The 70,371-nt window shown below is 35.7% G+C and overlaps 8 protein-coding genes and 1 long non-coding RNA gene across 28 annotated transcripts in view; 6 read left to right on the top strand and 3 right to left on the bottom strand.

The window, feature by feature from the left end:
* LOC117242142 (hydroxyacylglutathione hydrolase, mitochondrial-like) overlaps positions 1-14,350 on the bottom strand; it is a 15,740-nt gene extending 1,390 nt beyond the window's left edge. The window contains exons 1-7 of one of the 10 annotated variants that reach the window (XM_033508574.1): positions 14,022-14,350; positions 13,715-13,874; positions 13,437-13,558; positions 13,226-13,355; positions 12,692-13,066; positions 12,435-12,612; positions 9,506-11,289 (exon numbers count right to left, since the gene is read on the bottom strand). In XM_033508574.1, coding sequence (XP_033364465.1) covers positions 10,580-11,289; positions 12,435-12,612; positions 12,692-13,066; positions 13,226-13,355; positions 13,437-13,558; positions 13,715-13,753 — 1,554 coding nt within the window. In that variant the 5' untranslated portion in view covers positions 13,754-13,874; positions 14,022-14,350 and the 3' untranslated portion in view covers positions 9,506-10,579. Of the gene's footprint in view, positions 1-584; positions 885-4,580; positions 4,618-4,729; positions 4,872-9,505; positions 11,290-12,434; positions 12,613-12,691; positions 13,067-13,225; positions 13,356-13,436; positions 13,559-13,714; positions 13,875-14,021 lie in introns of those variants that run through there. The other 9 variants (XM_033508575.1, XM_033508573.1, XM_033508571.1 and 6 more) reach the window with 9 other exon arrangements.
* LOC117242141 (ATP-dependent DNA helicase Q1-like) lies at positions 945-3,143 on the top strand. The gene is made up of 2 exons (XM_033508569.1): positions 945-1,079; positions 1,257-3,143. Exons 1-2 carry the CDS (start codon positions 992-994, stop codon positions 2,996-2,998), a joined length of 1,830 nt encoding a protein of 609 aa, XP_033364460.1. The 5' UTR covers positions 945-991; the 3' UTR covers positions 2,999-3,143.
* Positions 3,544-9,231, top strand: LOC117242140 (TBC1 domain family member 16). Of its 2 annotated transcripts, XM_033508568.1 has the most exons (6): positions 3,544-4,051; positions 4,234-5,467; positions 5,543-5,882; positions 5,950-6,375; positions 6,500-6,793; positions 6,883-9,231. In XM_033508568.1, the coding sequence occupies exons 2-6, from the start codon at positions 4,600-4,602 to the stop codon at positions 7,265-7,267; spliced, it is 2,313 nt and encodes a 770-aa protein (XP_033364459.1). In that variant the 5' UTR covers positions 3,544-4,051; positions 4,234-4,599; the 3' UTR covers positions 7,268-9,231. The 2 variants fall into 2 exon arrangements, with proteins under 2 accessions (XP_033364459.1, XP_033364458.1); XM_033508567.1 differs by having other exon boundaries at positions 3,544-5,467.
* A 523-nt stretch (positions 14,351-14,873) lies between the features above and the next one.
* Positions 14,874-19,680, bottom strand: LOC117242144 (actin-5C). Of its 2 annotated transcripts, none has more exons than XM_033508581.1 (2): positions 19,546-19,680; positions 14,874-17,011 (listed from the first exon to the last, which is right to left on the bottom strand). In XM_033508581.1, exon 2 carries the CDS (start codon positions 16,990-16,992, stop codon positions 15,862-15,864), a length of 1,131 nt encoding a protein of 376 aa, XP_033364472.1. In that variant the 5' UTR covers positions 16,993-17,011; positions 19,546-19,680; the 3' UTR covers positions 14,874-15,861. The 2 variants fall into 2 exon arrangements, with proteins under 2 accessions (XP_033364472.1, XP_033364473.1); XM_033508582.1 differs by lacking the exon at positions 19,546-19,680 and adding an exon at positions 18,254-18,475.
* On the top strand, positions 18,631-22,335 carry LOC117242146. 2 transcript variants are annotated; one of them, XR_004495183.1, is made up of 4 exons: positions 18,631-18,645; positions 19,145-19,711; positions 19,911-20,210; positions 22,112-22,335. It is a non-coding gene; the product is annotated as an uncharacterized LOC117242146 (long non-coding RNA). The 2 variants fall into 2 exon arrangements; XR_004495182.1 differs by lacking the exon at positions 22,112-22,335 and having other exon boundaries at positions 19,911-20,239.
* Positions 22,336-44,481: 22,146 nt separating this feature from the next.
* On the top strand, positions 44,482-45,263 carry LOC117242056. Its single transcript, XM_033508404.1, has 2 exons — positions 44,482-44,706; positions 44,809-45,263. Exons 1-2 carry the CDS (start codon positions 44,690-44,692, stop codon positions 45,146-45,148), a joined length of 357 nt encoding a protein of 118 aa, XP_033364295.1. The 5' UTR covers positions 44,482-44,689; the 3' UTR covers positions 45,149-45,263.
* A 660-nt stretch (positions 45,264-45,923) lies between these two features.
* Positions 45,924-52,479, top strand: LOC117242054 (zinc finger protein 384-like). Of its 4 annotated transcripts, none has more exons than XM_033508402.1 (4): positions 45,924-46,929; positions 49,530-49,707; positions 50,106-50,593; positions 50,743-52,479. In XM_033508402.1, exons 3-4 carry the CDS (start codon positions 50,124-50,126, stop codon positions 52,067-52,069), a joined length of 1,797 nt encoding a protein of 598 aa, XP_033364293.1. In that variant the 5' UTR covers positions 45,924-46,929; positions 49,530-49,707; positions 50,106-50,123; the 3' UTR covers positions 52,070-52,479. The 4 variants fall into 4 exon arrangements, with proteins under 4 accessions (XP_033364293.1, XP_033364291.1, XP_033364292.1 ...); XM_033508401.1 differs by lacking the exon at positions 45,924-46,929 and adding an exon at positions 48,134-48,325; XM_033508400.1 differs by lacking the exon at positions 49,530-49,707.
* A 1,884-nt stretch (positions 52,480-54,363) lies between these two features.
* On the top strand, positions 54,364-57,632 carry LOC117242072 (zinc finger and BTB domain-containing protein 49-like). 4 transcript variants are annotated; one of them, XM_033508431.1, is made up of 4 exons: positions 54,364-54,516; positions 55,640-55,987; positions 56,070-56,919; positions 57,008-57,632. In XM_033508431.1, the coding sequence occupies exons 2-4, from the start codon at positions 55,661-55,663 to the stop codon at positions 57,112-57,114; spliced, it is 1,284 nt and encodes a 427-aa protein (XP_033364322.1). In that variant the 5' UTR covers positions 54,364-54,516; positions 55,640-55,660; the 3' UTR covers positions 57,115-57,632. The 4 variants fall into 4 exon arrangements, with proteins under 4 accessions (XP_033364322.1, XP_033364324.1, XP_033364321.1 ...); XM_033508433.1 differs by lacking the exon at positions 54,364-54,516 and adding an exon at positions 54,668-55,233 and having other exon boundaries at positions 56,118-56,919; XM_033508430.1 differs by lacking the exon at positions 54,364-54,516 and adding an exon at positions 54,677-55,233.
* Positions 57,633-66,721: 9,089 nt separating this feature from the next.
* On the bottom strand, positions 66,722-68,626 carry LOC117242068 (zinc finger protein 880-like). Of its 2 annotated transcripts, none has more exons than XM_033508426.1 (3): positions 68,301-68,626; positions 67,402-67,861; positions 66,722-67,327 (listed from the first exon to the last, which is right to left on the bottom strand). In XM_033508426.1, the coding sequence occupies exons 2-3, from the start codon at positions 67,802-67,804 to the stop codon at positions 66,861-66,863; spliced, it is 870 nt and encodes a 289-aa protein (XP_033364317.1). In that variant the 5' UTR covers positions 67,805-67,861; positions 68,301-68,626; the 3' UTR covers positions 66,722-66,860. The 2 variants fall into 2 exon arrangements, with proteins under 2 accessions (XP_033364317.1, XP_033364316.1); XM_033508425.1 differs by having other exon boundaries at positions 67,402-67,844.
* Positions 68,627-70,371: the final 1,745 nt, after the last annotated feature.

The raw sequence follows: 70,371 nt of genomic DNA, 5'->3' as shown, positions 1-70,371 counted from the left end.
TATACAATAAAATGTATGTGCACTCTATTAAGACTATATAGTCTGTTATCATATAAAAGTGAAAACATCATTTCCTTTCTTATCTTTTTCACGTGTGCAATATCATTGATATATACCTTGGATCAAACAACAATCTGCAAAATCTATATTTAGACCTCTGAATTAAATTGATATACAATGTAATGTTTAAGATTTAATAGCATATGTAGAATAATATTTATATATATATATTTATAGATATATATATATATATATATATATATATATGTAAAATGATATTTGTAAAACAATTGTATATTAAAGTAAACAATAATCTTAAAATTTGAACATTATATGTATTCAAATACTTACAAATATGGAAAGTTATTTATCTTTAATTACTTTATGATTATATCTTGGATAAAAAATTTTCATATTAAATAAAAACCTAATTTTATATCAAAACACAATATTTATAAAAGTGGAATTTTCCTAAAGTAAAAATATCGATAAAAATCGTAGAAATCCTAAAATCTGAAGTATAAAAATAATAAATTAAAGATATCTACAAGTTCCTTTGAAAATATAATAAGAAAAAGGAATACCCCTAAAATACAAAGATGTTAATGTGTTTTCGAGCCAAGAGGGACAAGCACGATACATTGCATTAAACATGGCTTATTATATTTAATATTGAGACTAAATCACGTTTTTTTGTGCAATAAATTGTCTTAATATCAGACACTAACAATATGTGCAACGTTACTTGCCTGATCCCTACGTAGTACTACTAAAAAAACAACTGGACTCAGCTGATCGGTACGATGTAATTCTGGTAGAAACTGTTATGTTAGGTTACATACAGCGTTGTATGAACCATCGTCGACACATGAATGTGTACATTTTATATTATAGCATAATTTAACTAAACAGCACTTGTTATTTACTAATAGAATACAAAGCAATCTTTTTTGCTATTGTCATATGTAAATATCTTTTTAATTTATTTACAATGTCTGCGAGCAGTTCGAAAAAAATAACTGTAAACAATGAAAATGAAGATCAGAAAGAAATAATAACTATAGATGGTGAAGATCAAGGTCTGTTATTGTTTTATAATATTAAAGATAATATTTTTTCAGAAATAAATAAATTTGGAATGTTACGCTTCATGATTGTTATTATTATTATTCATATCAATGTATTTATATATGGTTCTTTGTTATGTTCACATTTTACGTTTCTAAGATTATTTGTTATAATTATTCTTTTTTTAGACAATGAAGAAGATGAAATTGCAGTTATTGACTTTGAATTGAAACAAATCGAATATGAAATGCAAAAGCTTGAAGATCGTAAACAGATTTTAACTCAACGTAAGGAAAAGCTAAAGGATGACGCACTTTTGAAAAGAAGTCTCTCTGTATCAAAGAAGGATTGGACAAAAGAAGATTTTAGTTGGTCTAAAGATCTGAGAAAAGCTTTAAAGGATGTTTTTAAAATAGATAAATTAAGAGAATTGCAACTACCAACTATGAATGCAATTATGTCGAATGTAGATGTTATTTTAATTATGCCCACAGGTGGTGGTAAAAGTTTGTGTTATCAGTTACCTGCTGTTATTAGTAAAGGTATTACAATAGTAGTATCACCATTAATATCGCTCATGGAAGATCAGTTACATGGATTACAAAAACATAATGTAAAAGCTGGAATGTTAAGTGCCAAAGGTAGTAAAGAAAATGTAAAAGTCATAATGAATGCACTGGTGGATAAGAAATCTGATCTTAAATTAATTTATGTTACACCAGAGTACATGGCAAAATCTAATCGCTTTATGAACAAATTGCAAAAAGCCTTTGAAATGAAACGTTTAGATTGTTTTGCGATAGATGAAGTACATTGTTGCAGTCAGTGGGGTCATGATTTTAGGCCTGATTATAAATTTTTAGGAATCCTAAAGTCTATGTTTCCAGGTGTGCCAGTCTTAGGTTTAACAGCCACTGCACCAGCTAAAATTATTGTGGACATTCAGAAGATGTTAGATATTCAAGGTTGTCTAGTTTTAAGAGCTACTTTTAATAGACCAAATCTATTTTACGAAGTTCGACGAAAACCAACAGATAAAGACACATGCTTAGCTATGATAGAAAATTTATTAAAAAATAGATTTAAGGATAAATCTGGCATAATTTATACAACTACTATCAAAGATGCAGAACAATTGACAACTGATTTAAGAGCATTGGGCTTGAAAGTTGGATGCTATCATGCAATGTTAGAGGCAGACTATAGATCAGAAGTATATTCTAAATGGATATCAGGAAAATATCAAGCTGTAGTTGCCACTATCGCGTTTGGATTAGGTATAGATAAACCAGATGTAAGATTTGTTATTCATCACTGCATTTCAAAATCAATGGAGAACTTTTATCAAGAAAGTGGACGTGCGGGCAGAGATGGAAAAAAGGCTGTGTCCATAGTATTATATAGGTTATTAGATGTATTTAAATTAAGCACAATGGTGTTTCAAGATAAAGTTGGTTTACAAAATTTATACAAAATGCTAGAATATTGTTTAGATCAAACATCATGTAGACGTAGTTTGATCGCAGTACACTTTGAAGAATCTTGGACTAGAAATGATTGTGCGGAAATGTGTGATCATTGTCGGAAACCTAAAGAGAGTAAACAAGTGAATATAGCTCCTTATTGTCGACATTTATATCAATTCATGACCAGAGCAGTACAAAATGAAACCAGATTGACTGCCTTAAAGCTTATAGATGCCTGGTATGGTAAAGGTGCCACAACATTAAGAATATCTTCTATACCAATACCGAAATTCACAAGAGAATCAGGAGAAGCTATAATAGGACATTTACTCGGAAACGGTTATTTACAAGAAGATTTTCATTTCTCTGCATATTCTACAATTTCCTACTTAAAACGTGGACCCAAAGCAGCATTAGCACTGGATGATACTCACGAAATACTTTTTAATTATGAATTGCACTAATCTATATAAATATATTATGATCTGTGATATAGTAATAAGTTTTTTATTATCAAAAAGACACATGCCATTAAGTAAACAGAACACCATTTGTAACTTTTAAATGTTCCTAATCATCAACAATATGTTTTATGTATATCATTGTCAATGATATTTTATATAGCACTTATGATATCTTGAGTTTAAAATAGTTTGTAAAATGATAATCGTACTCTACATGTATGTTATACATTTCATACATTTTTATATTCAATAACAAAAGGTTTTTTTATCAGTATTCATAGAAAAGAAAGTTCTCAGAAAATAATAAAAACGATTTTTGATGTAAATATACTATTTCATTTCTTAATAGTTTTAGGTAATTTAAGACATATTTTTTAACGAAATTATTTGGCTCATATTTTAAATATACTTGAAACAAGCGTTAGTAAGTTGGAAATGAAGGTCGCTCATAAAAATATTTTTTTAATGAAATTACAGAACACGAGTTCTTTTTACGAAATCGAGAACAAATAATTCAAACTTAACACAAGGAGAAAAATCAATAAAAACCATATGTACAACGCTAGACAACGTTATGTCGGTAGCTCGGATAGTAAGCTAACCACCAGGTTCACGATCAGATGGAAATATTGATCCTGGATAAGGGGCATCTGTATTCTGTCTGTTGGCAAACACGTTTTACTAAAATACTAAGCAGCGGTCTGATATTAGATTTGTAATTCATTCATCGTTAGAAATCCAACAATGAAATAAATAAGGAACGCCGCGTAACAGTGATCTATTACGAGTGATCGTAACGGGCGCTCCGCATTTGAGAAAATACTTGGGGTTTTCATTCAAAGTTCGATAATATATGTCTACAACGAATAGTGACGTGCCGATGATACATCTTTCATTCATGAATCCATTCAAGTGAAAGTTAAGTCGACTAACTTTTTTTCAAGAATTTTAAACGAAGGAATGTTAAAAAATGGAATCTTGACGATCTCTGATATTTTGACAAAGAATTTTAACAACGCATTATCTTTGTAGTACGAGGATAATAAAGAACAGGTAAAGACGAGAGACTTAAGTGATTGAGATGCATGCTTCTCCATATGTGTGCACATTTTATCGGTTCTATGTATATATCAAAGCTAATTGGTGTGATAACATGCATGCATGCTTAAATAAGCCTACGACAACAGGAAACATTACAGGAAAAGAAATCAGTTCATTATAGCATTTCGATGCAGGTCTATTCGCGCGCTTCTGCGCGACGAAGTTTCACCACTGCAGTTCTGATGCTCTCTAGAAACACCAAGTATTCCATAGATGTTGTCTAAGAATTGTCAGGAAAAAGAAATAGTGAAACTGAAACTGTTAACTTAATACTGTGTTGTCCAGTGTCAAGAGTCAGATTGTATTCGTACGGATTCGTTATAATTGCACATAATACTTTGTAATCACTTTAACGATCGTCATTCGGGTATCGTTATAACCCCGCGACGATTCAATATTGTCTAAAGGCAAATTTAATCGCACAAACGCAAAAATCCTCGCACCGCGCTCTAATAAAATTTACTAGATGACTTATATGCACCGATCTGCCTTAAAGGAAGATGCCTCTGCCAAATATTCTGAAAAAGGCAAGCAGTTATATTTTAGGCGATTGTAATCAGGACAATCGTCGTACTATGTACCAGGATGGTGAAGCATTATTTTGCAAGAATAACGTATGCGTTCACCCACCAACTTTAATGAGACAGAACTCCGATGTGGTACATCATCCCGGTTATATGGCCATAACCTGTAGGTTTAATAAAAATTCTAATGTACCAACTTTACATCTCAGTTGGATCCCGAATAGCACACTCCGTAAACATCCGACTACGTTAGAGAATTTAAGCGTGAAGAAGCCGGACTGCGCTACTCATCGAGACACTGATATAAGCTCTCACCATTCCCAAATATCAGAGGAAAGTTGTGACTTAAAATGTGAATACGAAAATGCTGAAAAGGTTGACGTCTGTTTAGAAGTAAAGGAACCTATTAATTGCGGAGATTGTGAACGCGTTTGTTCTGGTGGTTTCCCACGAAGTGCACGTCTCGAAGGTGACGATACGAAAAACGATGACGCAGAAAGCATATGTGATCATCAAACTCTACTTACGTCAGAAGTTAAAGAGACTCCAAATGTCAATATCAATCGGGAAACAAACTACCATCGGTCTGACAGTTTATCGTCTACTATACATGAAGAAAGTGATCACAGCATCGGTTTGAATCAATTGCGTTCTCAATCTCTGAATTTGAAACATGACGAGGATCAACATTGCAAAGATAAAAAGGTTTCTGAATCGCATGAAAATGATGGAATAAGTATCGACGAAGAAATGAGATATCCTTATTGTGATGATACTAGCCTGAAAAGCCGTAGCATGTCATTAACCTCTACATGTAGCTTATCGGTCGGTGTATCTTCAGAAGGTACTTGGTTTATTAATTTGATTATTTTTTTTATTAAACTGTAGTTGTTAACGTGTAAACTTTGTTTCTTCGTAGCTGAAGAAATCCCATCATGGATGAGATCACCTGAACTTTTAGCTTTACAGCATAACCTCACATTTCCTGAAAGTGCAACAGCTTCACCAGTGACATTACGTAGAGCACATAGATGTAGAAGGTTTTCAGTGGATCTCAGCGAAATGAGATCCCTAAGATTGTTTTTTGCTGATCCAGCTTGTACTTCTGGTCAATTAGTAGTCGCAAGTAGAGAGAGCCAATATAAGATTCTACATTTCCATCATGGTGGGTTAGACAGACTGGCAGCTACTTTACATCAATGGCACCAATTGCTTTATCCACGCTTAGATACAGACGCTGAGGAGACACTTCCATATAGGTAGAATCTAATTAATGAAAACACAATTAATGTTTTACTAAATAATCACAATTTCTCTATAATTCAGGCATTTCATGGTATGTCGGCCAGAGGTAAGTCGTGATGAACTACATCCAGAAGAGGGACAAGTACCGATGATTACATCGCTAGCTTGGAAGGATTTATTAAACGAGAGAGGTCAGGTAGAGGATGATCTTGCCCTTCGTAAAGGAATATTTTTTGGTGGACTAGAACCTGCATTAAGGAAAATTGTGTGGCCCTTCCTTCTTCATTGTTATTCATATCAAAGTACCTATGAAGATAGAGAACATATTGATGCCATTCGCAGACAGGAATACGAGGAAATACAAAAACGTAGACTGAGTATGGGCCCAGAACAAGCAGACCATTTCTGGAGAAATGTGGTGTGTATTGTAGAAAAAGATGTTGTTCGTACTGACAGAGGAAATCCTTATTATGCTGGAGAGGATAATCCAAACATTGAAATAATGAAGTATGTTTGTATAACAATAATCATTTAATTTTTCAATTTATATTTTATATATATTTTATATTATTATGCTAATTTTCAAATATATATTGTTACTATTAACACTATCGTATTTTACTTTTTACAGAAATATTCTGTTAAATTATGCAGTTTATAATGCCCGATTAGGATATACTCAAGGTATGTCTGATTTATTGGCTCCTTTATTAGCTGAACTTAATTCCGAAATCGAAGCATTTTGGTGCTTTGCTGGCTTAATGCAAAGATCTGTGGCTGTGTGTACGCCTACTGATGTAGATATGGACAGAAATTTGTGTTACTTAAGGGAATTAGTTAGAATAATGGTACCAGACTTTTATGCACATCTACAAAAACATACGGATGCCCTGGAGCTTCTATTTTGTCATAGATGGATACTCTTGTAAATACAAATTTTATAATTATAATTTATAATTATTACAAAATTTATAATCATATGCAGAGTTATTTCTAATAATATATATTTTACAGATGTTTAAAACGTGAATTTCCTACCGAAGTAGCGTTAATAATGTGGGAAGCTTGTTGGGTAAATTATTTAACCGACCATTTTCATCTATTTCTTTGTCTTGCTATAATGTGTGTTTATGCAGATGATGTAATAGCTCAAGACCTGAGAACAGATGAGATGCTTTTGCATTTTAGTTCTTTAGCTATGTATATGGATGGAAATCTCATATTGAGAAAGGCAAGAGGCCTACTTCATCATTTTCGTCAACTTGTACGTTTACCATGCACATTAGCAGGGCTTTGCCGACAATGCGGCCCCGGAATGTGGGATAGCACACATGATCCCGTTATAGAATGTGTAGATCATAATGATGCACCCTGTCCATACTTGAACAATTATGAATAACAACCTAATTTAATGAAAGTGAGAAAAGTATCCTATTGTTAAAGCTTTCAAATTATCCTTACGTTAACTAATCAAATTAAATGCTGCTCCGATATAACATAAATAAGTTATATAAATCGCAGTTGATTAAATGTTGTAAGTAATAACAGATGTTAATGAAAGTATAATATTTGACTCACTGTTTGTACGATTACGTAATATCATGAATGGAAAGGACATACATTTATATTATCACGAATCTTATTTGCATAACTTCATAACTTATAAATGCTAATTCAAAAATACGTGGCAAATTGAGTTTGGTAATCAATAAGAAACGAAAGACATATCTTAAAATTTAACATTCAACTGATTCCAATTTAAAGAAATTACAAAAGGTTTTAATGATGATGTATCTACAACTTCTGTAAAACAAAAAAGTATTCTGTACTAAATAATTAGGTAGGATTTCAACGATTATGACGAGTTTTAACCGAAAACCTGTAGTACAATTAAAGACTGATGACCAAAGAAGAATGGAGTAGTATAAGCATTTTGGCTTTGAAACCTCCAGACAAAAAGAAGCTTTTTCACTGCACAAACATTATGCTATTTATTTAACACGATTGAAAATGTGCCATCGTTCAGCTTTCAAATGCAAATTTCACGAGTTGTAATCTGAAAATAAAAATCGTATCCGATATCAACAAAAAAGAAAATCAAACGTAATTCGATGTAAGTATCGCGTAAAAATTTATTATAAGTCCGTTTAAATTTCTTGTAGTCAATTAATGATACACGTGTTCACTTTGGGGTATTCATTTATGCGATATTTTTAGTATCTTTCTATAAAACAAATTTCGATTTATTGTATATTCATTATAAATAATCTATTATCTTTTAATATATAGTACCTTGAATTCTTTACATTCAACATTTTATAGTAAGCCAGTAACGATGATTTATACATAGATGATATGTGTAAACGTCTTTTACTCACCGATTTTTTTTACCTTATTCTGATAACCCAAAGTGTCTTTGCTAGTCTATTTGCTCACAAAAATATAAAATCGAAGAAATAATTCGTTCTATATTTCAAATTCTTTGATCTTTTTTTTTGTATAAAATAAACATTCTCCATTGAATAAATGTATACGGAGACAGTGATTTGTATGATATCTTACAACTTAAGGAAACAAACTTTAATTATGATAATCGACAGAGTTGTGAAGATTTCATGCAAATAAAATAATGCTTTTACTGTGCCACCTTATGTTGTTAGACTATTACAGAGAAATCTATTCGTGTTAAAATTTCTTCTTCTAAGTATAATATATAAGTAATGTATGAATAAATAGAAATATGTATATACAGAATATATTATGTATGTACAGATTATATATATATATATATATACATATGTAATGAATATATTCACGAATAACATTAATTAGTCTATTTGCTATTCGTGAATATCGAATAAATCGAATTTATTCGTGACATCTTTCTTCGTTAGTCAAAATATACTTTCGCCGAACTGATTGCTGTAACTTTGCTGTTACATTCGCCCGGCACTTCTATAAACATTTTAGCGAAAAACTTTTTCTATAATACATGATTAATGCCGTTTGAATATTAAAATGTTCAAAATCAATTAAAAAACGTGTAAACAAGAAATTCACCTTATGAAAATTAGTATTGCTTCGGCAGAAATAGTAACATTGAGTAACTCAGTGAAATCAATGATATCAAATTTACTTTATTATAAGTTTTAGTAATATTAGCCATTAGTATTAAAGGATGATTTTAAATATGCCCGTTTATTTTCTTTTAAATTAAAAATATATGTAATATAATAGATTAATTATCTATATATCGTATACCTTAATAGTATACAATTTTGTAATGAATCTCTTTAATTGCGATTTAATCTTAGTCAGAAAATGCTTAAAATTTGTTACAAATATAAGTATTGTGTGAAAATTGTAAATACTTCTATTGATATTTTTTCGATGGTAAACATCGCGTCCTTACCTTTGCTGCCAATGAAAATTTGAACGTGAATTTGGAGGCATCCCCAACCCATCCAATGTATAAAAAAACGTAGTTAGCCTTCATGTATGCTCTATGCACCCACTCGCTAATGATATTAAATCATGCCTTCTTTGATTGGCTTCAACCTTTGTTTGAAACATTTTTTGCATGAAGCCATGAAGTAAGGTTTTCACTCTATATATATATAAGTAAATCAATATAAATTTATATAATCAGTTCTTTATTTTTCTGTTTATTTTTAGAAAATATATGTGTACATATTTTATATATTTACATACCATATTTGTATAAGTACACGGTATGAGAGGCATATTGCAAATACTTTGTTGGCAATTATACACCATATACATATAAAAATATGTTCTGTGATATACAAATCAAATTTATACAATCAACAACAGTCATCTAATCTGCCTAATATTTTCTATGCACATAAAAAATAAAGTATGCTAGAAAATTTTTAAAATAAATTCTTTCTTGATGTATCATACAGGCCTTCAATAGTTTTGCACATACATATGTTTATTGTACAAGTCTACAGATTAAAATATACCTTCATACCGTTGAAATAGTGGACAAGATATTATTAGTTGGCCACCAAATATCACTTAGTTGAAAGACATTTATGTACAGTAAAAACTGTATTAAGAGTGGCATATTCTCTATTGAATAAAAATATACAAAAGATATTATATAAAAGTTTACAACATAAATTAAATGTATACATTCGGCTTGTACGAGATTAATCCTGACTTATGCCAGTGTATTGTCAGTTTACTATGACACATTGTGTCATGATGTATTCTTATTATCATAATTAGTATTATTATCACTATTAATACCATATTTTCTCTTATATGATGGAAAAGATAATATTCTAATAATGATGCCAAAGTGTGAACAGTTGAACGAAGGTATCTTATTATCAAGGACAATTGCTCAGTTGTTCTATCTTACAACAATTATTCTATAACACATTTTAAATAATAAATATTTACTAATATTTTAAAGGTACTTTTTCTTCTCATTGGTAACTTATTATTTGAATTGCTGTTAAAAGTTCCATGTATTTTAAGAATGATTTTAATGTAAACATTAAAATCACTAGTATCACAATTTTCCTTTTACATGTAGGAAATGACCAATATCAAATCCAATGATATTACTTTAGATATGCTCTAGATTTCGCAGATCCAAAAGACAAAACAATTCAAGTATGCACCATTATGTAACTCCTCCCTCTTTTTTAAATCCTCGATTTAGTACTTCATAAGATTTCTATCCTAAAGGTATGCTTATAGAATAGAAATGAATTTGTATAAAATTGACGGATACTAAAATCATGCAAGCAACGGCCCAAATTATAACAAAAATTAGCCAACAATTACTAGAAAATGGGCTTGCAAATTTATTGACGACACCAAGACCTATAAGTCTATTTGTCTTTTGTCTGGCATAATATACCAAAAACGTTGGAATCAAATATTGAATTCCTGCTCCAGCATATGATCCCGTAATTCCCACTAATATCGATAAGTCTTTGATACTCATAGCAATCATATACGGAGGCAGTATTGCTAATATTGGGAAGACAATTTTACGAAGACACAAATGAGACGTATCATCGCTGAGGAACAATGATTGTAGATTATTCCTAAGGGTGATGGCTATGATAGGAAAGCTTGTACTTAAAGTAAATACTGGAAAAAGCGACAAAAAATATTCTATAAGAATAATAAAAATATTGTTACTTTTGGAACAATCTCCAGATCCACGGGGGCTAAAATCTAAAGTGTAAAGATCGTCCAAATGTTCGAAAGCGAATGCTCCAGTTAATGCCAGTAGGAGATAAAAAGATGCTATTAATAAATAGTCCAATGCCAAAGATCGGGTCAAAGTAGACTTATTTGCGATTGGAGCGATCAATGCAGGTAAAGAATGGTGACACATAAATGAATAAATGCAAGCACCAAATAAACTAGGTATACCTGAAATACGCATATGCAACAAATTTATTTAGTTAAATGCTAAAAATATATATATATATATATATGTCGGGTTTACATTGGAATTAGGGTTAGGGGCGTGAAACGAATCTCCATTTGGATTACACATTGTCGTTATGCGATAGAGAAGACATTGACTAGTGCAAATACGATTATTACAGAATTTGACAAGTAATCGTGGTAATTAGGTACTCGAGAAGCTAATGACAATGATCCTAAGTTCAATAACGAATCCGCGGTCAACGGGATAACAGGATGCGCTTTCTTCCGAAGCCCAAATCGTACTCGACTTGCTTGGCTACGGTGGAAGTATAACTAAACTAACTCTTTGTTAAAACGTGGAATATCCACCGAACGTAAAGACGCTAAGTGACTCGCTAAAAACGACCTCACGAGAGAATGACCCTCCGTCGCGATGATGCTGCAGAGGAAAACTATGATGGGGTGTGTCTAAGGACACGAATCGTCGGATTCGTCGAGGATAGCCTTCGTTCAGAAAGTGAGGGAAATTGACGTTGCCGTTAATTGGTCAATTTCCATGTTGGTGGCTAGAAAAGGATGCCAGCCGTCCTTGAGGGAAGGTTGCTAGCGGGAAGCGTCGTTCGTTGAAAAATAGATCTCCCCTATCTTCCCGTAGTTGGGACAAAGACTGTTTGTCTGTTTGAAGGACTTTAGGTAACTAGATCTTAATGTTTATAACGGCCCTCAGACTAGCTGAACATGTACAGTGGAGATGCGCCGGCATCTGGTAACCATCATACCCGAAGAATAGGGTCTGCGTATGGCGAGCCACGGGACAGAAACCGTTGGAATATTTACTGTCGTGTGCCGCTACAAATATTTCTTTTAAGGAGAGCTATAGAATTACTCCATACCTTTGTTAGACAAAGCGTTCATCCCGTGACCGCGGCTACGTTCGGCGACTGGTTGTCGCCTCGAGCCCAAGCTCATTATCACAAATCTCGAACAAATACAATTGGATCGAATGACGACAATTGTTTAATTACGCCTATGATAGAATCTAGATTACGATGTTAAGGGATTTTCCCGAAGTTCCAAAGGGAAGGCTCCGATGTCCTTTCATCTCCGACATATATATATTTTTATAGTTATGTGGATAAACTTACCCATGATATTCGCAGCTGGAGGATCTCCTTGCGCACCATGAATGATTAAATTTTTTAAAGCATATACAATCATGATAGTGAATGCAAGCCATCGCATTCCTGAAGTTAAGAGTTGAAGATATTTAGTCTTTTGAATATTAAAGAATACAAAAGGACCCAGCAATAATATAAATATAGTCTGAAAATGATACTTGTTATCACTGTATGAGAAAACAATAATTGTTGAGGTATATACCAGCAACTCTGTTTATACATACAAGGAACGTTCCATATGCATCTGCCCGATCCAGAGCAAACCCTTCCCAACACGGTTCAGTATCTGGTATTGTAGAATTGCATGTAAAATTTGCTGGTTGATAAGTACAAATAACGTCAGCTAAGGTTTTTGCAACAGCTGCTCCATATATACTTAAATCTCCATAAAGATATATAGCAAAACATAAATAGAATAATGTTGTACCAAATTTATTAAAAAAAATTGATGCCATTTGCCCCATTTCTATTTTATCACGTATTACATAATATCGGTACGTCATGTCCGCACAATCAGGACTACTTGAAAATGGTGTAACAAGAGGTGTATCTTCAGAATCTGAATTTGAAGGACCGGATTCACCTAATGTTTGAAGTACCTACAATTAAAACATAACATAAAATAGAACATATTTTAAGTAAAAATGCTCTCAAATGGCTAACCGAGCAGGATATATAGCCCATTTTATATAAAAAATATAATGCTACTGAAAAGAAAAATCATCATAGATAGCACAACATAGGAGAAGTCTAAAAACCTCAGACTCTGACTCGTTGATAGATGAATCTTGAGAAAGACATACACGTTTTCGATGTTGAATGTGTCGCCATGCTACTATAGCATTGGCAGATGCCATTACCTCGATCACAAATGTAACAGTGATAAAACTGTAAAAACAAAAAAATATACACATATATAATTAAGTCTTGAAACTGATTAATTAAAGTATACAGATTTTATAGATATACCTTATAAATGCTAGTATTAAAATAACACTTAATCCAAGAGCCCATCCTGCCTGACTAAAAACAGCGGGTAATGTTAAAGCTCCTGTTCCAACAATTAAGTTAAAAACGTATATAAGACCAACCTGAAATGCACATTAATAACAAAACTTCATATATATAGAAAACGAAGTCTTAAAATAGCAACAAGTCATTCATTCGATAACCGAGAAAGGTTTTGTTTACGGTCAAAGGTTATGTGATATCAGAATATGTCAAAATTATAAAATCTATAAACTTACCCATGTCGAATATTGATCACTTGAATTTTGCTCGGGCATTTTGATTGAAGTTATAGATTAAAATGAAAGAGTTTACTCGAGCTTACAAGTACTACCGCCATGTATCATTGACCTAACTATCGCTTTGTACTTTTCCAGTGATGATTCGAGAGCAACTGTCCTAAGAACGTACAAAACCTCAACACAAAGTCTCTTTATTTTTCTCCTCCTTAATCTACTATATACTCTAGTTATCTTATTGTTTACATATAAACTTATCATAAATTTTACTCATTTGTTATTAAAGATTTTAGAATTAAATATTTACCGTGCAATAGATGCGACAATTAAAATTTAAATTTAAATTCATATCAAATATATGTATCCTTCCTTCCATTTGATAGTATGCACCACAGCTGATTTTATGAGTCGAGTGCATTGTGCTGCCATCTAATTGCAATTTAAATATGGTCACTAACAAAGGCAATGTAAATATTGCAGCTATCACTGTTACACATTAAAATTATATGCGCTTTTATTATCATATATATGTATGTATTATATCTAAATACTTTGCAGTACCTATGTTATGACACTGTTATCTAAGTTAAAATCTTTGTCATTTTGTTCAGTGAATAGAAGACTATCACAATTCGATGATGTAGCGAGTTTATTAAAAATTGATACATAATTATGAGAAGTTACCTAAAAAGAACTTACTTTACAAATAAGATCATTTCTTCATTAGTTGGAAGTTTAGTCGAATATTTCATAAAGCAGTATTATTAAATATATAAATACAATATACTGATAAAATGCCTCTACTATGAAATTTTAAATAAAATTTGATGACTCGAATAATGGCATTTTTACAAAAAGAACAGATACCACTTCATTAAAAATAATTTTTATTCGACCGAAAATATAAACCTAATTCTTAGTGTAATATAAACTTTTTACCACAAATCTTACGTTACAATAATGAATAACGCCAAACGGTACAAAAGCTACGTTATATATAAAACTACATGAATTCATGTTAAATGAAATAAGTGATTAATTTCTTTTTTTTCTTTCTAGCTCAGATTAACTACGATGTACTGGATTGGAGATCAAGGACACAATATCCAGTAAAGGGTATTGGATAACTGTAATCTTAAAAACACAAAAGTCAAAGCAATAATGTTTTTAAGAGTTTTATTTTATAATCCCATAAGTCTAAAGTAGTCTTTAAGATGTGTACGTGAATGGTCTTGCACAATACAATGGGAATAAATTATAATACTTTGGCTACGCTTGCGGGGTCGAAACCGTGTCTTTTTTATTCGTTTGAGCGAGCGTTTGTAGGATATTTTTCTGGGTCAGCGGTCTCCCCCATTATTAAAAAAAAAAAAAAGAAAGGAAAGAGCCATCTTTTCCCTCAACGATCGGTAACATTAAAAAAAGATTATGATTAATAAGTCGAAGGCCTATCTCCGCTAGGAATGATGAATTCTAGAAAGACTGACACAAACCTCGTTAAATATCGCAGAGTAAAGTAACGGAATGCATTTAATTGGAGGACACCAAATTAAAAGATCTTTCGTGCATTAAGGATAATCACAACGGCTCCATACTGCATCGGAACGATATTCCGAAATAATTTATATAATAGTTTACCTTCAGCTCAAACTCGCGAATATTAAAAATTGGCAAATATATAGCATGTTCGAAAAAAGGAAAGAACATATGATTATTTCGATTGTAGAGTGAAATATCGCGATGACAATAAGAAAGATGTTTTTCGTGAGGGTGGTTAGCTAGATGCTACCATAGGGAATATTATTTAAATGTATAATACAAAGGACTCGATAGAATAGTAAAGTACTCAGAACTTCGGAGAGTACACAAAAGACGCAATAGCGTCCAATTAAATGATGAAAAAAATAGAGCAAAGTCTTTTAGAACTGTTCCTGCGCTAATTAGCGATTTACTACTTTCATTCTGCATCATTCAATTAGACATTACTATATCCTAAAACTGATCTTCGAATGCCTAAATATCTCTTTTATACTATTGAATCCTCTGAATTATATATCCATATAACAATACCTATGGTCGAGAAACGAGACAGAGGCCGCTCTCGGGATTTGGGGAATGATAATATGCAAGAGATATCAAAGATGTGCTTAGAAGCACTTCCTGTGGACGATGGATGGTCCAGACTCGTCGTATTCTTGTTTGGAAATCCACATTTGCTGGAAGGTAGACAAGGATGCAAGAATAGATCCACCGATCCATACAGAGTATTTCCTCTCAGGTGGTGCGATAATCTTGATTTTCATAGTGGATGGTGCTAGGGCAGTGATTTCCTTTTGCATTCTGTCAGCGATTCCTGGATACATGGTGGTACCTCCAGAAAGGACAGTGTTGGCATACAGGTCTTTACGGATATCGACATCGCACTTCATGATCGAGTTGTATGTTGTCTCATGAATACCGCATGCTTCCATACCTAGGAAGGACGGCTGGAAGAGAGCTTCGGGACAACGGAATCTTTCGTTACCAATGGTGATTACTTGACCGTCTGGAAGTTCGTAGCTCTTCTCCAAGCTAGAGGATGACGCAGCAGTTGCCATTTCCTGTTCGAAGTCAAGGGCGACGTAACAAAGTTTCTCCTTAATATCACGAACAATTTCACGTTCGGCCGTGGTGGTGAAGGAGTATCCTCTTTCTGTGAGAATCTTCATGAGGTAGTCGGTCAAATCACGGCCAGCCAAGTCCAAACGGAGAATAGCATGAGGCAAAGCGTATCCTTCGTAGATTGGTACAGTGTGGGAAACACCATCACCGGAATCTAATACAATACCGGTAGTACGTCCAGAAGCATATAGCGAAAGTACAGCTTGAATAGCGACATACATAGCGGGGGTATTGAACGTTTCAAACATAATCTGTGTCATCTTTTCACGGTTAGCCTTCGGGTTGAGGGGCGCCTCGGTAAGGAGTACTGGATGTTCTTCGGGAGCCACTCGAAGTTCGTTGTAGAACGTGTGATGCCAGATTTTTTCCATATCATCCCAGTTGGTGACAATACCGTGCTCAATCGGATATTTCAAAGTAAGGATACCTCTTTTTGATTGAGCTTCGTCACCAACATAGGAATCCTTCTGTCCCATGCCAACCATGACACCCTGGTGGCGTGGTCTTCCAACGATAGATGGGAAGACGGCGCGTGGAGCATCGTCTCCAGCGAAACCGGCCTTGCACATACCGGAGCCATTGTCAACTACGAGTGCAGCAACTTCTTCGTCACACATGTTTGGTTTATTGAGTTATCTGCAAAAATAACAAAAAACGATGTTAATTACTTGATTATGATTCCTTTTTTTATTACAGTTTTGCAGTACTTTGTTATAACGTCTGTTAATGTTAATTATTGAATACGAAGTTAAAAGATACTATAAACTTTTAGTTAAGCTATTAAACATATTTTATAATTTCACATCTTATATACATATTCGCTTTTACGATCCATACGAATAAGTACAAATTTTTACGATTCTTAAGAGAATTTTCTATTTTACGCATAAATTATCGTTAAATATAATAAAGGAAATCCAAAGTTCAACTAATTCATTATTCACATGGATAGATATTTCAAAATGTAGTCTCTATAGTATTCAAATAAGTTCTAAAAAAACGAAGCTAAATTATTGCTTAATTTCGTTTTAAATACTTGATAAAAATTAAACTACATATAAAGATGTACTATGAAATCATTCATGACATATTACCCTATAATCAGGATAGCAGATTACAAAATAGCATGTACTGTGAAGCAATATTTTAAATATTTTCAAGATGGCGTTCAGCGACACGTAGCATTACACTATCGCGATAAAAATTAACTATCTCAAATAGGACATTCGATGAGCATAGACACAAATATACTCTATGTATTTTTCCATATCAAGATAAGTATCATTGAAAAAGTGCGTAATCATGACGAACTTTTTACTGTCTTGTAAACCGCCGTTAACTAGAACCGCACCCTGCCCCGCCCTTCCCCGGCATTGAACGGTCAATATCCGACATGATTTTCAAAGAATAAATCCTTACAGTGCTAAGAACATAGAAAATTGACTACAAGCTTTACTCAGTTAACCAACAGACATAGGAAAACTATCCTTACTCCAATAAAATACAGTCTTGAGATACTTCGAGCATATTTTACATTCTAAAGATTGACATCTTCTCGTAAAAAGAATTCGGTTCTTTTTTTCTTTCACATGTAATGCCGTCACCGATACTTATAACTACTTTTACTTGTAACTACACTATCCTATAGTGCAATTGAAAAGATGAAACACAGAACACACAAAATTTGACACAAGCGTATCTTAAGCCTAACACCACCCACTTCTCGATTTGGAAATCCACGCTCGGATGTACGATTTGTCGATCAACTATTCGCCCACGCACTAATTTCTACTTAGTTGCACTGAGGATTCTTAAATTCGTTTGAACTTCGTATCGTAGAATGTTATCTATCACTGGACTTAGGATGTGATGACTTACGTTTTTCGTTTCGTATAAAAAAAGTTATGTACAAGTTAGGGAGCTCGGGATCTTTGGATGTGACACTGCCGCACAACCGACCGATCTAGCACCAAACACAGAGTGTAGCTGACAGCCGGCTTGCAGTGTATTATATGAACAGAGTCGTTGTTCGGGGTCCCCACCACCAAGCAATCGGCCAATAAAGGCAGGACACCCTCAGCCAATCCTGGCTTTCTTTACCATATATGGAAGTGCTCTGCCACGGAGGGGTTTACCCCCTCTACCCCCTATCTGCCCTTCTCCGACCGTTTGAAGTGTGTCTCACCACCCTTCGTGAATGTATCTGCCAAATTGACCGAACCGCACATCTCCGATCTTGCCAATGCTTCCCTTCCTCTCCCCCACGATACGTAAGTTCTGTTTCGACCATATTCAATGTCACTCGATATTTTTATACATCAAAATAATAAATAATTAATTTCGACATTTCTTTTTTTTAATTCAATTTGGGTATTTCTCGCCGACCCTTATTAAATACAAGATCCTCGAGCAAAGAAAACTTTTTAATATTACAATTTACATATCCGAATATTAGTAACTTTATGGTTATTATAAAAAGATACCTTTAAGAATACTTAATATACGCTTAACTCTTTGGCTCAATTTCGACTGCTTTTATTAGTCTTTATAAAGTACAGTTTATGTAAATAGATAATTATCTTCTCTTCGTTAGATAACTACGAGAATGTGTAATATTATACTTAAATACTATTATTTTATACATGCTTTTAGAAACGGTTACAATTAACTTCAAAGAGTGATAACTATAAATATTCGAATTAGGGTATCGTACAGAAAATAGGTACGCTATAACAATTTCTTGCACTTAGCATCCTAATTTCCCAACAGATAAATTTACGTTGGTATTTCATACTACGAGCTAGCATAATCGCAAGTTAGTGCTGTAACATCCTAACTACAGAGTACTGCTATTAATAAACGACCACGTCGCGACCACCTGCCTTACAGTGCGTACACGTCAGGAACCACTTGACAACGACAACCTGTCGGATCGTCCCGGTACGTTCTCCTTTTTCAAGATAATGCTAGTAGAAACAAATTGCCCAAAGAAATAGGCGCTATATCGAGAAAAGTCAGAAACGGAGAGAGCAACGCCCTGCCATCATGGCTGCTTATGAACCGGCGTTTGTCCTCGATCTTTTCGCCGTTAAGATTATGACAGATCGCCGTGAAACGCGCTAAATTAATAACAGTGTTGAACTTAACACTCTGAACGGTACAGTACTTACCTTTTAGAATCGAAGGTAACCAACAAAGTACACGATCGTTGATCGGCAAAGAGACACCGCAAGAATACTATCGGCACGACGAAACGAGACTCGAGAGCCGCGAGTTGCGAACACTGTGAGTGAGCAAGATCGTGGCCGGTACCGTGTCATGTGGACTCGCTCAAAGGTATGGTCGGTATACACGCTGTAAATGTCCCATATTACCTAACATATTTCCTATTTGTTTCCTCTTATTTTTTAAATTTATGCATAATATAAAATTAATTGAGCGATGAAAGTCTGAAAAATAAGAAACTCAACGATCATCTGTTTATTTTAAAGTTATATTTTTCAATATCATCATAGTTAGTACACCCCTGTTTCAGAATGGATTCGTCCGGCTTCCCCACCACTTGGATTCACAGCTCTTGCCATATATGGGCATAAAACGAAAGCGGCTCGCTGATTGGTCGGTTGGCCGGCTGCCGGCTAGATTCTCCAAATGCCGCTTCAAACTGTACGATACGGGGAGCATAATGCCTTCTGGAAGCGTACACTAGCTAAGGGCTTTCCTGACTAACCGTCAGAGCTGTTTGTAGTAGTAAACGTATCAATACGTACGAACGTATATGTGAAGATTATCACGTTCTTTGTGTGCGCGTGCTAGCGACCAGTACCGGCAGTAGGTATGAGTCAGAAAAAGTTTTGTTATATACTTTGGAATGGTCAACATTTTTTTTCACTTGATGCAAGTCGAAACAGTTGTCATTGAGATTTAATGATCCTCTACTCATTCGTAAGCTTTCATGGAAATTCCTATCTGTGAAATAATATTATGAAGATCGTCGAATTTATGTTACGAAATATAATGAAATAGGAATCATGTTACTAATCCCGGGACATTTTTCACCTAATCATCTTTTGCCATTGATTTCTTAAATTTGAGGAAAATGTGAGAGAACTCTTATTCGTAGGCCTGATTTTTTGTTCCAATTTTATGCTAAATTCTTTCCACAAGAAAAACTCGTATTTCTTGATATATATATATAACCTATTTACCGTCTTGTTTACTTAAAAAATTATTAGCAAAAATCATATTTCTTTCGCATTAGTTGTAATTACATAACATATCTTGGCACTAGATTTATTCCTTAACCAGGATATGGTATGATTATATTTGAAGAAAGCGAATCTTCGAACGAGAAAGGGTAACAAATTGTCTTTCCGTAAAATTTGATAAAATAATATTCCTTTACAACAACATAGTCGAACCTCCAAACCAACATAGTCAAGCCTTTACAACATAGTCAAATAGAATAAGCTGGCGTTAGTAGAAGGTCATTGATGATTTATTTCCAAAAAATTCAGTTACTGTGTCACTTTCAATATTAATGAATGTTAGTGACTCATATTATTGTAGTAATAATCTGCATACCATGTTTAGTACTACTTGTCTTCTTTTAAAAAATTGCGCCAGAAGGAAAATAATTCGCAAGAAGGATTTAGAAAGTCAGTAGGTCAGACTTCACTATTTATGCATACTCATTGTCTAGATTTCGTTTTAGAGTAGGACAACTAATGTCTGCCTAAAAGTTAACATGTTTTTGAAGTATTTTAAGGTAGGCTTAGAGTAAGTAATTAAATGATGTTCGTCCACCCACTTATTGCGTGTGGTATATGTCATCTCGGCCGCCTTTTTCATACAACAGAAGCTAAAAATAGACTCAAGGGCGCGGATAAGGGTGCACTGGACTACTACCACGTCACGTAAGCCCTATGCTTCGGCCCTATTTCCTGTATATGTGTCGGTCCGACGGAAGGCGGCATGGTGTGTGTGAGTGCAGTGTCTGCTTCAAAATCGATACGCGTGTTCGTGCAGTCTACAATGGTACATCGTACTTGTGCACGGAAACCACGTGGTGATGGGAACGTCAAAGTACGACTGGTGATACTGCTTGTTATTTTATCGTAAAACATTTTGTAATTAACATGTTTATCAGTCGTAATCATTACTATTAATAAAGCATGTTGTTATCAGTTAAAAAGTAAAATACAAAGAAATTAATTAATAGTGACGTTGATGAAATATCGTTCGTTTAAATATACAATTATACGTTTTTTAAGTCGTAATAGCGTTTGAGTTAACACAATATCGTAAATCTTAAAATCTATTTAAAAATGTGTTTTCAAAGTTGACTCATTCATATTAACAGAACATTCGCATACATACTTTGAACTTAATGCCTTATAAGAAATACATGTGAGATACGTACCATTGATTATTAATATATTGTTTAAGTTTGGACATTGCGAAAGGTATAGTGAAGGAAACAGAACAGTTTTATAAATACACCTGCCACGTTCCTTTGTCGAAATAGTGCTTTGATGACATAATCAGTGAATCATTTGTACCTAATAAGAAATCGTATCGGGTTATGCACTCGTTCCTCTATGAGGACGTGTCAAATTCTGTTCTTGATTTTATTTTTGATTCCGTGTAGAATTTCATGATTATTTTTATTTTTTAAATTTAACCACCATACTTTATATGGACGTCAAATTTAAATGTACGTCATTAATGTGCCAGATAAACGGATGGACTGCTTCACCCAAGTCTAACCTAACCTCGAAACATCGAAGCCGGCACCCAGCTGTCACACGCACACAGCATCTTTATACACGTCGATTTCGTGTAACTCCATTGTCCTTTTAACCGCTCAGGTTTTTATTAGACAATACGTTATTTTACTCAAGTATAATATCAAAAGATAAATACAATACAATGGTATCTACGGAAATTATTTTTATTGATTATACAAAGTTCAAAGAGAGTATATGAGTCATGCAGAAACCGAACCGATGAACTGTATTTCTTGAAAATTTCATAATTTTTGTCATATTAGCGTTTAGTTTTATAGAAACCAAACGATTAACCTCTATCAAAATTTGTTCCCCGCTATTGGCCAGATCGACTTTTACGTGGTTCATATAAAAACACATGCTATACACGTTTCGATGAAAATTACAGCACAGATAGAAATATGCATATTTGCAATTGACAATATGTATGACTATGCCTTATGTATGACTATGTTTCAACAGCACGCGTAAGTATTAACCTTCGCTGCTCCAGCTGCTCCTGCTGTATCACACGACGTGTCTCTATTTACTTTCTCCGTTATCGTGACAGGTCCGCAATAGGAAGAATTAAATCCAAGTAAGGTGGAGGTGCATTGTGGGCGGCCTGAAAACCCAATGGTCCGCAAAGCCTCGACCTTGCTTACCAAATAAGGTCCCGTTCAAGGTCTTCGAGGCCTTGCGTAAGGCTGTGCCATCGGCATAACGATTAACCGATTATGTCCACGCTTTAGTCATCAGTCGTTTTCAGTGAAAGTGTCTGGTGCAGTTTCCATGAGAGGATCGACATATTTTGTACGTTCTTTAATCTCCATGGGATCACCGATTTCGTTCTATGGAAAGTCCGGATTGGGCGTGTCTGCCCTACACGGACACGTGCCGTAGGTAACGTCTGGCTCCAGTCGCGCAGTGCCACCGAAATCAATACGGAATGCGACGGTAAGTTCAACGCACCCACCCAGAAGAGTACTTAAGGTTCTTTCTCATTGGACTAGCCGCGTGCATTCGGTCCAGACAGTGAAACTATCGGGAATCACCGTAACGAGGTCAAAGACCTTACATAACACACCTTTCGCGAATCGAAAATTTACGGAAAGAAATGTCAAACTCGAGGAAACGCTTTGAAAGTCGAAGTTGAAGTGGATTATTCTTGACAAAAAGTGACCGTAGTTAGGAATTTCCTGTAAACAGGAGAATTCTAGTTATTCGTCGCAAATTTTTAATAAAATTTATTATTATAACATATACCGTGATTTTCATACACTAATTTTATTTTCTCATTTACTTAATATCATTTTCATCGTGCAATTGATTTGTAGGTAATAACGACACGTGGAAAGTTAGAAATAGCTGTACAAGTTGATTGGTTTATTGGGTTCGTAAATGACTACTCCGATAGGCAAATTAAGATTCCTAATAAGATAATTTGATATTGTGAAATTAGTACAAATTATTTAAATCTTGATAATTCTCGAGAAACGATGCAAGTGTAAGATTTTTCAAGTAGCAAGTACTTTAATTCCCTTTGAATCGTATGTAATACATACTTCACGGACTCGTCTTCACTTTCCCTTGGCAAGAACAAAAGTGATCCCTCTTATGTACTTCTGTTCTCCTCAAGGTACAACCAAGTGGCTGTTCATACGTAATACTTGAATTGTCCTTAAGTGGGAGGTGAAAGATTCTCGGTGAACAGTTTCATCTCGTATCACGATACTCTAATTCGTTTCGAGGTGTAATATACAACTGTAATCAAATCTTAAATGGAATCGTCTTAATTGGTTGTACAAATTTTCTGATCGATATTCGTTTCATCGATCGGAATGCGATTGTTTAAAAGAGGCAAGTATTTCCATATTTGCACAACTTTATGGTGAAATAAACGAAATGGATGAAACGAGGCGATACGTTGATAATAAATAAATAAATACGTGACCGATTTGTTGGAACAGTATTAGTCGACGATAGTGAAAATATTATGGCGAAGAACAATATTCTCGTCAGAGGATCAAATTTAATTGTTCAATCGTCATTAGAAATTTCCAAATATACGCATTAACTAATTTTCATTCTTCGGATAATACATCTAATATGACGACAGTTGGCAATTATTCTTGAGTAAGAGGTAACTATGCTCGCGATTAATTTCTACATTTAACATGTAACAACAACAGTTAAACATGCAAAGAATCCGGCCAGAAACGCGCGATAATACGCGATCACTATATTTAGTGTTGACTTATGGCTCGTCAGATCGAGGAACAGTGACGTCGCTTCGGTCTTAGCAGCTAACGATAAAGAAAACGATAATAGTTAGTTGGTGTGCAAAGATCGTAGGACTTGTTATTCGCGTATGCGCGACTGAAACTCTGATTAAAAATTCGGCGATGATTCAAGCTACATATCGGCTTTACACTAGAAAACGATTCATTTCTTAGTCAGAGTACGTTGTCATTCATTCATCGTTTGTTCGTATAATACTTTCGTTATTTGCAATAGGCATTTACAATAACGCATCATTTTCTTGTTTACATATGTATACACGAGTATATATGGTTGCTATTGCAATCAGTTTATCTACTTTCGTCATTTATTTTTATCCTTTATTTTTGCAAATTGTAGACTTGGACTTTGCAGTAACAGTCATTTATGATATTATGTTTTAGGCTTCTAGAACAATTTTCTTTCGAATAATTAGAGATATAATCTTTCTGCAATTAGACACAATATACAACGTGATACTGCAAAAGCGAAAAGTAATAAAAGAATAAGAGTTGACAATATCTATAGAAATATAATCTTTTTTGTCTTCGGTGATGCGGATAAGATAATCATTAAGTGTAGTGGAATAAAGTCGCTTAGGTTGATTGTTTTTCGCGATGCTTGTATCTTACGATCTATAATGTTTTGCGGGCAAAAGATGCTTTTGTTGTCACTCAACAATAAAGTTACATACTGAAAGTGTCTTAAAAGTCGCATAAAGTTTGTAAACTTTATAGATTATACTCTAGTGTTTAGGTTAATATTACTATTGTTTAAGTTACAAATGTAAACGTTCCAAAGTGAAATTTTTCAAGAGACAAATTTAGGCGAATTTCAGTTTAGTATAATGTAGAAGATTGAAATGAAAATCGTTGAACGCGATAGCCATGGAATCGAAGAAAAATCGGATTCATCGATGCCGGTAGGAAGTATACGCGTATTTTTCTCGTGGTGAGTCGTCGAATCGAAGGTAAAAATGACGACCATTCTACTGTAGACGGCACGCGAGAACCGCGGTCTTCGGCTTTGACGAGTGACGTTGGAGATTCTTGGGATCTGACCTTGCACACGCGACTGACCCAGAACAGGTAGACAACCGGTAAAACGAATGTGTTCACATACGTCGCTGGCTGCTACTTACGTTCTTGACTCCGTTTTCTTGCACGTATCTGAGTGTGTCCGCGGGAAGTCAAGGATTTGGAACACGGCCGTGGATCGCTAGGATTACCAAAAACGATGATTTCGTCCTTCCGCTTATTCAAATGGTCTCGCGAGGCTGCGATTTACAAGAATTAGAATATAATAATATCACGTTTGAAGATTATAGATAAAGCACACGATAAGCAGATAATTTCAGTAATTTCAACAAGAATTTTTGATAATTCTTTCGTTTTAACGTCGCTTCGATCGAAACGGAATATTTTATTATAATAACAAAACTCGCAGCTAAAAATGGAAAGAATTTATTAGGTTGACAAATATAAGTAACAAAATTTTGTAGAGGCCAAAAACTATATATTTTGTATAACTGTCGACGACAATTAAATATTTTAATACGCTCAATATTGCAAGAAGCACTAATTTTTAAGTTACGAAAAGGGCGGTAAAATACATCTTTAACATTAAAATCAGATAAAAGAACGATTTTAGCAACGTAACATTAATCGTAAGATTAATAGTGACATAAGCGTATACTGCATTTTGAAACTGTTGTACAAGTGTAGAATATCGTCTTCTTCTTCTTTCTAGTCTTCGTTTATCGATGATCGATCATTACGATTATTTCGAAAATCGTTACACATTCGACAACGTACATATTTACGTGTACAACAATTTTGAATTTTTCTTTAATCTTGAGATTAATTTTGAACCAATAAACGAAGGAAATTCAAAGAAGCATAAACGACACGGAATTGACTTGTTTAAATGATTTCAGAAATCGTTCCAGGAACGCTGACGCCGATGTTCACCGGGAAATAATGAGTAAGAAAGACCAATAATCGCGTTATTACGAAATAACGAGCATGAAACACGAAAGCGTAATACATCAATCATTCGCGAAAGTTAATATTTCTTGCACTAGTGATTTTAAACGGACATACGCGTAAGTGAGAAGGAACGCCCATGCTCGATAGTTGTACGAGGATTAAACAAATAAGATTATATCATGCCGTAATGAACGCGCTACAAAGGAAAATTTTCCTCTTGATAATTATCGCTTAGAACGTAATATAATTACGTTATACTTTACTATCATTATGATAATGTACCAATATAATATCCTTAATAACTTTTTGCGAGGATTTTATACTTTATTTCTTCGGAGATAAATTTATCAAGACCAGAGGGAAGGTAATTCATTTTTGTTTCTCACTCGTATTCGTTAAAAATGTATCTGTACAGATTAGACAGTATACGTTTAAAAATATTTGAAATATCCAACATTATGTATCTATATCTTTTGAACTAACAAGAACTAAATAACAGTATTAAATTATATGCGAATGATAACGATAACATCCACATGTTTTTGAAATGTACAAGGCAACTTTAATTTTCCAAACTGTAGCGTTTTACGCGACAACGATAGCAGGAAGGTATTGTATTTGGCCTTAATGTATGTATGTATGTATGTATGTTTGTCTGTCTGTTGTTTGGTTGTTTGTACACTTGTAACCTGAAAACGGCTTGACCGAGTCTAACTCTACGGGTCTCGATGGACTCGTGTCCATTTCGGGAACGTTATAGCATATTAAAAAAACAAACTAACAAGAGAGATGGAAAAAAGGTTCAGGCGCCTAAATCGCTGAATCTAGGAAGGGAATACGTCTATTTTCCTTTTACTGCAGCGCATTTACTTGTTGGTTTTCGACGACGTCAAAAACGATGAAATAAAATAAATATTAAAGGCAAAATGACACCCGAGACGCAATGTGTTTCACTCGGACAAATATGAGGTAAAGAAAAAAAAATTTAGATATTTTTAAGTAACCGATATACGTAGTTACCGAATTTGCAGGTAGGCGACAGTAATCGGCCAGCCACAGTATTTACAAAGTTTAATCACTGTGATAATTTTTAATCGGTGCGGACGCCCAACTGTGTCATTTTCAAACGTTCCTTACCTGTTACCCCGATAACTATATATCGGTTACTTAAAAATATCTGAATACGCAAGTGCCTCGTATTTCTCAGTGAAACGTACATCTTGTTTCTTTAGTTTTGCGCAGACGGGTATCATCTTTCTCTTAACGTTTATTCTTTAGTTTTACGTTTTAATTAGCTTCGAAGCAACACCGAATAGAAGTTGGCGCGTTACTTTTTCTCCAGGAAGTTGGATTACCTTGCGCCAAGTTAAATTCCTCTTTGCCATCGGTATCGGAGTTTTGCGACGAAACGATTGTCGACTATCGCGTTCGATTTGCTGCTTTTCCAGAAACTTACACGCTTCGTCGAAGAGACGTCCAGCTTGAAAACTTGCGATCTTGTCCGTTTACCCGTACAAACGAACCATCGTCGTGCTAATTTCTTCGCGCTTCTTTTTATCACCTGTACTCGTTTCGATTCATTTTCTAGTCTACTTTCTATCGATCTTTCGAAATCCATTGGGTCACGCGACAAAAGGATATTTCCGCATCATTTGATTTTTCGAAACTGCAACGTCTCGATCGTCATTGGCTACTTTCTGATGAAACTCGTTGAAGCAAAAACCGGAACGATCGACGTCCGCTTTCTGTTCTCACAGTCGTATCGTAAGCGGCCCGAGCGATTCGAGGAAAAGTGTAATCTCGCGAAGAAAGCTTCTAATGGAAAGAAACTAGTCGTCGAAGTCCATCGTAGTTTTCGCGTCTTCGTACAGTTCGTGCTTATGCTTATGCTTATGCGCGAGACGCATGCACATACATTACCGCTCAAAAGTATACGAATGCTCGTGTCTTTTAGTACAGTGTCATATAGTTAGAAAAACGCAGACAGGAAGATTTAAGGCGACCCTACGACGAATAAAACTTTATTTTGGGAAGTAAAATGTACGACATATTTGTCGATTCCACGAGGAGATAATAAATATCAGTTTCGATCGTTAGTTTGCCATTAATCGATATATTCTACTGATATTCGCGTATGCTTGATATAAATCGAGCAAAGTGTCCAGCGTTTATGAGCAACGGTGTACGCGCGTTAGACCAAGTGCACCATTCTCGATGCATACGAAAGTGGAACAGCTACATAGCTAGGTATGTTGTCTAGATGGCAAGACGACGACCGGTGTCCTTGTTCAGAGAAGCAAGGTCTTGCCTTATCTGTACAACTTTGGAACTTGCTAGTTGTTAGCAATCTATGCAGCTCGACCGGTCCCCACCGTTCCTTATTTACCATTCACAGAAATATTAAGAACCTCTGTGACCTACAAATATTCCGCTTAATCTTTGACTTTCCTGAAACTGATATGTTTTACATGTATCAAACGTTGCCAAACACGGAACGTTTAATCGACTAATTGAAATACGATCGTGACATTTTTATAACGATGCATAGCTGATACATAGTTTATATAGATTTTTGATAGTTGGCGAGCGAATTTTTTTATTTGATTTTTGGCATTAAATACGTGTTCGTTATCCCTATAAAAAGTTGATTTTGTCGTTAATCTTTTACGAAACTTGGTAAATCTAATTCGAGATACTTGAGAGTTAAGAGAAGACTCGGAAAATTCTCTCTTTTCGTCAATTACGATATGTTGAAATATTCTTTTTTAGATGTTAATGATGCAGCTCGACGCAAGTGCATTTATGTTGTAAATTTTTTCAATGACATTACCATTACGATCCTCGATATCTGTGTCACGCAGGGGAGGTCGAAATTAATCGGAAGAGAGCCTAAACGTCCTGAAGCAATGCTTACGCGCGCTGCAGTTGATTACAATTAGCTCACCCTGTACATGCGAGAGTTCTCTATCAGTGTAGTCATGCGGATGTAGGTCGCCTCTTCCAGTTGAACGCATCTTCTTTGGTAGTGCAAGATACTTTCGAATTTTCAGTCATTTTTTTTTCTTTTTAACACATTTCAGCGATTTAGGAATGCGGATATCCTTTTAACCGAAATTTTACCGGAACGACGTACTCGTACGAAACGATTATTCCAAGTACCGAGTTATCGATATAATTTTATTTTCTGTCTCTTAGAATATTTTTAATGTTTCGAAAGGTATATCGAAGAATATGCGAAGAAGAGGAAACTTGGATCATCGTAAAGCGATTATACTCTTCGCCGGGCCCTTTTCTTATAAACCGTAAATAAGAATTCAAGAAGCATTCGCAGTTATAAATAGCCATTTCCGCTTCGTCAGGTAGGCAGGATCGATCGACTCTCGAGTTTCGACCAAGTTTTTCGACGACTTACTTCGAGGACCTTCTTACTTCCTATGCGTTTCAAGCTGCAAGAACGATCAAATTTAATTCCCTCGTATTTTTCAAAACATTATTTAATATTATAACGTAACATTATATCGTTTCAAAAGTCCAATATGTTCGCGTTTTTCTTTCTTTTTTCTTTTTTTTACAGAATGTAACACGTTGTTCTGTGTAACGTTTATTCGCCGTGGAATACGCAGCTGATAAAGAAACAAGTTTAATCCTTGGTAGGTAAACTGGATCGACATTGCACCCTTGAATTTCCATTCTTTTTGGAATTTTTATTTGCTTGAAAAAGATTCGTCGAACGTTCTACTTGTCAAACGGAAACGTCGTTAAGTATTCCAGAAACGTTTTAGACTTTTTGTAAGCCTAGAATAACGAAAGAATTAATCTTGAACGTAAATAAGCTGGTTCGTTTAGAGAAGGCTAGTACCTTTTTAATTCTACGAAATGAAACTGATACCGGTTGCGAGTTACAGAAAATAAAATAAAAAGGAATTATATCGTTTTCGTTAAGTTACGTTCTAATTTCTCTAAATGAAACAATATCGCTTGAAAAGCGTATAAAATAAGAAAAAGTCGAATTATTTTCATGCAGTGATTTTTGATTTCGTCGCGAGCTCGAATAACTGACGTACACCCCGTTCCCATTCATTCCATTATAGTCTCGTAATCGGCGAACGATTGTCGTCATGGCAAAAAATCGGGTTGAATGAAACTGGAACGGAGTGCATGTTCGTCAAGTCGGCAGGCAAAAACTACCGGATGAATGGCTGGGTACTGTGTGCGCGGTAATGTGCACTAGCACAAGGTATCCTTCTCGAGTGGGACGAGGGACTCTGCAGACGAAGAAGAAAGGGAGTAGGCTCGTATCTGGAAATTTCAAGACCCTCCGCCTATGGAAACTTGAACTTGTACGATTTCCGTTAATAACCCGTATTCTGGTCTTCTACTTACATTTACTTACATACCGTTTATGGTAATTTAGAGGATATAGTGTTTCGTTGTTCCATTTCCATCGACGTTACATCATTTTTATTATGATTTTACATATCATTTTACATTCTATCCGCATCTACGTGTATCGGTATTCTTTCGGATATCTACAAGATTTTTATTTTACACGTAATCGTCTATCTCAGAGCAGAGGAAGACCTATTGTATGTAAGGATTACCTTTTGTATGCTAAAAAGTAATACAATTTCGCAAATATCGCGAACTAAATCATTTCACAGCTTTTACTTAGACGAGTATTTCTGAATTACATATTGTTAAAACACCGTTGCTAAGTGAGTTTTCGTGGAAAAATATGAAAAAACAAAAGTTACGAAAATTTTGATCGGATAATACGAGATCGCAGTGGATGTGATCGCAATAGTCCTTGCTGCTGCACGACCTCCATTTTCGTCCAAATTTGGCGTGTGTCGTCCCGTCTGCGAGAGGAAGGACAAATAAAGAAGAAGGATATGAGAATAGTATATTTATCTACGAACATATGTTTCGACAAAGATGAGAATGGTTTCAGCTTCATTAATCGGTTGTTTCAACGTTTTCGGTTTTAGTGAAAAGTTTTTAAAAGAGAAAAAAGTGGACGTAGATGTGTAAATGTATGTTTATCGTATAATGCAAATATTACAAAGGCGCGTTCGTATTTTACAAACATTTTACAAAAATCGGAAATGTTCAAGCGTGATAATACTTTGAATTTTTATCTAAGATTGTAACCAATTTTTTTTTTTTTTTTGGACACGCTATAGTATCTGATTTAATACCGTTTCAGACCGTTATACTTCGTAACGAATGATACAGCAATATCCAAGACGGCAACTAGATTTAACATGTACGATTAGCATATCATTAGTTACTGGCGAAGTCCGTATTTAAATTATAAAGTCTCTTAGTTTAAACTAATTTTCAACTCTACAGCGATCGTTATAGAGCCGATACGCGCACGATCGAGTACGTAAATTATCTGTCTAACGTACAATCAGATTTGAAGGAGAAAATAAAAGACAGTTTGTTTTACGATAGCTGTAAAGGTTGATTACTCTTTAAGTCAATTAAGTCAATTCGCGTAAAAAATTTCCTGATACGTATTCTCTTAACTCAAGTTAAAAGGATAATAATAATAATATATCAAAGAAACAAATTTGAAAAGTTATCAAAGTTAATATAATCGCGGTTCGCTTTATGTTACTACGAAGCCTTTTCGATTCGTAAAGACATTTCAAGACGTAAATCGTGGTTCCTATTAATATCCTGCGGTTCTTTCTAATCTTACAAATGTATTTAACACGGTCAGACGAATATTCGATCGCGTGAAAGTGGAACGAAAACGTGTGCTTTCTGAGAATCAGCGGTTCTTACAAGCCGGGCCAAACAGGAGTTTCGCGTTAAAGGAGGTGAAATAAAGCGATTACAATTTTGGCGGCGAACCAACGCTTTCCATCGAAGGGTTTTTCTCGGACCGACATGACAGATATATGTAATTACGCGTGTGCGTGCGCGTGCGCGTTTCAAGAGGTCCACTTTTACAAGAATACGAATTAACGCAACGTAATAAAACGCTAAGAACGAGATATTCGTCTTACGTGTTCGTAAATATACCACCGGAAATCTACACGAATATTTTACGTTACTTTAAACGCCTGTTTATTTTCTTACGCGATGTAATTATCCACAGATACGTATAACCCTATAGTTCGACGTAACTAATTCTTTTCGTATCAATTAATCTATCAAAACGACGAACGTGAGAAACAGAAGCGGCAGAAAGTTTGCATCCGCAGCAATGATACGAGTCAAACAAGTACATACTTATTCCAAATATAGAACGCGTTACGAGAATAGAAATTGAGCTCAACACGTGGTCTCTTGTACGATGAGCCGGTGGTTCACCTCTTCCTTGTTACGTTTAAAGAGTCTCAAGCGTACCGTGAAACAGACATTTATGCAAATTCAAATTTTAACGAACACGATTAAAGAAATAGAAACGGATGTTTCTTTTATCCACTAAGTGTTTCAATTATTATATATTATATCCATATATACAGGGTGAGTCGATAAAAAGTATCTACTATCTAAATAACTCGTTAGCTACTAGTTGCATCGTCGAGAAACGGTTTAAACGAATCGCGTTGCGTTTCAAGAGATTTATTTCTCTATATTTTTATATTTTCTCGGATATCGAGGTGACCTTGAGCTTTTTAAACGAGATTTCAGCACAACATAGGCGATTCAGCCGAACGTTTTCTACGTAAAAAATATTAATCCATTTATAGCGAAAAACCGTTGGTTCAGCGGATATTTTAATTTCAATTTGTCAAATTTAACGTACGTTTAAAATTAAAACATCAAAGTATACGGTGGTATTTAAGAAGCTGACGATCACTTCGATACGCCAGAAAATATAAGATACTGGAAAATAAAATTATATTCGTCCGACGAGTCCCTTGAAATGCATCACAATTCGTCTAAGACGTTTTTCGCTTAAAGTTATTTTAGATAGTACTTCTATTTATATATTTATTTAGTTTTCGGCTTCACAGCCAGAAAAAGTTTCCATATTGCCATGCTTCGTTTAGAATATTATAATTATCGTTGCATTTTAAACGTTCCACTGCGTATTTCTGCGTATCGCGTGCACTCTACGTATAAGCTGGATCTGTAAATTTTTGATAAATGCACAAATATCCGCAGTCCACCAATAAGGATAAAAATTCTGTTTTATAATCGAATATCGAATCTTGAAGGATCCGTTTCTATAAGACATTTAAAACTTTCCGATCTTCCATCTTCTCGCGTTTATGATGTCTTTGCGATTAACGATAATCCAAGCGAGATATAAAGAATACAGCGAATATACTTACTCTGTTTGAAAAATATGTCTACATGTTTAAATAGAGGTCAAGAATAGGTACGATACAGAGAGAGATAGATTACTTGCCGTTTTTGAGTTTTAGGCAGCGAAGCACCGAGCCTAACGTTGAAAACGAATATTTAAAAGAAGAGAAACGCAACGTGGTAACAAATAGAAATAAATAACTGAACGACTTTCGAACCTTTTACATCTCAATTTCGTATTTTAATTTTATCGAAATCCACCCTATTAATTGTTTCGTCGATCTTACGTTCACCTGGTGTGAAATCGTTTATAAAACGTGATAATTTATCGTTCTAAGCGATGGATGGCATAGGTGACAATTTGTCAAGTGTATGGTGCGAGAATAGAAACGAAGTTCGATATACGATCCATAATACGGTCTTTGTCGATAGCTCGTCCCACATACCGAGCACAGCAGATGCAGGGGTCGATATACTTGCGGTATATTCCGCGTATACAGTGTACGTACAGTGTACGTACTCTGAATCATTCACCGTGGCGGAGGGTAGAACTGCACAATTATCACGCAGCATCGAATAATTATCAATAACTTGCATGCCTGAATAAATTTGTACGTCGCATTAAGTCGTTGTCCCTAAACAACGTATCTCGAGTGTAATTTTTTCGTTCCTTTGTTTTTCTGTTCCAGTATTCGGTATTTAAATCTATTTTGAGATTTAACGTCTCCGTACTTCCCTGATTAAACAAAAAAAGAAAAAAAAAAATAAAAAACAAAACGCAAAATTTACAATGTAAAAGAAATCGATGGAACAACGAAAGGATTTTTGTCGATCGTTCGAATGGATCGTTAAAATTTCGATCGTTAGAGCACGTTGTGAATATCGAGTAGATTTCACATAGAAGTTATCGCTGCTTGGGATGAAAATTATTTATGTAAAGGAATTATTAATTACGGACAGATATAAATGAATCTGGAAGGATCGATATAAAGGTTGTAGCAGGGTAAAACTTTCAAGGTAAAAGTATCCTCTGCATTATATGTTAAAAAGCATAAAGAACGCGAATATGCAGCAGTGGATTTATACGTATCTAACATGGAAAGTAATGGTTGACGAGATGTATGTAATTGGGTCGTCGTGAGTCCTATCTATCCTACCTATCGTAATTTTCGTTTACATTCACGTTTCGCGGTATATTAATCGAACACGCATATTTAACGTTATCGTGTATTAATTATGATTTGTTATATATAAGAAGTCTGTTCCTCTTTATCTGCCTTTTTATAAATATCACGCTATAATACTTTTTTTGCTTCGCGTATCAATGCGAGAACTATGTTACTAGGCGCTGTGAATAACCGATCTTTCTGATAATTTTGACTAGCGCGTCGATATGGAATCTCGAATAGAACGAAACCTATCGTTGGTACGTGAGTTTCGCGTGTGTAAGTCCGGATGTAGCTGTATACAGTCGTATACGTACCGCTCCACATTTTTTCAAGTTCAAGTTCATTCAGAGGTCATACGAAAGGAGTCCTTGGAGGAGAAGGTAGAAGAAATCGCCTGGGAATTTAGCCTGTTCGGATTCGTGATGTGGGAAGGGCGGATATGCGTATCATAATTAATCGCTGGCAATTTATATAACGACACCGCGTTCAACCAGATTCGTTTCTCACAGTTCTCGAGCTTAAACGGAGTCTCGAGAAAAGTAATAACACATCGAAGAAAAATAATCTTTGCATATGCAAGCCTGAACCTTTCGTTTAACTCGCGTATTTTCTACGTATAGTTTTCAAAATCAATTTTTACGCGTTTAACGCGTTACCTCTGTTTTCCTTTGATATTTTACACGGATACAACGATGTGCAAAAGTTTCCAGTCAAATAAATTTGTTACTTTTTACTTCGAAAGCGATATATCTAATAAAACGTTAACCAACTAACTTTTGTTTGGAAAGGTATGGCAAGTAAAGGAGTAAACGCTATCGCATAGTCGTACCGTTGTTAGTTAAATTTCTTTGAAGTATCGCTTTTGGAATATAAAGTAAAAGATGTATCCGACTGAAAACTTGCGCACATCGCCACGCGTGTGTAGTACAAAATTTCACGCAGCTTTTACGGATTGTAAACGAATGTTCATGCAGCGTGAAGAAAAAAGTATCTATTTTATATTTATAAATACAAGTAACGTACCCGTTGTGCAATCTAGTAGAATCACATGGCAGAATTGACGTATCATTAAAAAATTCATACTCTTTACCGTACCATAGTAACAGCATTATTAGCGACACGAACAAACAGTTCTGCTATAACGATCTTGTAGAACTATTCCTCTACACGATATCTGTTCCTTGTACGCGCGTAATAATATATTCCGATAGCGTACGACTTTCGTAATATTTCAGCGTTCGAATAATATTCGGATAATTAGGATCATCGATATTTATACAACGTGATGTCACAGCGGTCTATCACTTTCGTACTCTTACGATTGTTATCGTTATCCACATTTTTGTCTTCGTATACAATCGCAACGTAGCAACCGATAGTAAAACGTACGATAAATATTACGCTGAAACGTTCGGCTTAATCGTAAATTGTAAAATCGGAATAATTCGTAACTATTCGACGTTTGAAAAATCCCGATATGTTCCGCACAATTCGAGCGTTTAGTAAAATTAAGATTATTAATCTGCTTTCCTTAGTTCGAATCTTCTATCCACATATACTTGGAAACACTTAAAAGAGCTAAAAATTTATTACTTTTCTTCGCTCGGTCCAAGATATTCGATCGTTATTTCGAATATTTCAACGTTCGTATACGTATTCGAAATACGAAAAGGGAAAATGTTACTCGTATAGGATAATTTAATCAAGAACGATACTATAGCAAATATACGATCGCACCATGTAATTTACGTACATCCAATATCCAACTTCTTTAATTATCTTGTCGAATCTTTCGGTTTTACAGCGATCGTTTCCGCCGGATAGTTTTCTGCCGGAAATACTCGAATATTCAGGGGCCACGTTACGTTTCGTCACGTATTACTCGAGCGATTGTAATTCCGGATGTACAGTCGATCAAATAAAAATGCAATTTTGCGCTCTCTGCTCCAACTATCTACCGTTCTCGTGCGCGTTTTCTGCGTTCGTGAAATATGCGTATATCTCCGGTACTCGGATTATCGGGTACATTGCACTTCTGCGCGGAATGGGACCCCGTGTATCGCTGGGGGCTACGTCGAGGGAGCACGGAAACGGGTCTTGAGGGACAGTGTTCAGGAACGTATCCTAGCGCTACGGTTCCCCTAGCCAACATTACAATAGGAACATTGACGATAAACTACGAGAACACCGTTTCACTGTCTAAAGTCTGTCGTCTTTGGACGTTAACGTATCTTTCAAGACGGAATATCTTACGATACTCTCTTTGTACGTTTACGCGTGTCGATGAATCATATTCTCGTATAATACGTGAAATATACGTTAAGGATAAGTCAATTTTTAATAATAAAATAGGCAATTTTTGGTTAAGAACGAACGATATTAAGACATTTTTCATATTCATTTCTAGGACATTCGGATATTACTCTAGGATTTTATTCGTTACAGCTCCTATGCCCAAAGTTATAACATTCGAACATTCGTAATCGACGATAGAAAATCATTTCGATGGTTGGAATCTTTCGAAGATTCGTACAATCTCGATAATCTTAGTTACGTGTTATTTTATCTTCCAATATAAAATAGTTCGTGTTATTTGATCGATATATCTACAGTGGCGTACACGAATTTCTGGTTACGTACATTTCTCATAGAATATTCTTTTCTGTCTTCTCCGTTTCGACTCTGTTTTCAACCGTTTGCTTTTACGCGTAATGCTCTTACGTCGAATATCAAATTATACTTCTTTCTCTGCACATATTTTATTTAAAAAAAAATGTTTCGCCGTTAAACGACGTAGCAGAAAATTTCGTAAAAATACAAATTATATAAAGAAGATTCGCAACTTCTAGGATACAGAGTATCATTTGCAAGAAAATATTGGAATTCGATTCTCAATTTCATTTCACGCTCGTTCGTTGCTCCTACTACGTTTATTTCTTTGCAGAGTTTCATCAATTTCTCTATATATCGGCTTTCCTTTCGAGAATTTGTACAGACCTCGAGATACAAACGCATTTAGCGCTTGAAAGTGACTACGACGGTCAATTTTAAGCAATTAACCAATTAAAATTGGTTTCACGGCAAACGTTTGATCTAGAACTTACAAAGCATCGATGAATCATAAATACGGCACTGATTTGAAGGAGGTCCATGGGGGAATCGGTAGAAGAAAACCTGCTTTCATCGCGACACCTGTCGACCCGTTATATATACCGGCGCTCGAATACCTTGATTCTTTGAAAAGCTTTATATCATTCGCTAGAAATCATCGGTGTACGCAGATAGATATCGAACTTTCTTCTTAACGACAACAAAGCGTTCTTCGTGCTGCCGAGACGTAGAAAAAATTGACCGTTTGTCAGTGGGACGAAAAGAAACCTTTCGATGATTAATTAATTCAGGAAACGAATAGATTCGTACTTTCTCCTTACGACATCGTAGCTTTGAATCAATAATTCTTAAATCTTTCCAAGACGATAGATACGACCTATTGTCTTAAATTAAACGCTACTTTGCTATATATTGATATATATATATAATATCATGCTTTTACCGATTTTAGCACGGCTTTGCAAAATTCGCCAAATTACGATCGTTTCGAGATCTCACGAGTAAACGAAGAATCGCGTACGGAAAATCGAAGAAAGGAATTGAATTTATCGCTGTGCGTAGTAATAAGAAGGAAAGAATGCCAGCAGGATGAAATTGTGGAAGATACAATTTGTCACGAAGCAGCAGAAATTCCATACGAGCTGCAGCATGAATCATCGTCTAGCTTTCAGCTGGAGGGCGTTCGAATTTTAAGCTGTGTATGTCTGTACGTGTTTGGAAGATAGTTGCAGGCGCCTTCCACAGCGATGATCGTTGCAACTTGCGTTTCAACTTCGATGTTTGCGTTTGAATATCGGTTCGTTTACTTTAAGACGCTTGGCTTGCTTGTTCTTGGAGTTGCACCACGCGTGTGGTTGATTCTTCGTAGGAGAGTACAATGCTTTTGGAATTTATTCTTTTCTTTTTAACCATTTCTTGAAAACAGACAAATTCTTTTTAGAAGAAAAACTTATGGCAACCTGCGGTCTGTGAACGGCGAGTTTGCAAGTTTCCGAACGAACGAGTTATTCGGTGGAATTTTTCGCGGTGCACGATCTTACGTAAGAACGTTCGGTAGCTCTATTTCATAGTACGTGTAACTTTATCGTAGCAAGATAATAACGCTACAGCGCGAAAATAATTGTCGAACCGAGATAAGAATGACGAGAGTCGCGAAATCTTTCATACGTCGAATGTTGTATGTTAAGAATTATGTAAAAGTGGTGAAATAGGAAGCGGATAAGAGGAATCAGTCTTAGACATTCCATCGTGATTACAAAAAATTGCCTCCAGTAAGATACGATCGAAACTCAAGCAATTCCATATAAGGAAACGTATGTGCCTTATTCAAGATTACCTCGAACAAACAGATAACAATAACTATACGATATCGCCGCGATTACAGCGCAGTTTTCGCTTCCTTGATATCAAACGGTGTTTCATTTATTTCTGCGTAAAATTCCGTCTCTCGGGCATACGATTAAACGTGCACGTTGCTTCTATAGAAACGTTTTCACAAAAATGCTGTTTGAGACGGTCGTATCAGGCCACGCCAGAAGCGACAAGAATATCTCGAAATTCGATGATGAAAGCGCTGAACTTATCGAAGGAAAAGATCGAGAAATTAGTCGATAAATATGAAAGCATTTGAACGAAGAAGATATACCGATAGTTGTATCGATAATTGTACCTTATCGACGGTATCGACGCGTAAACGTTGCCTAAATACGTTACTGAAAAGTGTAAATAAAGTAGCATAAATCTATAGTTATAGATATAGTTTTGCGAAACTACGAAAAATATATTAGAATAATAGATATCTCACAGAAGGTCGCTACACGGAGAGTATTTTTACGATGCAAAAAAAGATAGGTGCATAAAATTTTGTTCAAACTTAATCAAATTTCTGGAGTTTGTACGAAAGGAGAAGTAACGAGGACAAAGATAAGCGGATGCTCGGAATTCCATTTCACGATCACGATATGAAAAACAAAAAAAACAAAAAAACAGAACCTAATAAGGTAAAATGACTAAAGAAATTGCGAATAAACCGATTAAAATACAAAACTCGGAGGAAAAATTAAAGCGAAAGAAATAAGACGAAGCTCGTGATACGATGAATCATCGTTCGAATCCGGAAAAACGCATCGTTGCAAATTTATAAAATTTCTATGAAAAATGAACTCCGATGGTTGCAATATTAAGCTTGCTCTAAGGGAAAAAACATTTCCAAGAGAATATTTGGGTGTATTTCGTTGCACGAGGCCCTGGTATTAAAAGGACCACCTTGGCGAGCGAGCTCGGCTCTATGGTGTTCCATGGCCGTGGGGAGATCGATGAGGAACGTCTGCAGCGGCCACCACGCCCAAACCGGGAGGGAGTACCATGACTCACCCCATACAGAGAGAACCATGGGACGAGTGGGGACACCCCCGTGGCGCTGCTACGTGGCATTGAAAGTGACGAACGATCGCGCAAATTCACCCTCGCTTCTCGTCATAGTTCGACGAACGTGTGTCACGTGAGTCTTGCTTAGGGACACGCACGAAACAACCGGCGGGGATCACGTGCGTCGACCTAACCCAACAACTTAGTCCAATTTAGGAAAGGGACAGTCTTGATTTTCAACGATCGGAAGAACCTTGGGGAAGGTATTCCGATTACTCATCGACTCCGCCACGTTATATGTTTCGAACGAACGTTGAAATTGTTCCGTGATCAATACGGGTATACCATCTTATATCGCGCTCGCTGCTTAAATTTTGCTTCTTGTCGCCACTCTACTATCGTATAGAACGATTTTACTTCGATAGCGATCGACAGGAAGTTCGCCTTAATATCTTTACATTTGTAATCAGAATATCTAAAGTATTTCTTTATATTTTTAAGTAATACGTATTTGGGATCAAAGTTGGGAGAAAAAATAGGATGGAAATAAAAGTGATACGATATAGCAAGAAATTTCGTTATCGTAGAAATCTTGGCAATTGCATACGAGCCTGGGTGCTCCTCCTTCGTTAAGGGAGTGGCTTCTCGTTTCCTGTTGTATCTCGTTGACGTGTGTAGCTTTGACGAATAAACGTGCCAAATAAACCGAAATCTTACTCACCCGCTGAATAATCGTTTTCTCTCGTACGTGAATGACCATAAATGGAATTAGTGATTTTTCGCTTCGTATCTTCTCAACCTACTATATATCGTAGTAAGCTACTACAACCCTGCCTATGATAAAACGCGATTAGATTACGATCGCGATTTATCGTCGATCATCGTACCAACAAAATAGGCAGTGACAAACATTTCCGATATTTTAATAATTCGATATTTTAATAAAAATTGAAAATGAAATAACTGGAAGACATTAATTAGCATGAAATGGAAAGATTTTTATTCGTTCGCGGTTGTCTTGTTTATTATCCGTTTATTATCTTGTTTATTAATTGAATATAGCATATATTCATGGGAAAATCAATGCGAGCGTTAATTAAATTAACGAAAGCGTTGCATATTATCGACTTATCGTTCGTTCGAGCGTATTGTTCGAACATATAGCTTCATTGGAATAATCGGTATTCGAGAAGATAGCCGAAAATAACCGAGTATATATTCTACGAGCGCAAGGTTGCTCTGGGATTATTCTTGACGCGAAGCTTTTTGGGACGCGCTATATTACGGACTGTCGAAGAGAAATTGGCCGTGCACCCAAAGTCAATGACTTCGTGGCTTGGTTTAATTGACCCGACGACGGGATCTTTTCACGGCTTTAGGAATCAAGGCCACCGCGTATACGTATTTAACGAAGCTCGACGTGTGCGTCTCGTAGGTGTTGGACGTCTTTTTGCAGACGCATCGGATGTACGCGTAAAAGAAACACCAGAATACATTGAACGTGTCTAATTTAGTGCTGCCACAAAATGAACGTTACAATTATGAAAATTAGACTAAAATAACGGTTCGCCTAAAATCGCATACGTTCCAACGATTAATAGCGAATCGCACGATGTATCGACTATGCGTCCTCTTTTTAGAAAGTATTCTGACCCACTATCGATCAAGGAATTTCGTGAATCTTTTAAATGCAAAATTTCACGGTCCAAGCTCTTCCGTAATATCCCGAGAATTGCCACGTTTTCAATTTTTACCATATTAACGTAACTCTGACTCGTTAATCACGATAAAGGACGATCGATTGTCTCGTTAATCACACGAAAGCTGACAAGAATCAAAAACCGAGATGATTCGATCGTCTTCGAGAAAATATATCTACAGCCCGACATTTTTAGAAAATATTACTTAATCGCCAACCGAGGACAAGAAAGATTTTATTAATTTGTTAGTTTATTAATTCACTATATATCCTACACTAACGCTATAATAATAATACGCTACACCGGTACATAATAAATTTAACTTAGGCGAGAAAATTTTCGGAAACGGAAAGCAGATGCGAAGAGAACAGAACGGTAGGCAACGCAAGGAGGCGTTTTCCTTTCCTGTGGTAGAATCCTCGTTATCCTACGGATGCCGGTATCTTACGAGATAAACGTTTCCCAGACGACAAATGTGTTTCCCATTTCCTAATAATAACGGCGAGTATTCCGCGACTCTCTTTCTCGGCAGGTCTTCTGAAATTAATTAAGCTCATCAACATGCGTATCACGGTGTAATTGGAGCGACTCGTTCGGAGTAACAACTAACGAGGGTCCGCGTTCACACCCACGTATCAAGCGGAGCATGTGTAAAAGCGCCAAATATGGATCGTTTATACGGCTCTTTAAATCTTTTACTATAAACAGCCCCGATACGATTACAAGTACACGTACTTCGCTTCTCCTCATCTTTCGCAAATTATTTTCTATGAAAAAAATCTCACACGAGAAACGATATTTTTCTATGCTCTTAATTTGTTCTCGTACTTGTACTTAACCGCGTTAAGTGGTATAAGAACGAAGCGTAGGATAAAAATTATTCGATAATTTTAACTCAAATTGTCTTTATGTCCTTGACACCATGATACATATATGTAGCACGTAATATTAAAATGTACAATTATTTACCTTTTTATTTCATTTCTCGATATTGTTCGTCATTATGTTGCAAAATATAATAATTTCTTATTGTACATATACGATTATGTGTCAGGATTTTGAAATAAGATATCGTTTTAATAACTGTGTTTCATTAATACGTGGATTATCAAGAAAAATATTTGAGAAATTCGATATCAGATAAGAAACATGTCCGAAAATCTTTTGAAATTTCAATGTGAAATCGGTATTGATGAGGAATGCGAAAGTGTTTTTTTAAATATTACATTTCTCGTGTAATTAAGTCGTTTGAATTTTTTTTCTTTGCTTTGCGAGCAAGATTTTATGGTGTCTAAGTAGATATGTGTTAATGAAACTGTCATGAATATTCTCCTAAGTACGTAATTTAAATATTTGAATTACGAATTCAAACTTAAATACAAATTTAAATATCAATGTATCATACTCAGGAGGATTAAACAATTGATTGTAAAAGATTCTATATGATAAATAAAAATTTAGTATCTATTATTAAATGTTACTCGATCATGTTGTCATATCAACAGAAATATTACAAGTTTAAAAGGTTAAAACGTCGGAACAAATAACACGTGCATTACGTACACATGTACCGACCGATCTTGAAATTAGCTCTGCCGCGAAGGAAAATAAGTTTGAAATTCACTGACTATGTTGAAAACTATACCTCTAGGAAGAATATTTAATTCAGTGGAATCTAATGCGCTCTAATTATGGAAATATAATACTCGTTATCAAATAATTTCAGTTGACTAATTTATTGCAAAAAGACGCACCAAGGTAATTGCATTAAATTGGTTAAAATTTAGGTATATAGGCCACAATATCTTACAATGAATGATATGTTAATGTCATATGCATAGTCAGTTTTAACAAGAGTAACTTATATTATTTTCTTATGTGCACTGATATATGTTTCGCTTCCGGTCGGTAACTAAATGATCGATGGTTATATCGTGGGTCGTAAGTCACGAAATTCTGCCAATACCAATTAGAAATTGTAGATAATAGATTCGAGATATCAGGAATCTAATAGACATGCTCTATGGGAAAAACGAATCACAACTATGTGTAATATCTGAATACAAGATATTCTTACTCGTTACAATAAAAAAATTTTCTGCGCATTTTTTATTTTTTATTCTATTTATTCCCTTCCTTATCGCTCGACTTATAGATTCGTGTGACTAATGCATTTTAAATAAAAAGATAGCGATATCGAAGCTTTCAAATTATTTAAACTATAAATTAAGATGGTTCATCTTTTTTTGCTATTAGATAATATATCTAACATTTTTCATACAGATAAATATATCGTATATTATAGTATAAAAAAATGTATAGTTGTCTTAATATAAAATATTCTTTCTCATACCTGTTTTATTTATCTTTCTCGATCGTTTTATTTTTATCTAAAGTTTAGAACATTTTGCTTAAAAACATGTCACTTACGCACTCTACCATCTGGAGGTTGAACTATAGAGCAATAAAAATATCGCAGTGCACTGCTGATTTGTATAATCAAGCTTTGTTTTTTTCACAAACGTATATGACTTACACGTAAGCTCAACAGTATACGACGTTAATTGTTTCGACGAAAAAAAGTTATAAATATCATAATATGCAGTGGTTAAGAATATATTTGTATTAAAATCTTCTGCTAAAAGTTTAGATTAGTTCAAGGATGACTCGGGCTAACAGGTTAGTTTTTGTTGATGTATGTGTGCATTGACACTCTACCATTTAACATGTATAAATGGTTGGATCTCATTCTGCTAATTCATCCTCTCTTCTGATATTTAGAAAAAGGGGTCGTGATGCGGAAGAAGAATTTAGTGAATTTATGCCATTAAGTAAAAGAATAAATAATCTTCATATTAATGGTTTATCGGGCATGCATGAAAATGTTACTGAAAATATGGATACAGACTGCTGCGGCAGAACCTTTATGCCATCGCCAAATTATTCAGAGCTTTCTCAAGAATCGCCGTTATACGACGGATGCAGTTCTAGCCAAAGTAGTTACATAACAGAATATAAACCTGATCTGGATGCAGCTGAAAATCCATTTTATTACGAAAGTAACAAGCTGCTATTTTCCTTGTATATGGAACGTGTTCAGAGAGCATCTGATTCATTTTGATATCGCTATTTTCAAATTATAATTCCTAATCATTAAGCATTTCTTGCATATCATTTTCTTCATTCCTTTTCAATGTATTTCTGCTCGAATTTGAATTTTCTTAAATCGAATCAATGGAAATCTTGAAAAATTTAATGTTCGGAGCATTGTAAACAACAATCTATTATTTATTATCGAGATATTATATCTATATTAATGTAATTGTATATATCAAAAGAGTATTTAAAATTTTTTGTCAAGCGACAGTTTGCTTGGAAAGACAAAATTAAAATTTGCATAATTATGAATAACGAATTTAGAATTTGAATGATCTGTATTTTGTTATTATTATAATATAATATAGCAATAGCAATTGAATTAAATTGATGTTTCTATATTAATGACGTGTCGATCAATTGTATTTTTCTTATAAATATATATTAGATCGTAAAGTATTTTGAGATTGTGAAAGTATGAAATAGCATGTTTGTAATAAAAATATCTATAAAAGAAAAAAGAAAAAGACATTAGGCTTTTAATTTACTTTTATTATGTACCTATATCGTGTTGCCAGTGCATATACATACCAGTATATATATATATATATTTATTTGTTATTTATTTATTTACAATAAAGGATTAGACGATCGAATAGTTGTATCAGAAAAGAATTTCCTCTCTGGCTATATCGAGTGATTCATATAACGCGCGCAATAATATAGAAATATGGCGGCCATCGAAGTATCTTCGTAATATCGATTCTCGACCTAACCTCACTTCAGTCTCCGCTAGGTGCGCACAGAGTTAGTGTCGCTTTGTAGTGGTAGAGGAAACGAAGTAACTGAGAGTAAGACAGAGCGACGGACAGGTGTTTTTTGCGCTGTTAAAAATTTCTTTTTCGAAAGTTCGGGACTCCTGTAAAACTACAAAGATCATCTGTAATATCTGTAAATAGAACGGTTCTATTACGAGTTGACTTGTTTAATCTAGAAGCGCGCACGCGCCGCTTTCCCCTCGCTCTCACAATATACTCCGCGCGTAACCGCCGCCATAGTTGATATTTCTCCGATAGAATATTAATAGCAGCAGTAAGTTTTCGCGGTTAAACGTATTTTTATTTACTTGACTGAGGAAAACAAGAATGCGTTCGACGAGGGCGGTGAGACGAGGTCGTTCAAGATAAAGCCTGGGATCCGTAGGAAGAAGGAGGGTGTCTACTTTCACAGCTCGTGGTTTTTAGGAGAGTGGCCTGGCATCACGGCGCTTCGAGTTAACGTGTGGCCACCGTCGGGTGGCTATGTACCGTTAGCTCGAATTCATTCCCCGTTGGCCGGCCCAAGACCCACGCTTACCTACCGACCGGGGGCCATACTCGATCGAGCTCGACTGTCGTATACCCGGAAATGAGTGCGCGTCGTGGCTTGTGCCGTTAACGCAGGAAGACTGCCAGTAGTGCGCGAATTTATCACGAGTCACGACTCGTCACGATCATCTTGAAAGACCCACGTACAATTTCGACGTACGTCTCTCTTTTTCTCTCTTTCTGTCTCTTTCTCTCTTTCTCTTTCGTATGACGTGTGCACCGTAAGCAAAGTAGCCGTGGCTAGCCAAGAGAGCCGTGGCACAGCGGCGAATGTATACGTAGAAATGAGAAAGTTGCTGCCGCCACGGTGAAGATTGAGAACGACGCAGGCGAGCCAGCCAGGCGGACGGTCTCTGTACTACGCGAAGCTTCCGACGCGGCGACAGTAGTAGCAGTACAACGTTTGGAGTGCACAAGGGAGAGACACAGCTGCTTGTGGGTGAGTAGGACACGCATTTTCCTCGTGGATGATGATCGTCTTGTTCTACCCAGGTAACTCGCGTGCACCTATATACGTGTGTTTCCGTACGGTAAACTAAAGGTACGAGTCGGAGGAATCCGCGGACGGATGCCGCCCCACGAATCTTTACGCGTTTTACTCCTAATGCGAAACGTGCACGAGAAACCGCGAAACGGTGGCCACAGAGCACCCACCCCAAGACACTAAAATCGTCGCGGGGCCCTCGTCGTGGCTCACGGCTTGGCTCGAGCTGGCTTTGGTGGGGTGGTTGGAGGTGCGGACAGTGGTTGAGAGGCTGGTGGGGTTGGAAATTGCGTGGTGGTGGGTGCCCACCGAGGTCTCGGAGGCCCCTCCGTGGCATCTCGCTGCCTCTAACCCGTCGAGGTGGGGGTGTAAACAACAGCCCTGCCTGTGCCTCTGTTGGCTCTACTCTGTCCTCCGTTTCGCCTCTGCCCTGCTCTCGCCTCTGCCAACTCGCCCGATCTTTTTCCTACTTCCTCTCCACGTAACGTCTCCCGATGCGCGATCGAAAGAGCACTGAAGGGAGGGAGAGACGCAGGGCGAAAGGGAGAAGAGAGGGAATAACCATCGAGAGAACAAAGCATCGGGCTTCGCGGACCTGTGCTATTTTCTCGCGTCACCGTGTACTCAATTCCATCATGGCCGATGTATCACCGAATCTGCTGACGTGGTAACCTTGTCCATCAGTTTACCTAACAGCCGCGGCGCCGTCTATATGCGCGCGCGCGCACTTGCCTTCGATGTTTACACAACTGCGATGTTGCCTTAACTACACCCGTTCAACGTTAGATATAGAGTACCCGTTGTAATCTGTATCGTATATAGCGTATCTTTCTCTCTCTCTCTCTCTCTCTATTACAGTTTTACCCTATCTTATTACTTGTGTGCGAAATTTACGTATTTTCCTTAGCCTGGGTGCTAGTAAGAAAGCATATCTGATTGCACAATGCCCGAGAGCCGTTCCATTCAACGTACGCTGCCCCCGATATCATACGAGACACTAGAATTCCTCTAGAAACCGCGAATGCTCAGACATGCTCTCTTCGATACGTGTACGCGAGGGAGACGGTTATGTAGTGTGAGAGAGATATGTTGAACCTTAAGAGAATCGGCGCCATTACGACATGCGCGTCTTGCAAAAGCGTCCAACAACGGTACGTCGGCGAGGCTGACCGGTCAGTCGCACACGCCATTCCGCGAAAGTCGAAAAACGCATCCCGCGGTGCGTCCTGTTTATGCGTGTGTGTTCACGTTTACGGTAGTTTCTTCTTGTTTCTCTAACTAAGCCGTGCAACCACCCGCAACGACTTGCTGGCACGAAATAATCGTCCATTCGACACGGCACCCTCCTCGGGTACGTCGAAAGGAGGAGAGGTGCACGGGTAACCTAACCTCTTCTCTCTCTTTCTCTATCCCTCACCCGTTTTCTACTACTCCTTCCCTACCCACCGGGTGGATCAAGGGCGAGAGTCATCGGTGTGTCCCACTTCGTCTGCCGCGATGTCTGCTTCGTATGTTCTCTCCCGATATTTCGCGTTCCCCTCCCCGGGGAGTTCCCGGTATGTCGAGGATCGTCTCCCTTCTTTCTTGACATGCCCCTACCCTTTCGAGCTTGCGGCACACGCTTACGCACCTACACACCGATCTATCCGTTCCTTCCCGTCCTATTCTCGCGATATTCCGTGTGTTAGTACGAGAAAGAGAGTGAGTCTCGGGCTCTATTTCGCGGTGGGTTCCCGTTTTCCCACCTATGGGTTCCCCCCTACCCTCTGTCGAGTGCTCCTAACCCCTACCCCCGTGGGGGGCACCATCATGGTGGAGTGGGGTGCAATCCTGGGCCACTTCGACGACTATCCTCCCTGCTCCCGGATCCCTTTGAGGTGGGGAAGGGGGTGAAGTGGGGGATCTTTCACCCCACCCCCACATACCAACACATGGTCAAGAGGTTCGAAGTTAAGACTACGACGGTAGGAGGTAGCGCGGGACACTCTCGACGTTTAACTTCTCACCACTTTCGCGGTTAAATGCTTCGGGTGCTGTTACCAAATGCACCGCGTTTCAAACGCAGGAAGAACAAGGGTAGCGGTGGTAACGGTGGTGTGAAAGCCCGATCCAAATTGCTAAACACCGTATCTTTAGAGCAAATAGATTTGCTGTTTACCTTCGTCCGATGCATGCTATTCCACTCAACCTTGATCTTGATTTAATACGATACGAACATTACGAACGAATAGGGTAATGTACACATACATTGCTCGGGGAGGCGGCTTCTTTTTGTGGTAATCGTACTCTACTGTAGGAACACATATAGCGCGGAACTTTTCAACAGCGGGTCGTGTACAAGTTCTCCAACCACCTGTAGCTAGTATCGAGTACGGGACACGAACATAGAAAATGGAATACAATAGAGTTAATAGTATTGACACCGAACGATGGATAAAATTAAACGAGAAATAAAATATCTTTAGATTCGATGTTTGCGATATATGACAAATGATGTTCAGATTAATTGGTTTTTATGCATGTTTATTGACTTGCAATTTGTTTTTCGTATTTAGCAACATGATCGATGTACAGACATGATGTATTCTTGACTTTACTTCGGAATATGTCTGCTGAAGGAACGTTACGGGATTAGAGAATATCTGTGAATTCTATGAAAACACGGAATATGTTTTGAAACAGTTTCAAGTATCGAAGGTCGATGAACTTCGACAGCAATACTCATACGTCAAAGTGAGTGTAGTTGTGTAATACGATATGTAAATACGTATCTGTTATCAAGTGTTTGATACTCTGTTTGTTTCGTAACACGCAAATACGTTTCATTTGAGCAAAGAAACGATAATTTAAAAAAACACGTATATTTTCAACTTTGTAAGACGTTATAGCGATATAATATGATTTTTTATATGTTTATAGAATTTGATAATTAGCAAACAAATAACGCAATATCTTCAGTTTTGACAATTTTCATAGTTTTTAATTATTATTTACATTTTGACTGCTTTATTCAGTGTTAAAATTTGCATAGCTGAAAAAATATTGTATTTCGTTTCGGACGTTCAATAATCGATCAATTTCATGCTCATTATTTATATTCTAATGCTAACAACGTTCTGTTTGGTTTTCAGATTTAATTATCGTGAAAGATGAATTTCACGCCCTTCCCTGGATTCACAACAGGCTCGCTACCGACGGGCACAGTTCATCAGTTCGCAACCGCTAAATTCGCGCAAAACCTACCCACTGGTGGTCAGGTGGTTGGCGTTTTATCCGGTGGCGAAGGTGGAGTTCATTATCTGAGGCCGGTCGATCCGAACGGGTTCGCGGTGGCTCAAGGGGGCAACAATCAGCAGCAGCAAATTATCACGCTGCCAATTACCGTACCTGGAAAAGATGGCACGCAACAGCAGCAAACCGTCCAAATCCAGGTGGTCAATCCCAGCGTTTCGCAAAGTGGAAACAGCGGTGATCAGCCCAAATATCATTTGGCTCCAATATCTTTGGGACAGTTCCCCCAAGGTGCCGCAACAGTTCTTACCGTTGCATATAGTCAACAAGGCGCAGATGGGGTACAAATTCAAGTTCAACCACAAAACACCGTGGCTACGACGCAAACGTAAGAACCATCGTTTTGTCTAAATTACTTTTAGCACATTTTACATAGGATTGTTTATAGTAAATGTATCCTATTTCGTATTTTTTTAAATTGTATGTTTATGTTAGAATATAAACAATTAACACGAATATATATTGCCCTTATTTTAGGTCTGATCAAACAACCCAAAGTACATCCACAGCAGTCACTACTACATCCCAACAAACCATTCAACAGACAGTGCAGCTACCAGGGGCACCTGAAGGATTAACCGTCGTCGCACAGATTCCACAAGATTTAATTTTACGCGAAGGTATGGAAGAGTCGAAGGAAGATGTGAAGGAAGGTACGACACCGGTCGCTCTCATTAAGAGAGGTAACATTAAGAATCAAGGGAATCAGAGCGGAGAGGAATATATTACATCTATGCCTGCGAGTTGGCAAAGTCTGGCAACCCCAGGATCAACTGTGGCTGATTATCTCTCTAGATTGCCTGCTAGTACCTTGCCTCTTAGTTTGCAGCACTTCTTGAAATTTTCGGCAGAAACGATAAAGAGAGAAGCCACTATCGAGTCGAGTCCTCTAGGAGCTGATGGCTTAGACGCATCTGGAAGCACTGCGTCCGGTGAACAAGCAGTACAGATTACCGTGGCAAGCGGTGAAACCGCTATTATTCCCGATGTCGTTGAGGAACAAGAATCTGGTACAAAACCTAAGAGAAAAAAGAAATATAAGAAAAAGCCTCCAAAGCCAAAAAAGCCAAAACCAGGTCAAGTGAGCATAGTTACTGCTCTTGATGGGACAACACTGTTCTGTTGTCCTCAATGTAACATGGCTTATCCTGAAAAGGAACTCTTGGAACAGCATCTTATCGGGCATAAAATAGAAAGAAGGTTTATTTGTGACATTTGTGGTGCAGGTTTGAAACGTAAAGAACATTTAGAACGGCACAAATTGGGTCATAATCCGGATAGACCTTTTATTTGTTCAGTTTGCATGAAAGGCTTCAAACGAAAAGAGCACTTGAATCTTCATTTTGTTATACATTCTGGACAGAAAACAGAGGTTTGCAGTGAATGCGGTAAAGCATTCTATCGCAAAGATCACTTGAGAAAACATGCCAGATCCCATTTGGCAAAACGTATCAAAGAAGATCCTTCGAATATTGCTGATACTTCCCAAAATTCACAACAGCAAACGGATCAACAACAACAGGCGGAACAATTGCAACAGCAAGCAGATCAATTACAGCAACAATCTTCGGTATCTGAGTTGCAGCAGATCCAAATACAAGTAGGTCAAGGATCTCAGGCACAGATCCACCAGATAGCTGTTAGTGAGCAGTCTACGGTTGTTCTTCCAACTGCTGCGGAAACTGGTGCAATGGCCATGCTCCATCATCAACAACAACAGCAGCAGCAACAGCAGCAGCAGCAGCAGCAGCAACAACAACAGCAGCAGCAGCCGCAGCAACAGCAGCAGCAGCAGCAGCATTAGCAGCAGCATACCGCCCCGAGTCAGCCTGGGCGGTTCTTCCGATTTAATCATCAACAAGCTAGAGGTCGTGCAAGGCAAGGTGTTCTTGCCGATTGAATTCTATAATCTCATAGTCAAATTGGTATTGTGTTAAAAAAAATTCGTTGATGGTGGTTATCGTTGCCTAGTAGTGGTGTTACAAAATTGAGACATTCGCTGTATCTTTAAATAAAGATACTTTTACTGACGAGCCGTCGCATTTCGAAGTTTGTACACCATCAGCTTCTTAAGGAAGTTGTAGGCCAGATTAATCTATGATTATAATTACACTGCTGAGCTGACTGACAAACGATGTTCATACGTATGATTTTTCATTTTTGCGTACACGTTATAGCGTACGTGTAGAAAAGCAAAAAAGAAAAAGAAAAGAATTATGAAGGACGAGTTAATTTGCTCGTTTAATTCAAAATGTTTTTGTCGCTAATCCAGTTCCATGACGCAAGTTAGAATTAAATAAAGAAGTTTATATATACATATATTATATATATATATAAATATATAAATATGAAAATATATTTTTGAAAGCGCGAACTGGATTCGTCACACAGAATGCAATCGAGTTTTCGGCTAAAGTTAATTTTTTTTCTTTTTTTTTTCACAATAAATATAGGACGAGAAAAATACGTAATGCGTAAGAAACTAAACTAAAATAATACACAAGGCAGGGCTGTAAATACAACCAATTTACTGTTCACAAAAAGGGAAGAAACTGTCGCGCAGATATAAAATGAATCCATTTATTTATTCCACTTGTTCTTTACGTAATTATAAAGACACGAAACAAGAGTGTATCGTAAAAACTGTTGGACGATGATTAACATTTAAAAGAAAACTACGTTTTGCGATATAAATTGTAAAGTTTTATATTTGTATCTGCATCTACACATTGATTAGCTAATGTTTGCTTTTATGAAAATAGATACATTTTTTACTTTATCAATATAAATCAGTCTGAGAAAAATACATTTATTATTACAAAAATTTCAAAATAACTAAATGTAAGTACATCAGTTATTTTTGAATTAATTTAAGATTATCACAAAATACGAGTGGCTAATTAAAACCGTGTATTTAAATTCAGCAAAAAGTAGTTTTACAGCCACTAATACATCTAGAGATTCTAAGCTAGTGTAATTTATTTTGTATAGTATTTAAATCGTTTTATTTACTAAACTAATAATTTTTATGAGAAAACTTTTTAATTCTCTTCTTTCAGTTGAATATACATATTTGAAAAAAAGATTTTGTATTATCATAAAATGCACATTTCAGAGCTACAGCAAATAATTGTTGGGAATGAACCATCATCCAATTTATTAATCAATCATGATACACTCTCAAGATCATTTGAGAAAAAGATGTATGTATACAAAAAGAATAATTTTTATTGCAAGTATCATTATCAAAGGCAATGGGTATAACTGTACAAGAAATATAATTATTATTTTATTATCATATTATTATAGCTATTATCATAATCAGTATGGATAGTCTATAAGTCATTTTCATTGTTACTTACATAAATATTGGAGAAAATAGCTAAAATAAAACATTTAATATAAACAATTTTCTATTGATTAATCAATTATAAAAATTTTTGTATTATTGATTCGCGTACTTTTAATTTATCAACTACAGAGCATGAGATGTTAATGTCTAAAAGATATTGATGCATTTTAAATAAACAAACTATTAACCGATAATCTATATACAGGAGAATCTATTAATCTTTGAAATCATTTGTATATTTGTATTGTTATTATTCTATTAATGGATGTAAGGATTATATATTTTTTTATGTTACTATATATATAAGTACACACACACACACACACACACACAATTTTAATTTTTATTAATTTTAATAAAATATTCATTTGCAAATAAATTATTCGTTACAACAATTTTCATACACATTAGCTACAAATTCTTATATTATTAAATTCTATTTCACATTCTGCAATAATAAAGATTATTAATTAACTGTTAATTACAAAAATATAACATTATAAGACACAAGATATTCCTCGTCAAGTTTCGCTCCCTACTTTTCTCTTTCTGATTGGTGGTATTCCTCGACGACCGTGGAGTATATATCTCGAACTTGTTCCTACTCCCATGGACGGAGAGAAAGAGAGAGAAAATAATGGCAGGTCGCCGGGAGCAATTCGAAGTTAAAACCCCGATGGATTCGGGCATTTTCGCCGGCGCGGTCGCGAGGAGGGTCGGGAGAGAGAAAAAATAGTTAAGAGGCTGGCACAGTAGAGGGCGGACGGATGGGGTGGGGGCACCGACTTGAGGGACAGGTGTCAACGGCACACACATAGAGCGGGGGATCTTTTTTCGGAGATTCTCGGCTTCGTGAAAATTTTTGTACCAGGCGAGCGCAAGCTGCTAAGTACTAAATGGTAAGGTGGATTTTCTACTAAATTTTTTCGAATTAAGTTAGAGCTTAACGTTCGTGATGTTCCGTATTCGGTACGGCCATTTTCTGCTGAATTTCGTGCGAATTCGGCCCCCGCGTATCGACTAGGTGCCGAGAGGGGGAAGTCTCCGGGTCTCTCCCCTCACACTTCATCCCACTGCACGCATACTGTACCCATCCCTCTGCCACCAGATCATCCCCCCTGCGTCCTCCCCCGTTCTCCTTCATTCTTCCCGTCCTCTGATTCCCGTTCTCCGCGCCGCCGTCCCTCTACGGCCACCCTTCCCCCGCATCGCGACGATCCTCTGCCGCTTACAATATTCGTTTTTTAACGTCTTTTTCCGTCTTCTACCCTTTTCTATAATCAGTGTATATCCTTCGTAATCCTTATTAAAAGAACGCGTGCAATATCCTAGTATATGCACCAGTGAAGATTTACGTGTTTTTTTTTTTTTTTGTACAACAATCGTGCGGTTTAAGAAGGGAAACGCGACTGTTTCCCCTGTGTGTATTTCCTCGTGACAGAAGGCTGACGCAGCAGCGGCGGTGGCGGTGGCGTGCTGTGTTCTCTTGCTTCTTATGCTTGTGTCTCTCGTGTTGTAAAAATCTGCCCCTACGCTCGCTCTCACCTCTCGGAGACCCCCCTCCGAGGAAAGGATTCGATTCCACGGCGAAGAAACATGGGGAGAGGGACGTTGCTGTGAGTAAATACTCGGGCGTCATTTAAGTTGGACGTACCAGATATCTTCGTCTCGGTGTGTCATGTACCCGCGAAACGTCTCTCCCGTTGTTATCGCCGATGTCGCCGACAACTTATTTTCCGAGTTTTCTCTCCCCGAGTTTTTCCCACGGACGATGGCATAATTTTTGTTTAAGGCGGTTGCAATGTATTTCATAGGCACATATCATTGTCTAATGTCGACGAGTTGTTCAATGTTTATTAGTATGTTAACGATAACGCGTCGTGATTGTAAATTTTGGGAAAATGTTGAAAGATGTTGGTTGACCGACGAACTTCTTCCGCGAAACCATCCTGTAACTCGTAGTATGTAAAGTGTCGATAAGTATCATTTTATATCGGTTCTAATTCGTTTACAATTTTTCAGGTATTTGATTGACGGTTTGCAATGAATTTCCCGCCGTTCGGAAGCCATTTTCCCGGTACTATTCCTAGTATTCATCAGTTCGCAACCGACGGCTCCGGCGGTGCGGGCGGACGTTACGCCAATCATTTTCCCAACCAGCCTCCGATTGGAGTGCCGGTTATGGGAAAGTACCGTCCTGAAAGCAACGGCGTGCAATCTGCTCAGTCACAAGTGATGATGAACAATAAAGCAAGTTATCCTAACAGCAATGTTCATCATTACCCAAACGTACCATATTCCCAAGCTCAACCAGTTCAACAGCGGCCCTCTAATTCGCCTGGAATGCCAGAAAAGCGTTCTTATCATCAGGTCAGCTACTTTGTCTTTCTGTATTAAAATTTAAAGCATAGGATAATATAGAAGTACTTAATAGAGAATGGAAACTTTTCAGCAAGCGACCGAAACTATAAATCAACAAGATGTTTGCAATCTCCTGCAGGATAAAGATAAAAATAAAGAAAAGAAGGGAGACGAGCAACAGCGCAATGGAGAAACTACGACAAATGGTAGCCAACAAGATTATACAATGCATCAACATCATCAGCAGCACGCTCATACTCAAACTCCTGCAACTATGCCTGCTACGTGGCAGTCTTTGGCTACTCCTGGATCCACAGTGGCAGATTACCTCAGTCATTTACCAGCTAGTACTTTACCGTTAAGTTTACATCATTTCTTAAAATATTCTGCAGAAAGTATTAAGAAAGAATCAGAAATGGCACAAACCACTTCTGTAGCTGTAGCAACTACAACAACGCCTAACATAATGATGTCCCCGAATAATAAAAAGAAGAAAAAGAAGAAGGCTCCCAAGGAGAAAAAGCCACGTCCAAAACCTGGAGAAATTCGCTTAACAACGGCTCTAGATGGCTCTACATTGTATTGCTGTCCAGAATGTCATATGGCATACCCAGAACGTGAATTGTTGGAACAACATCTTCTGGGACATACTTTAGAACGAAGATTCGTGTGCGATATTTGTGGGGCGGGCCTGAAAAGAAAGGATCATCTTACACGTCACAAACAGAGTCACAACCCCGAACGTCCATACGTTTGTACCGTTTGTTTAAAAGCTTTCAAAAGGAAAGAGCAATTGACATTACACTTTGTTATACATTCTGGCGAGAAACGACACGTATGCACAGAGTGTGGAAAAGGATTTTATCGTAAAGATCATTTAAGAAAGCATACCAGAAGCCACATTGCAAGAAGGGTAAAAGCTGAGCTCAGTCAAAATGCTGGTAAGGAGATAGAAGTATTTTTTGTCTGTGTAATGATAAACATAAATAAAGCATTTTTGTTATGGTAACGAGATTCTTTTATCTCTAGGTACACAGCAAAATCAACAACAAAATAATGTTTCAAACATGCAGACAACAGCTGTTACAGCATCGTCTGTTCTTTCTGGTGGACATCCGGGACCTCTCCTGTCCTGAGCCCCGCCACCAGGGAACTTCCAAGTTCCCCATCCTAATAATATTCTTCACTCGCATACTTCTCATCATTCGTTGCATCATCATCATTTGACGGCCGTTAACGTGGCGCACCAATCGAGTGTCACGCCACTTGCTACATCCAGCCACTATCAAACGCACGACCTCAGTTTTTTGGGACACGTTAAAGATTTCTGAGAGCAGGGGAAGACCTCGATCAAGAGGTAACAAAACTGACAAATTATACGAGTACTCTTAGCCAGTGAGAGTTAATTCGACCGCTTTTCTTCGTTTCGACTTTAGTAAGTTTTCTACGATAACAAACAATTATCCGTGATTCTGCTGACTCTCTATGTCCTAGTACAATAACGCAAAAGCTGTGACAGTTGCATAAGTTTTTCAACGGTATGCACAGTTTTTATCACCTGTGTGTCGGGTATTGTTTTTGAGATATGTACGCATAGATCTTATCTTGAAAAAGTGTGCCATATGTGTATGTACATGATCAAAAAAAAAAAAAAAAAGAAAAAATGAAGAAAGAGACATAGAGAGTGTTTCCATGCACACGGAAAAGAGACACCATAATTTTCTCTAGGAGCGTTAGATTAGAGCCTGATATAAAAGTCTTGCCATACTACCGTATGTATGAGAAAAAAAACATATTTTTATGAAGGCTTGATGTAAAACACAAAGAAGCTACTTATTATCAAGCTAAGCTTATTATCAAGAGAGAGAAATATTATACATTTTTTCCAAATGAGTTGAACCGAACGATTCAATTTAGTTTACAAATTTATTTTCAATTAGTCAACCGAAAATCATTGAACACAAACAAAAGTTTGGAATTTGTGCGAATGAAGACATGTATATAAGGATGCAAACGAGTCATCCCACCGATTAATATGTAACGTCTTTCAATTTCTTAATAACCTGAAAAGTATGTTTCTTTTAATCATCGACTCAGTGATACTTTGATCGTATCTTGATCTAAAGAATTAAATATGTTTACAATCTTTTCGACGAAGTTAGAAAATATTTTATTTTTAGAGTCGAGTTATTTAATGTTTTAACGAAACATTACAAAGCAGTAGCTAAAAGAACACGTGGCAATACTTTAGTCGATAAAGGAACGAAAGAACATTATTTCGCTTTTGTTTTTATAAATTTATTTCGTATATATACAAAGTTGACAGTATTTTATATTTTACAATATATAGTTCCAAATTTTTGCTTGTATGTATACATTTATACATAATTGCGTATATATACATATGTATGTATTTATGTACACGTATATATTTTGCGATATCGCCGAGAATCGTACTATATCTCACTTTTTTTATATACGTAAGTTCTTTAGGAGTTTACATCGTTTTTTATATCGTTTTTACATTGTTTTTTATACATATTTTTTTTCGTTAAATCCCTTTAACTTTCGTTGAATACTGATCGTGTTAGTGAACGTTTTTCGTTAGACTTCATGTACTTTTGATTTTCTTTGTTTATTATTATTATTATAATTTTTATACGTATATATTATAGTAAATATTCAAGTAATCGTCGTTAAAAAGAATGCTAGTTTTATAATCTTTTTTTATGTCTTATTTATCCGCATCGTGGAAGTGAAATACCCTCGCGGACTGTGATCGTTTCGGACAAAACTGACATTTGTTCCAATTGTCTCACTTTGTCTGATATGTTTTTTTCAACCATTTCTTCCTCGTTTTAGTATTATTCAGTGTGCCATTTTCTTCGAACTCTCTACGCCGATACTTTCTTGCCACAGGCATTAATTCAGTCTACCAGATCGTCGACGCTATCCTTTCGTCCTGTTTTTTTTTTCTTTTTTTTTTTTAATTCTTAAAAGTAAACGTCCTATATCCTTGAACATTACACGCAACAGCTGCTTAATACGTTTACGTTCTGATGTAAACCGTATGAGGAAAACAAAATGCAAGAATATAACGTATGAAAAAAGTAGTTAGGAATGTGATGCGCTATTATAAAAAGGAAAGAGAGGAAGGAAAGGGAAAATATTGAAAGCATCGTATTCGTTGGGAGGACGACGCGTTTCGGCGATCCATTACTGCTTACGAGAATGAACTATAAAGTATTTTGTAAAGAACTTAGGGTATGCAAATAGAATAGACGTACAAATTCATCGTTGATATACATATATTTTAATTATTTCCTACGTTTGACCGTAAATATACACACAGTTATTTTCTAACGTTCACTTAAGTTTCGTTCCAGTAATCATAAATTTTTGGTCTTCTTCCAATCGATCCTCACCGACTGTTTTGCATCATATTTCTAGCAAAAGTCGTATATACGTTCTATAGCAGGTAATATGAAAAATTCAGGATTCGTCAGACCTCAAATATAAGGATGTACTAAAAATATTATATACAAATATATATGTATATATATATATATATATATACTAAAAGTTATATATATATATACATTTAAAAAAAGTATAAAAGAACGAGCTGTATTAAAATACTCCACCGCCATGTACTTGTAATCATGAAAAAAAGAGAAGAGAAGAAAGAGAACAGAGAGTACACTTTAGGTTATATGTTTTAGCGAGTAAGTTTGTATACAAGATGAAGAAAAAAAAAATAAGATTACTACGATATGTAAGTGAAAGACGAGAGGAGAGAAGTATAAAAGATGCGTATGCCTGCGTGTGTTGTATGCGTGTACATGCACGCGCGCGCCGAATCGCAGAGAAAAATATGTCGGGACGTGTGTGCTTGTTTGCGTGCGTTTTATGCGTGCATATAATAATCCGAAAAGTATAAGGGAAAGAGAGAAAGAGCCTGTGAAAGAATTAAACAAAAGGAAAGAGAGGAAAGAAGAAAGAACGTTGACATGTGGGTAGTTATATATATAAAAGTATATAATATAATATAAAAATATATATAATGTGTGTGAGAGAGAGAGAGAGAGAGAGAGAGAGAGAGAGTAAGAGAGAGAGATCAAATTTTTCCGGAACAGGAAGTCGGTGGACTAAATGAAGAGGAAAAGTGAGATGAAAATAATGACAAATAGCTTTACGATTTATAAAAAGAAAAAATAAAACAGCGAGCGCGCGCGAAAAAGAGCGAGCGAGAGAGAGAGAGAGAGAGAGAGAGAGAGGGAGAGAAACATTTTTCAGAAGTTCGACGTATGATTTTTTTTTTGAGAGATTAAACAAATGAGAGGCTCAAGAAGCGGTCTATTTTCAAGGGTAGCCAAAAAGAAAAATGAATAAAAAAATGGAGAAAGAACCTGATATTTCCGCGCTCGACGAGGCGGACAGTTTGTCTTTGATATTTCAGAAAACCGACCACTTCGTCGAGGTATAATAGGCATAGTTGGTGTTCCTAGAGAAAAAAAAGATGAGAAGGAGAGAAAGGAAAGGGAGGAATAAGAATAGTTAACGCGTCTGTAAAAACGGAAGAGAAGAAAGAAAAATAACAATTCTCCGGTGCCTTTGCATAGCGCTGGACTTTAACCGCACCTGCATACTTTTTCCACCTTATGAGTAAAAGTCCATGGATATGGCCTCGTGCATAGCTCTTTTTCGGGACACCCTGTGTATGCTCCTTTCCTCTTTCGTCCCCCGTTCGCAACTTTTTTGTCGTTTTCGTCGCCATCCGACACTCTTTTTGCGCCGCGAGCAAGCTAACAAAAAAGATATGAACAAAAAGCGGTTCAACGGGCGATCGAGAGAGGAAGAAGATGAAATATTTTTTAATAATGTGAAAATGATTATTGAAAGAGGAGAAAAAGTAAGATGTGTGTTTTTTAGAAAAAAAGAAAAAAAAAGAGGATTCAGAGACGAGAGTTATTGACGAAAGGGGAGCGAACAGAACGAAGAAACACGTTTTTTCTGTACTTTTCAATTATGATTTCTTCAATTTTCCTTTTTAGCAATCTTTTTTGTGGTTCGTTAAATGGCAAAAGCCAAGTATAAAAGAACGTGGAAAATTTGTTACTCGGATGGGATGGGAAATATTTATTTGCATTTTTCAAGATTAGAATTTCGCTGGTAGAGCTATGTATACGTTTTGTACTTATTCCTTCCTGTGTATCAAGCGTATAGATATTTTACTTTATACCATGAATCGAACGAAGCGAAACTACAGCTTCGTTACAGAAGATACCGAGGGACTCTGTTTCGCGAACTCAGCGGTTGGAAATGATTTAATTTGTCTTCTGCCCCTAGATACATACGTTTTCCGTTCTTGTAATCGATATAGTAGTGTCTAATGATTAAACGAGCATAAGTATCGCGTTTTATAGAGCATAAGTAGTAATAAGGTATAGGCCTTTATTGCCTAAGTTGCACGAGCTAAGAGAGTGAAAGGGAGAGACTGCGAGTGAAACCGAGAGCGAGAGAATGGGAAAAATGACAAAATGATAATAACAGATTGAATTTGCGTACATCTGGTTTTACAGTTTTACTAGAAACTGTAAGGATGAAGACATAAGAAAGAAAGGTCTTAAATCTTGAGAAAACAAATTCACGGAAACTCGTAGAATTCCTTTTTTCGTATGGTAAAAGCGTTTCGTACTGGTGTTTACTTAATCCTCTATGGACTATTCGTAGTAATGCGCGTGAGTATGTAATGGCTTTTAACTTAAAGCATTAAACATTTTCTCTTGGAACAAGAAACAAATTTATAAAAAGGTCTCCAAAATTTTTGAAAATGGGAACTTTTCCTCAAAGCATCGAATGCTTTGTTTAGATTATAGAGGATTAATATCACGAAATACCGTTATTGTTATTACTATTACATTTTTGCGTTATTCGTATACTATCATTTACAGCGATACGATTAGACATTTGAATGCTATTTCTGTAGTAAGTTCGAAAGTAATCGTTGCTCGAAACGGGACATCGTGTTCGGTAACGACGAGTCTTCGCGTCTATCGATCTCAACCTCGTCGAAACGAGTAAGGAGAAAAATTGAATAACCAGAAAGAACGACGACGATGGAAAACACAGTTTCGAGCATTGATTTCTCGTTAATTTACCGTGTAGTTATTGTAAAACCGATTGTTTTCGACGAGCGATCAGACGTAAAGGTAATTGATCGAACAGGGAAGAAGAAAAAAAACTAAAAGTTTAAAAGGTAACAGTTTGTTGTAAATCAAACGCAATTCACTGAGAGATATGAGGGTGACAATGAAAACCATATTTTTCTACGCAGTGTCGAAAAAAAAAAACTCTTAATCGTACTAATGCAGAATAGAGCCGAAAATGAATTCGATTTAAAAAAGATGGCTTCGTCGCGTGAAGCGTAATAATTTGCTTCGCGCGCGAGCTACGGATTTTAGTTGGTTCATGCAAAAATGAAAGAAAAGAAGAACGCAAAAGGGAGGGGGAGAAAGTACAATAACGAAACTTGAGATTCGCGCTAATATATTTAGAGGCACCGAAGCGTTCTCCCGCGCACTTTTTTCCTTGTAAATAGAACGAAACCGAAGAAGAGAGAAAGAAGGGATAGACTTAAGACGAACACCAAGTAAAAATGCATCGTTTTCGAATGGAGCAAGATAATGATTTCTCGATCGAGAGGCGAATAATTTTTTATAAAGTTCATCGGATAGCTGTTGGTTTTTTAAGTAACCTTAGACGTAAGACGCAGTTAGTACACGTGTACTTATACGATCCTTTACAGTCTAACTTTATCAGTTTTTCCACGCACAAACAAACGAAAGAAGAATAGAAATTTTTAGCAAAGGAAAGAAAAATTAATTTCTGGAACTTAAATTACCGTTACATTTCGATATCTTGTTTCATCTATTTTGGGAATTAGTTAAAAAACCAAAAAGTCCGGTTAACCGATTCTTCTATCGTAATAAGTCCTTTGGAAAAAGTTATAGATTAAAATGAAATTAGTAGAGGAGCTAGACCGTAAAGGATTCGAATGAAAGAGGAGAAGTTTTGCATGAACCAACGGGCGCTGTTCTTACGTGTATATTTTATCGGAGTATCCAGCTGCCGCGGTTCAGTTTCTCGGCTTGTCCAGTCGGCGTGGTATGTGTGCTTGCGTTTTTTGCGTGCGTCCTCTGTGCGCGTGTGCGTAAATGTGATTACCGGTTTTTCAAACAGAGACGTCAGCACAACAGGCGAGTAACGACGGAAGGGAAATATGGAAAGATATACAAATTCCTCGACATAGTACAAAGCATTTAAACTCCTCTTTTTCCAATAGCCTAGGGAATATGATAAGTACGCATTGCACATAAGTCATTACGCGTAAAATAGACATCTACCGAGTAGCCGGAGAGTCCGCGACGCAACGAGGCAATTTATTTTCTTTTTTCTGTTCTTCTCTCTTCCATTAGTTTTGTCTCGATAATATAGTAGAAAAGTTATGACAGTGATTTTATTCGAACCCTTTGCACTCATGAATCGCTTCTTCCACGCGACAAAAGAAACTCACATTCGATTCATAACTTTGGAGAACATTTTTGGAAATTAAAAAGAATATGTAGTAAAAACATAAAAATATGAAAACTTTGATAGTTTGGTAATTTATTTCGTTTTCTTGTTGTTCGTTTTGCTTTTTAATACGGTAGCATTTTACTCGAAAACGTAAGTGCAGAGGGTGCCAACAAATCGTACATGCAATTTGTCTAAATAGATCTGTAAAAGATTTTTTAAGGAACTCTTCTTATTGGACACACAAACGCAATACTAAAGATCCGTAAGAAAGATATTCTTACAAACTTTTTACGAGACTGCAAAGGCTGACGTTTTATAGATTACTCGAAATAGCGCGAAGGTACTTACATTGCGACCGATCAAATGTTTAGCAAGGTATATACTTTTGTAATAGACTAGCCAAATTGTGAATGGTGAATATTTTATATAAACCGTATAGAACTCTCTGAGAATTAATTTCGACGCACCGCTGAATGCACACAATAGAATATATCGTTTAGAAAACTTGAAGTTTCGGTAGCTATATCTCGAGTTGAATCGTATTTGTCTTGTCTCGAAAAACTGTATTTCTTGAACTTCTCGATTTGTTCACCACCGTTTAGTGTATCACGATAAACCGTATGCCTAAAGAACGCATAGATACTGCCATAATTGCGATTATTAGTAGCTTCGGATTAAAAAGAAAAAAAAAAAAAAAGAAATACGAAAAAGAAGTATTAAACATCGATAAACGATGTACTTCCTTCGAAAAAGAAATTTACTCGTTACTCATTTTTCGAATCTAAGATTGCGTTTCCGGTTGTGGATTTTCCGGACATCCGATAGATAATAAAGGAGAAAGAAAGAGAAATAGTGAAATTTTCAAGCTCGGAATATAGGAAATACGAGCCTTTTGTTTGAATCCACCATGTTTTCATTTTCTTCATTTCCGTTTGTTCCTCACCGAAACATTTGTACCACAGTCTTCCAGGGTACAAAGGAAAGAGTAAAATAATACCGTTCGTTCGTCATGGTGCGTAAATCAAAAAGGGAAAGAACAGACGAGTAGTAAAAAGGGATGAAGAAGAAAGAGAGAGAGAGAGAGAGAGAGAGAAAGAGCAGAAAGCGGGAAAGAGAGAAGAAGAAAGGGAAGAAAGATAAGATGAAACAAAAAAAAAAAAAAAAAGAAAGAAAGGACTAATAAGAGAAATTGTGTATAACTATGCGAACCCTCTGATGATCTCAGCGTTTTATTTTTGTATAGAGTGCATAAAAAACATGTAATCTTCAGGAATGTAAGGACGAGGAAAGAGGTACGCAGTTTGAGACAAACAAAAAAGCAAGACTTATGTAGTAGATGAGAAGACGAAACGTATAAAAGGGAGATGTAGGTATAAAAAAAAAAAAATACAGACAGACGAATTTAGGTTGCGAGGATAGAAGTTTAAAGTTTGTGAACGTTTTTTCGGACATTTCCCAGTGCTGCTTTATGTAATACCCTATATATATAATATATATATCTATATATATATATATAAAAATTGTATGAAAAGTCATCTAAGAAAATATGCTAATTTTTATTATTCATAATTCCTTCGTTCTCCATATCCTGATGCTAAAACAAACAAACAAACAAACAAACAAACAAACAAACAAACAAACACACACACACACACACACACACACACACACACACACAAATGGGTTATAAAATATGATTTAATTTAAAACGACTTATAATTTTATGTAATAATGATTTATTAGTTTAATTGTAACTACTACAACCGATAACAAAACGTTGATCTTTTTTTAACCATATTTCACGTAATATGTCCGATTATGTACACTTTGGAAGCGTTATATAGTAAAGCCGATATATGGTCGGTTCTTCTTAATAAATATAAATACATAATTTACAGGGGTAATTTGACGTAACATTTCACGTGTAAATACGCGTATAACATATAACATATTAATATAATACAATACATATTACTACATATTATACGCGTATCTATATATTTCTATATAGCACACGTACAAACATACTGACACGCTCGCACAATATAAACTGCAGTATTGAATTATTTAACATGACATATCCTTACATTCATCGCTGTTTCAACTTTAAACATTAAGGAACATTGCTGTTACTCTAACATGGATCAAAGTTTCTTTAATCCTACATATTTACAATGTACAACATGAAAGAAGGTAAAGGCATATAAATAAAAAGTAACGGAGAAATTAATATCGATAAAAACCGTACTTTGTGCAATGTTCCTTTCCAGTTAGGGCTACAAAATGTATTCCATTGATTACAGACTATTCTTAACGTTGATTTTATATTCCTTTTTCATAATTACGTGCAAAGATAGGTGTTATTATGCTGTTTCTTTTAGGCACATGATCCAAGATGATTGATACCGTTATCTTAGCAGAAAACAAAATCATGTATTTTCGTTCCACTTTTACACATCATATATAACAAATACGCATCTTCTTTCAGTATCTTGAGCATAACAAGAATCGTTTGTGCACGGTATTATAGAGTATTTGCATCTCTTTTTGCTTAAAGATGAAAGTATTTAAAAGCTGGTCTTACAAAGGCTGCTTTAATTTAGAATACACAGTAAGATACATCTAATTAATATACTAACATTTTTTTATTAAATTTGAAACTAAAAATTTTATTGCTAAGCTAGCATTATTCTTGTTCTTTCCATACATTTCAAACATCATATCAAATGTAAGATTTAAAGAAAAAAATTCAACGATACTAGGGCTTATACCCAGTTGTAATTTATATAAAAGCTTGAATAATTTATATAAATATCTTTCCTAAATAAAATTATTTAAAGTATCTAAATATATATATTACATTTCAAAAAACTGCCCTTAACAGGTACGTTCTTACTTTAAGAATATTGTGCATATTAGAGGCATATTAAAAAGAGAAATATAAAATTTGCAGAATTAATTTAGAGCCTGTTTGTTTTTCAGCTACGTTATAAGTAGCATTTCCAGACTAATACATATATATATATATATATATATATATATGTCGGAGATGAAAGAACACCGGAGCCTTTGGAATTTTGGATAATCCCGCAATTGTAACCTAGAGTCTACTATAGCTGTAATTGAACAATTGTAGTTATTCAATCCGATTGTAATTGGTTCGAAACTGCAAAATTCGGAACCATCAACAACTACTCCGTTACTTCATGAAAGTGTCTCTGATAAAGCTCGCTGTATCAATCTCTCAAATTTAAATTGCCTAAATTACAAAACAACTTTGTTTTAAGATTAAGATAAAAATGTATTAAGTTCTCAAAATAGAAAATGGAGGTGGCCCAGTCTGCCTCATCATCATTGCAAAACTACTTAATCCTTCTTCGCCATTATTATGGCTATTCTGATTATTCTGCGAACTGTTTAGATTTTTGCTTCTGCTACTATTATGACTTTGCAAATGTTTTTTTAAGTGATCCTTTCTATAAAAAGCTTTGCCACATTCTGTACAAACTTGATTTTTGCTACCTGAGTGTATAATCATGTGACGTGCAAGATGTTCATTGCGTTTAAATGCTTTGCAGCACATATTACACTGATAAGGCCTATCTTTATTGTGTCCTTGTTTGTGACGATCTAGATGTTCCTTGCGTTTTAAACTTGCGCCACAAATATCACAAATGTGAGGTCGTTGCCTGTGATCTTCCAGATGTTCGTGTAACGCCTCTCTGTCTTCAAATCTGAATGCACATTCTGGACAACGATATATTAACATACCTGAAACAATAAAGTTTATCATTTACAAAAAAGAACATTCTCAATTTCTGTTATATCTTTTTTCGTGTGTTTACCATTGATATGTTGTGGCTCAACTTCAAATTCAATTTTTGGTCTAATTTCTTGGCAATTATGCGTTGAATTGTTGCTATTTTCTTCATACTTAGTTACATATGGTAAACCTAATGTACTAGAACATCGTGCTAAGTACTCTGAAGTAAGTCTAAAGTCTATTTGTAACGGATCGGTCATAGTTGCTGCATCTACTTTTTGGATAGTCTGTGTACCCGAAGATTGATGAGATATCTGAGGGCATGTCTCCTTATTTCCACAATTATTCTCATTTCTATTTTCATCCGTTTGTTGAACATGAGTTACCGGATGCCCAGAGTATGTATATCCAGTGATATTAGGCTGATTATGTTGATGGTTGTGCATATCAGATGGATATTTTATATTACGTGGATCATAAGCCATCTTTCAACGTATGATAAAAGTAAGTATCCTTATCGTTTGTCTATAAATATAAAAACACTGTAATAAAAAGTTAACGAGACTTAAAAGATTACACATAATTACAAATACAAAAATTATCAATCGAGACTAACAACCGAAGATCATTTTTAGAAAAGTTGCATTAATAATTTAAGAGATTGAATTTCAATTTTTATCTTAAAAAAGCGAAACTAAAAAATACTTTACTTTTTACATTTTATCAACAATAAAAAAAAAACTTGATAAAACTGTGAACGACACATCAGTTCGAATACAAGGATCAGTTAGCAAAAATTTACATATGAAGACAACGGTGTCGTAAATTTGACGTAAATGAGAAGTTTTATTGAGCAGGTCAGGAAAGATGTCATTTGCTATTCAATATTTTTGAAAATTCGAAATATTCTTAGAAAATATCGCAGTTACTGCAGAATAAAACTATTTATCTACATTATTCGCGTGAATCAAATTTACTCACCCCTTAGTGCACAGTCAGTTGTGAAATCAGCACATAACTGATCACTATTTGTTTGTATTGAGCTTGGCCATCTTTACACATCAGCTGCTGTAGAAATTCCGAGTCCTTCTTCTAACAGGCTATTTATTTTACAAAACTATACACTCTGATTATGTATTAATGATTCGTTTATTAACAAGATATTATTAAACAAACAAAGTACTCGATTAATCTCTCTCAATCATGATCACTTTTGTACAGTGCAGTTTCGTTTCGAAATACGTAACGATGCGATGATCACACAATAGAAAAGGTATAACGCATTTAAAAGAGGCGGCTATTTAAGGCATTCGTCGAAAAAAAATAACGATTTGTATCAATATATATCCCGATGAAATCAATAAATATTAGACAAATATGTTATAATTTTAATAATATTTTTAACGATTCTAATCAATGTCTTCCAATGATTTCAAATTTATTATATATTCCTATCATAAAAATATTGCATTTATTTAGTTAGCATTGTTTCTGTATCTTAAAATATATATCGTACCCATGTACTTTATAATCATTTTCTAATAACGTTAAGAATATAATATTCATTCATCTTTATGTATTTATGTGTGTGTATTATTAATTAATATTTTATTTATTGATATGTCATACATATTTCATATATATGACGAAATTTTATTTTAACTTTTTCTTTTATTTGCTAGAAAAGCTCGTAATATTCAATGGGTACTGGTTATAATGCATATCTACGATAATAACGCTATTTTTATTTAAATTTAAAACCGGTATGACTAGATAAGAATGCATTTTCGCAATGATGACATCTTGCGGTAAATAAATCCACGTTTCAGGACCGTAACTTCTTCTTTGTGTGACAATTGAATATATTTATATTATTATCTTAGTGAAAATAGCTTCGATATTTCAATCAAATTTAAATAAACCTATTAATCCGATTTATTAAATTCTGGTTTTTTTTATACTGGATTTTATACTGATAGGAAAGTATAAACAGTTTACGAAATGTAAATTCAAGAAATTAACAATGAGATTAAATATTTTTTCTTAATGAGGGTGTAGTTTTAACAAATCGTAAAAAGTAACTTAATCAAAATAAATTCCAATGTTACTATCGATATAATTGTACGGTTCCTTAAAAGCAGAATGTTGAAAGTAGTAAAAATTAACAAAAAAAAAATAAGTTTAAAATTCATTTCCTCTTCGAAGAATATCGAAAATAAAAAATGGAGAGAAGTAAGTATACATAGGTTAATGTACACATAGTGAACCAGATGTTTGTATATTTAAACTTATTATGTACAAGGGGTTATATTATATTAAACAACGATTTGCTATATAGGTATTTGCCTATAAGAACTCGTAACATCGGTACAATATATTTGTTAATCACATGACCACGGAGTGGACACGTAACAAAACTTGATTATAAACTTGGTATTTTTTTATCAAGAAAAATGAGACGAAGGATATAAGCGTGTATATCGAATTCGTAAAAGTTAATTGGCTTGAGTATTCTTTTGTCCAGTTGCAAATACATGTTTATAATCGATTAAAAAGATACCATTGAAGTTCTCCGATATTTGCAAAAATATAGAAACGATGTGTTATAAATTAATAAGAATCGATAATGTGAAAGAAGTTTGGAAAATACGACTGAATACGAATGAACAGCCGTTTCCTTGCGTTTCAGGAAACTTCTTTGATATAATTATCGAAATATGTATACTCCCACTCAAAAGTCTTAGGGCATTCACCGTTTTTAATAAAACCTTGGTATCCGATGTAAATTATAAATTTTAAATCGCATGCATGTTTCAATAACATTTACTTTCTTTATCATATAACTAACAATTTTTGATATCTTTATTGTATACATAGTGTTATCCAATTTTTAACCTAATATAATAATAATTGTCTTAAGATTTTTGAGCGAGGAAGTAGTTTCTACGATACTCGTGAAATATTCATGTTTGTAATGATTCGATGAAAGATCATCAATTACGTCCACTTGAGAATCACGACGAGCGTTGTACGATGTCTATTTAACGCGAGT

The sequence above is a fragment of the Bombus vosnesenskii genome, unplaced genomic scaffold (genome assembly GCF_011952255.1).
Source record: "Bombus vosnesenskii isolate JDL3184/JDL3185 unplaced genomic scaffold, Bvos_JDL3184-5_v1.1 scf7180000016263, whole genome shotgun sequence".
In the NCBI taxonomy this organism is placed as follows: domain Eukaryota; kingdom Metazoa; phylum Arthropoda; class Insecta; order Hymenoptera; family Apidae; genus Bombus; species Bombus vosnesenskii.
The sequence above is the reverse complement of the archived record's forward strand: the minus strand, read 5'-3'. Positions and strand labels throughout refer to the sequence as shown.

Bases quoted from the DNA above. Each gene is read 5' to 3' on its own strand.
- LOC117242054 (XM_033508400.1), top strand. From the start codon at position 50,124: ATGAATTTCACGCCCTTCCCTGGATTCACAACAGGCTCGCTACCGACG. The intron at 50,594-50,742 runs GTAAGAACCATC...CCCTTATTTTAG, and splicing joins ACCGTGGCTACGACGCAAAC to GTCTGATCAAACAACCCAAA.
- LOC117242140 (XM_033508568.1), top strand. From the start codon at position 4,600: ATGCCTCTGCCAAATATTCTGAAAAAGGCAAGCAGTTATATTTTAGGC. The intron at 5,883-5,949 runs GTAGAATCTAAT...TCTATAATTCAG, and splicing joins GAGGAGACACTTCCATATAG to GCATTTCATGGTATGTCGGC. The intron at 6,794-6,882 runs GTAAATACAAAT...TATATTTTACAG, and splicing joins TGTCATAGATGGATACTCTT to ATGTTTAAAACGTGAATTTC.
- LOC117242144 (XM_033508581.1), bottom strand. From the start codon at position 16,992: ATGTGTGACGAAGAAGTTGCTGCACTCGTAGTTGACAATGGCTCCGGT.
- LOC117242068 (XM_033508426.1), bottom strand. From the start codon at position 67,804: ATGGCTTATGATCCACGTAATATAAAATATCCATCTGATATGCACAAC. The intron at 67,328-67,401 runs GTAAACACACGA...TTATTGTTTCAG, and splicing joins TGAGCCACAACATATCAATG to GTATGTTAATATATCGTTGT.
- LOC117242141 (XM_033508569.1), top strand. From the start codon at position 992: ATGTCTGCGAGCAGTTCGAAAAAAATAACTGTAAACAATGAAAATGAA. The intron at 1,080-1,256 runs GTCTGTTATTGT...TTCTTTTTTTAG, and splicing joins TATAGATGGTGAAGATCAAG to ACAATGAAGAAGATGAAATT.
- LOC117242072 (XM_033508431.1), top strand. From the start codon at position 55,661: ATGAATTTCCCGCCGTTCGGAAGCCATTTTCCCGGTACTATTCCTAGT. The intron at 55,988-56,069 runs GTCAGCTACTTT...GAAACTTTTCAG, and splicing joins AAAAGCGTTCTTATCATCAG to CAAGCGACCGAAACTATAAA. The intron at 56,920-57,007 runs GTAAGGAGATAG...TTTTATCTCTAG, and splicing joins TGAGCTCAGTCAAAATGCTG to GTACACAGCAAAATCAACAA.